The sequence below is a fragment of the Malaya genurostris genome, chromosome 2, assembly GCF_030247185.1.
Source record: "Malaya genurostris strain Urasoe2022 chromosome 2, Malgen_1.1, whole genome shotgun sequence".
Taxonomy (NCBI): Eukaryota; Metazoa; Arthropoda; class Insecta; order Diptera; family Culicidae; genus Malaya; species Malaya genurostris.
In genome coordinates this window covers 302,657,231-302,714,676 of record NC_080571.1, presented here as the reverse complement: position 1 = coordinate 302,714,676, position 57,446 = coordinate 302,657,231, and the positions used below count along the sequence as shown (strand labels likewise).

Genomic DNA, 57,446 nt, shown 5'->3' with positions numbered 1-57,446 from the left:
CGATCGCGGTGGTAGGATGCTAGGTCAATCCAAAAGAAGTTGATACTTTGTACTTGCTTATAAATGGCAAAATACGCTTCATAATGCACTCTTCCGTGTAAATCACATTGTTGATTGTTCCGGAAGTGATGTAGGGTACGCCTATTTTTGACATCTTCAGCAATTTAGCTAGCTTTGAACCGGCTTAGAAGAGTAAGCAGTCAAAAATTTTCGATTCTCAAAACTAGAGGCGGGCTAGCCACGCGCGAAGGACGTAGTATTTAACTTTCAAGCAGCCTTTAAAATGGTAAATCTAAAGTTACATTATTTTCGATCGAAACGCTTGAATATCACAGAAAGCAGATATACAGGCTCACATATGAATTGTGTGTACAAAATTGAACAATCAATTTGACAGATGTCACTGCGATCGCCACTATGTATGCTCCATCACAAAGAACAGACATTCATATAGTGATTTCAATTTGTGTAAGAAATTTAACGGTTTGTTTGGCAATGTGATCACCAAGTTGTAATTCGCCTATAGAGGCGTTTCGAGCAGCCCAGCAAGCGCTTATGGGTTATTGCGTTCGAGCTAGCATACAATGGTAATTCATTCGTGCAAAATCGTACATAACGGAGACTTTGAACGAATTTTATGTCGTTTTCGTTTTTAAATTGCACTACACCGGTGTGGCGAAAGCTGCACCTAAACCGTTCGTTTTTACCAATTGCACTACACCAGTGCTACACTTTTTCTGCACCGATACCACTGGTGTAGCACTCATCAAAAGTTTGGTGTAGCTCTGTGCAATGGAATCGTTAATTGTAGTCAATGGTTACCGTTTATGTTTTCGTCATTTTTGTTCGTTTATTCACTACCTGGGTGTAGCACTGCACCGGTGTAGTGCAAATTAAAAACGAAAACGCCATTAGCTTTAAATTTTTTATGCTTTTTTTCTCGTTAAATTTTTGTTTCAGTGTAGGCTAATATCATAAGATTATTATATTTTGCTTCCAATGGGGACATGGGAATAAAATTTAAATTAAACTTTTGTGAAAGTCGTGTGAGAAGTGTTCCATTTCTAAAATAGACGAAAAACTTTTCTATTTTTTTGGAATGTGGTGAAACGTTTGTAAAATTGCGGCGAACAGTGGAGTATTTTGTTCCAACCTGTATACCTGTTACCTATGTTTCAGTTTATTTTCCATTGTTAAGAAGAATGTGCTGAATAGCTGAAGAGGTAATATGACACACTAACAAACAATCGATACACAACCAACGATCATATTTTATTCACATAAAATTATTATTCCAGTTAAAAGAAGAGTGTAAATTAATCCATTCGATGAAAGCCGAAACTCGCACACTAACAGAGGGCACTCCTGATTGACCACAGGAGCTGGGATACCACGAAACGATACCCACGAGTACGTTCTGCTGTCCAACTACCTGCACTACTGGACCGCCCGTATCACCGTCACACGCACCAACTCCTCCCGTGATTGGTCCCAAGCAAACGTTGTTTTCAGTAACCAATCCGATGCCGGTTCCATTTTGTATGATTTGACATTCCAAGTTCGGGAAGATGGCCACCCGTATTTGCTGCAGGTGGCTTGGTATACTAGGCAACCACCCCATCGAGGTTGAACCCCATCCAGCGATTCTCACAACCCCACTAGGGATGGAATCGATTGCAGGCAGCACGATTGGTTGAATGACATCGGTCAAGCCGAAGGGGGAAGTCAAGCGCACCTAGAAAAAAGGTAATAGCTAAGGTTTAGAGCATCACCATCAAAACTTGATGGTTCGTACCACAGCGATATCGTATGCACTGGCTCCTCCATTGTATGCGGGATGCATGGTGATTCGCTGAACGTTGATGGTCTGTTCGGTAATTTCTACCGAGTTCAAAAACAACTTTCCGGCTTGAACACGATATCGACTGTTGGGATTGCTGAAGAAACATCGTGCCGCCGTGAGCACATGGAAGGTATTAAGAATGCTTCCACCACACACGTGATTGTACCGGAAGAGAACACTTCGTTGAATCGACACAATATACGGATACTCGCCAGTCAGTGCGTCAACTCCGCCAACGATTCGAGCACCATTGTTATCTAATAGAAGAAATAACGTAATAGTCGCAGGCATGGTCATCATTTTAAACAGAGTGCTTAAGACTTACCCAATGTTGTGGCAAGAACTGTGGTCAAACATAAACAGAGCACTACTACTCGGATCATGGTTAATCGTCTGTTGAGCTTCCTGCGACGAACTGGAACTAAGTCATATTTCCAACCGACGATGAAATAGCACTCGTTGCTAGGTTTAATCTTATCATCAAACAATCTTATTTAATCTCAACAATACTTTATTTGACTTAATCGCTTGATAAATTTGGTGATTTTTACTGTCCCTCAAAAACTACAAAATTAAAAGATAACGCTGAAGCTTTATTCATCTATCATTTATTGTTTCGTGTTGTTGTAAGATTAGGAGAGATTACGGTCAAAATCCATCCGATATGTGCTGAAATCAGGGTATGCATTGACGGTCCACTGCCGCAAGGGGTGGTGGTCCAAGCCGATATCCCGAGCAAATTGAAACTGTACAATTCGGTAGCTATGAAGACTGGACTACTTGAATCGCCCAGGCAAGCTCCATCTGACGATAAGCCCCTATCGGTGCACACGATGTCGCTGGTTAGGTATATCGCCGAGTGTCCTAGTCGCTGAATACATGCTTCGGTTGAAAGGATTGGCACAATTATTGCCTTGAAAATAAATGAAAATGTTGACAATAATGCTTCAACATAGAATATTCAAGAGTGTTTTCACCTAAGAAACTAAACTTATAAAAAAACAACTTTATATTTTAGATTTTCGAAATTTCAAGCAGAAAACATTTCAACCTACGAACCTTCCCAAACCCATGAAGTTACTTACGAATCAGATATGGGCAAAACAGTTCTTATCAAAGAATCCTTGATAGTTCCACTAGTTTTCATAACGGTTTTTTCGTTCGTAGAAATTTTATAGAATTCCACGAAGAAAATATAAGAGTATATAATTATATTTCATAGAAAAGAAACTCAATAATAGCAGATTGACCATTTCTAAATTGAATTATTCTTGAGGCACCGGAAAACTCATATCTCGAAGCGACCTAGTTGAACAATGCACTGTACATGTGCACTGTGTGCAGTCGGTTTGATTTTTATTTTTTTTGTCTCATATAGGCTCATAAGGCAAACCATCCTAGTTTCCAGAGTTGAGCCATTCACTGGTAATGTTGCAGTTTTCTGAGGCAGGTAAATTGCTTCCATCATTTAAATCTAAGTATGAAAATTTCGGTTCGGCCTTCTCGAAGAAATCAACGTGAGCTCTATGTTCTACCTTTTTTGTCTACACTTCAAGAATCGTGATTCAATTTAACCGAATGGACTTCGAAAAATCATGAAGATCAGAATAGCAATGAGAAATCTGTATACAATTTAGTATACTTGCCTATAGATGTACATCTACATTTAACAGATTTACTTGGGACATTCCATATTCACCAGCCATTCAATGAAATTTTATAGAAACATATGAAATCATACTGAATCTTTCTTATTATTATATAATTGTCTCTTATTGCAGATGAAAGAGAAAAAATGGCAGACACTTTGAGGTCACACAACGGAGAAGGTAAAATTATATTGAAATTCTCCGTTCGAAAATTGTGTAAACGAAATCCATATTCAGTCGCCAATGTTCTTCACAAAAGTTATTTGTAGTCTAGTCTAGAATCCTCCAAAGTTGTAGGAAAATTTATGTTGAGCAGCTTTGCTGAAGAAGACACTTTCCTAGCTCTTCATTTGATTGAGTTACATCAATTACGGCACGGTATTACTGGACTACCGGTCGTATCTTTCGTTCTTTCGGTCGTACTGATCATAAAATAGCTATAATTTTTATCAACCGCAGCACCGTCTTTTACCAATATCACACACTAGCAGCAGACATCCGTGACCGTTTCGTTTTCTCCATAGCGTGTACGAAATAGAACAAAGCACGCATAGTTCCTTTTGTGTTTTCTTCTTATTTCGGTCTTGTCGATCTATATGGCGATTTGAAACCTTTGACACTCATCGCCCTGTAACTGCGGAACCGGAAGTCGGATCCGGATGAAATTTCACAGTAGGTTTAAAGATAATATGAGCTTCAATTCAAATCAAGATATGTGAAAATCGGTTGAAGCATCGCAGAGAAATCGAAGTGAGTTCTATTTTTTTTAAGGTTGCATCTAAAGCAATAGTTTTCTATTTTCGAGAAATATTGCAAATAAATCACACGTTATTACATCGAAACAACTTATCAAGTAGATTGCACCCTGCGCTTATCACCCTGTATTTCCTGAACCGGAAGACGACTCAGATTAAAAAACCAACAAGTTTTTATGGGATTTTAAGATTTTTCATTTGGAAAAAATGGGTCCAGCCATCTACGAGAAAAATGAGTTCAGAACCAGAAGTCGGGTCGAAATGAAAATCAAGAAACATGTATGGGAGCATAGAACTTTTTAAACTGATTCGAATGGTATGTGCGTGTAAGGAGTTATGTTCTTCCAGCAATTATTGCTGTATGCACACACTTCGAAAAAAAAACCGAATAAATACAAAAAATACACATAAATGGAGCGTCGCAGCTCACGCAAATTTACGTGGAACTTAGATAGTACTTTACTGTACTTGAAGTGCTTGTACTTCGACTTCCGGTTCTGGTACTATAAGGTGAATAATGAAAAATATTTCAAACCTTCATTCAAAGTGACTATGAAAAGATCGTAAAAATTTCTTGGAACTGTGCTAAAAACCATTCCAATAAGTAGGCCTCAAACGGTGCATACATTGATTTCTCAGATAAGGTTGAGCCGATTTATATAAACTTAGATTCAAATGGAAGGTGTTATGGTCCCAAAAAAAAACTCCTGACTTTTTATAGGATCCGGCTTCCGGTTCTGGAGTTAAAAAGTGATGAGGGATTTAATTTTTGAACAACTGGGCTATCAAAAAAAAATTGAGAATATGGTCGTTTTGAGAGATGGTTTTTCATAATCTTATAAACATAAGCTTTTGATGTGACAACTGAATTTTCCAAAAATTTCTAATCAAAATTTTGCTGCATTTTCAATGCAGCTGACAAACTATTTCCCAATTCTGACCTGATTTTCTCTCAATAAATCCAATCAAATGAAAACGAGGGTAGTGGGTGCTATGATTATCTTCGTGGCATCACGAAGCAATTGTGATGTGCTGACACTTGACACTTGTTCGTGAATAAACGAATCAAATGGACCAGCTAAAATGTACTAAGGAGTGTATCGAAAATAAGCTATCCACATACATTTGTGTTGTACGCATCACAGCATGCTGTGCGTTTGACTGTCAGCTTTCGTTTGTTTACTTGTTTGTTCGGTTGAAATTCTGCGTTTTCAAAATGTCGCCAATTGAAAAGGAAGTGAAAATTAAGGTTCTGGACACATGTCTAAGTGAGAAGGATATTATTATGCGAAAATTGGCGAAGCGGTTAGATATTCTTCATGGCAGTGTTAAAACCATCATTAATAAGTTTGGGGAACACTATTATTTGGATGAGCTGCCAGGAAGAGGCAGAAAAACCCGGTTCTTCCAACCCGAAACTGAACCAGAAAGTGGTATCTCTAATCATGAAGAACAAATCAATATCTATACGTGATTTGGCCAAAACAGCAGGAACGAGTGTCGGAATGATCCAGTGTATCAAGAGGCGAAATCACCTGAAGACCTACACGAAGCAGAAAATCTCGAAACAAAGTGTAGAACAGAAGAAGCGAATAGCAACAAGGGTCCGGAAATTGTATTCGCGTCTTTTGCAGTGTCCGGATGCATTCGTTTTGATGGACGATGAGACTGTTTTGGTCGGATTTAGCGTCGGCTCACTATGCCAAAACCACTCTCAATTGGCTTGCGGAAAAGGGTATAAATTTCGTTGAGAAAAATATCAATCCACCAAATTGCTCTCAGCTACGCTTTCCCATCGAACGTTACTGGGCAATCGTGAAGAGGGTCTTCAAGAAGAGTGGTAAGGCAGCTGGGAACATGCAGGAGTTCAAAAAAAAATTTGAACTCAAGCGTCCAAAAAATGCGATGCAACACTTGTCCGGAACTTGATAAAGAGGGATCGATCAAAAGTTCGAAAATTCGTGAAAGAATAACTTAAATTTCATCCGGTTTTCATTATGCTCTAGTTTGATCTCGTGCAATGAAGGATCAATTTTTATTTTGAAGAAAATATCGTTTTTTATCATAATTTGAAAGAAAATTTTGTGGATAGCATATGTTCGATACACTCCTTATTGTGGAACTAAAATCAAAATTATTAATGTTGAGACAAAATTATTATTGGTATTGGACACGTATTAAAAAAACAAATGCAGCGCAGATGCGTTACATAAGAGCATTGTTACTGCAAAGTACTTCGAAATTTCTAATTATTTGCGATCCAATGTCTGCGAACAGTTCCGTACGATATATTTAAACCTTTTTTGGTCAATTTTGAAGCACCTTCGCGCAAAGTTTCGGAGTAAAATTAGAGGGTCTCTAAAAAATCCCTTTTATTGTTCGAACTTTTTGCCTTTCTCATAAAGAAAGGCTATGCTATCACTTGAAATCCGGCTTCCGAACGGTAGCCCGGAGGGCTGAGTGTTATATGCTATCCGACTCAGTTCGTCGAGATCACAGAATGTCTGTGTGTGTAGGTATGTATGTATGTTTATGTATGAGATAAATAATGTCACTCGATTTTCTCAGAGATGGCTGAACCATTTTTCAAAAACTTAAATTCAATTTTATCCTGATTCGACTTCCGGTTCCGGAATTACAGGGTGATATGCACCAGAAAAATGAAAAAAATTGTCACTTTTCTCAGAGATGGAGTGACAAATTTTCACAAATTTGGATTCAAACGAAAGGTCTAATGGTACCATATCTCGCTATTGTATTTTATCTTTATCCGACTACCGGCTCTGTAATCACAAGGCAATATGTGCAAATTTATGAGAAAATGTTCACTAAATTTTAAATCTACTTTGGGACTACTAGTCCCCGGTTTCCCGCACCGAACACTCTGATAATAGTGAATAAAAGTTACAAAAACGGAACTCACTTAGATTTTTTCAGCATCCTTGAAACCGATTTTCACAATTCAAATTAATGCTCTCAGTGTCTTAAAAGATACTGCGCAATTTCATCCAGATCCAACTTCCGATTCCGAAATCATATGGCGATGAGTATCAAAACTTTCAAACTGTTATACAAAATGATGCAAACCCGGTACGCATCGGCACGTGCTGGTACAAAACACCACCGCCTAGCACACAGCGTGCTTTGTTCAATTTTGTATAGCATACAAGGGTTGCCACATTTTAATATGTATTAACTTGACATAACAAATTGGAAATATTGTGGCAGTTTGTACCCAAATAAAGTTTTTGATTTTATTCGAGTTGGAAAAAAAAATCTTGACCGATGTTTTTGAAAACATTATTAATATGAGAAGAGCATCATAGCACCACTAGCTGGACCTAAAAAGGTTTTTTGAGTAGTTCTACTAGGAAGTTGTCTTGAGAAGACTTGTTAAGTTGATCATTGTGCTATCCTTTTCATTTTGAAGAAAAATCTGAGGGGGTGTTCAAGGTCAATTAAGAAAGTTAGATTCCAGATTACAGCCCAAAACATGGACCACCTTAATGACCTTCCACATCGGAAGAAGTGCCATTTGATTGCAAATAACTTTTGTGAAGACACAAAACACAAAAAAATATTGTTTAATAGAGAAAATTTGACCACTTTGCAATGCCGTGGGACTGTAGCTCCGGAATCTTGTATTTACATTCGATTTTTCACTCACATCTATTTATTTTAATCTTTGAGCCATTTGAGTAACGTTAATTTATTGTATTCTGGACATTCTTTATTTGAATATATTTCGCATCAGTTTATACGATATCTACCGACGTTGAAGCAAATACAAATATTTGGTATTTGGTTGAAGCCTGAAGCACAGAAATGGCATATTAAAATTATCAGGAGACTTGTATGAATCTCGAAAACTATATGAAGTTGCGAAAATTAGCAACATATAAACGAATGAAACAAATCTGTTTATTTTTATTAGTTTTTGTTTCAAGAAAAACAATTAAAAACAGATTCATTTATACAATTTTGAGACTCATGCTCTTCTGTGTTCAACATCTTACAAAATAAGTATAAAGTCGTATCGATTGGTTCAACAGCTCAACTCAAGAACGTGGTTTTGAGAAAACGCATCTCAAAGCTTAGGCGCTTCAAAGGAATGGCTAAGCGTGAGTAAATTAAAAAAAACTGTACCTCCGAAAGCATTCGTTATACCTATCGATATAACGTATGCATCTATTGATAATGTTTTCATCTGCATTTTTTACGAACCAGCCTGGAGTCGAATCTCCATCAGAATAAAATAAATAGTTTACCACACCGAAGACGTGTGCAAAGTTTCATCCATAGCGGTGTTGTTATATATGTATATTGTTATTGTGTATATTATTAATTGTGTATATTGTGTATATTATTAAAAAAGTACTCATTTATTTATTCAGAAGAATTAGTTTTTGGACAGTTTCTGAACAAATTGCATATCCAGAAGTACGTTGTGTCACTGTGTCGTTCTGACATGTCGAAAACGGTGGTCTGTGATAATAGATTTTGTTTAAATTAAAGGCACATAGAACAGACCAAAGAAAAATTCTTCCAAAAACTGTGTGTAAACTGTGTGCCATTGCATGCAAGTTTTAACGCTAGTTTCCAGAAGCGATAGTTGTGTCGCTCAAATCGCTTTTATTGTTTGGTGTTCACTTTTGAAAACGGTATGATAAATTTTTTACACGCATGTAACAACGAAACAGTTCCTGAGTTGATGTTTCTTAACTAGTGTTTGGATCACCGAGCCAAAAAAATGCAACTGAATTGACGAGTGAATTTTTTCGTTAGTCGTGGAGGAAGTTTTAGCAAAAGTGTAGCAAAGCCAGGTGAGGATATGAGCTTCAAACTCCTTTTACCGTCATACCTGTAATCCATATGTCTGCCATTTTTCATAACCATGGTTCGACGAACCGTAACCGACGATTGTGACCGTACTGAATGGTGAAATTGGCTGATCAAAAATCGGAATGGGTTGCACGTTCGTCGTGAACACTAAAGCTGTCCTCAGCAATACCTTCAACGAAAAATGTGAACCCATCAGTCAGATTTGGCACGACAGCGAAATATATGTTGCCGTTCACTTTCATCTCCGCTCATACGTACCAGTGCTAAATCGTTTCCTTTCCGGCTGACGATGTAATCCGGATTGAAATCTATCCGTCCGACGGATCTGGTTTGACGAACACCGCAAATTACCAGTAAACCGGCGGCGTCTTTACCGGAAACGCAATGAGCTGAAGTAAGCAACCAATTGTCGTTTACTATGGTGCTGTCGCATAAGTAAACACGTGCCCAAATCCAGGCTCCGGAGAGTACATGCTGGTAAACGGAGCACACGAACGGAAATGTGCCATCGTTAATCGCAGTACCGCCAACGATACGCGTGCTGGGGTTTCCATCTGTCAACAGTGAATACTTTTCGTTTGATTTTGCATATATGCGTCCAATTTCGTCTGGATTCGAATGTTTAATTTACCTGAATCTGTTATAGTGGATGCATTGACTTGGTTGAAACCAATTACGAAAAGAAGCTGAACGCAAACCAAAATGCCATTCATTTCGTATGTCAACCCGGCGAACAGGTGACCACACACAACCCACAAGCGATACTCTCGATAAACCGATTCTGAGTTGAATCAGTGATAGACAGCTGCGGGTAAGCCGATAGGACTCGGGATGCTGTTCAATTGATGGCAGCCATGTGTTCTATATCTCGCCCAACCACCGTCCAATCAGCACAATAAATGTCGATAAAGTGCTGCAATTTAAGGTAGTAAACTGAATAGAGTCCATATGCTGATTTATTATAGTTTCCGTCTGGCATGCACACGATATAATACGAACATGAACAATGGTGATGGAGATTGCATCTGTTAGTATCGCGTTTTTATTATCTAGATGCTTGTTACTGGTGCAATGTGTGCTTTGAATATTTGATGAGTCGTTTGGCCAGTTTTGATTATTTATGTGAGGCTACTATATGAAGATAATTTCATATAATAATTTAATAGAAGTATCCAGGAAATGATTTAAGCATTTAATACATTGTTTTATTAAAGCCGACTACATTCGGAGTGCTGATTATATTTCCTTGACTATTTTTTTGCGAAGTCTAGTTATGAAACTTTTTTATCTGTTGAACGGCAACTAAATTTGTGCAAAATGAAAATTCCTTCATTCGAAAGAACAAGAGAATCTTTTATTTTTCTGATCTGCAATGGCAAACGTGTGTTGCGTATGTGCTTCAACAGCCTATTGCTTCAATTGTGATCTTGGGTCGAAACGTAAAATATCCGTGTGAATCGTTAGTAACCAACGAAAATCAACATATCAACTGTACCTGCTGGCTCTCTCTGAGGTTAGCTTTGAACGGTAATTTCTAGAACCTATGCCAATGATATCTGTTAAATATCGACAATACACACCTACTTTCACTTATTAAATCTTTTGATATGTTTTTATTAGTCAAACTTTGATACTCCAAATCAGCCAATAAAAAGTGGTTTTATATAATTCATTCACGTTCAACGAAAAGTAATATACCGGAAATTTGAAACAAAACGGTAATACACGAATTCGAAAGTCGAAGTAATAAACACATCACTTAATAAGTCGTGTAACTGACACACAGATGGCACTGTAATTGTCAAATCCATATGACATTTATGAAGTACCAACTTTCAAAAAAAAAACCTGTTTTAATCCACCTAGTGGTGTAATGATGCCTTTCTCATGTACATATAATATTGTGGTATTCTATTCAAAAATTTTCTCTTCGTACTTCCGGAACCGGATACCGGGAACCAGGATAGCCGAAATCGGTTTGCTTAGTTGCCTACTGATAATGACTATCGATTTGTGTAGTTTTGAGACCAGTTTAGAAAAATTTTCACGTTTTTTGTTTCGCCGGTTTAAGTGACGGTGTACAATATTGAACACACTTTACCCTATAATTCCGGAACCGGAAGTCGGATCCGGATGAAATTCAGGAATTCCGTATGGGACCACGAGACCTTTCATTTGAATCTAAGTTTGTGGAAATCGGTCAAACCATCGCTGAGAAAAGTGAGTGAGATCCATTTTGGTATATATGACCACTTTATCTGGTACTTCCGGAACCGGATATCGGGAACCAGGATAGCCGGAATCGGTTTGATTAGTTGCCTACTGATAATGACTATCGATTTGTGTAGTTTTGAGACCAGTTTAGAAAAATTTTCACGTATTTTGTTTCGCCGGTTTAAGTGACGGTGTACAATATTGAACACACTTTACCCTATAATTCCGGAACCTGAAGTCGGATCCGGATGAAATTCAGGAATTCCGTATGGGACCACAAGACCTTTCATTTGAATCTAAGTTTGTGGAAATCGGTCAAACCATCGCTGAGAAAAGTGAGTGAGATCCATTTTGGTATATATGACCACTTTATCTGGTACTTCCGGAACCGGATATCGGGAACCAGGATAGCCGGAATCGGTTTGATTAGTTGCCTACTGATAATGACTATCGATTTGTGTAGTTTTGAGACCAGTTTAGAAAAATTTTCACGTTTTTTGTTTCGCCGGTTTAAGTGACGGTGTACAATATTGAACACACTTTACCCTATAATTCCGGAACCGGAAGTCGGATCCGGATGAAATTCAGGAATTCCGTATGGGACCACGAGACCTTTCATTTGAATCTAAGTTTGTGGAAATCGGTCAAACCATCGCTGAGAAAAGTGAGTGAGATCCATTTTGGTATATATGACCACTATATCTGGTACTTCCGGAACCGGATATCGGGAACCAGGATAGCCGAAATCGGTTTGCTTAGTTGCCTACTGATAATGACTATCGATTTGTGTAGTTTTGAGACCAGTTTAGAAAAATTTTCACGTTTTTTGTTTCGCCGGCTTAAGTGACGGTGTACAATATTGAACACACTTTACCCTATAATTCCGGAACCGGAAGTCGGATCCGGATGAAATTCAGGAATTCCGTATGGGACCACGAGACCTTCCATTTGAATCTAAGTTTGTGGAAATCGGTCAAACCATCGCTGAGAAAAGTGAGTGAGATCCATTTTGGTATATATGACCACTTTATCTGGTACTTCCGGAACCGGATATCGGGAACCAGGATAGCCGGAATCGGTTTGATTAGTTGCCTACTGATAATGACTATCGATTTGTGTAGTTTTGAGACCAGTTTAGAAAAATTTTCACGTTTTTTGTTTCGCCGGTTTAAGTGACGGTGTACAATATTGAACACACTTTACCCTATAATTCCGGAACCGGAAGTCGGATCCGGATGAAATTCAGGAATTCCGTATGGGACCACGAGACCTTTCATTTGAATCCTAGTTTGTCAAAATCGGTTCAGCCATCTCCGAGAAAACCTAGTGAGATTATTTGACACATACACACACACACACACATACATACACACACACACACACACACACACACACACAGACATTGCTCAGCTCGATGAACTGAGTCGAATGGTATATGACACTTGGCCCTCCGGGCCAATTTTCACTAGTCGGTTTTTCAAGTGATTGCATAACCTTTCTATATGAGAAAGGCAAAAAATAAATGATAATGTCATTTTCAGAACAATTTCGTGTGTTGATTTATCATTGCTCCTTGATAAACATACGAGCTTAGCAATGGCTTCAAAAGCATTATTCGGGCTCTGCTTCATCGAAAGGAATAATTTGTTATTGGTTTGCTGAATTTAAGCGTGGTCGTACAGACACCGATGGTAGTAGTCGTTCTGGTCGTCCAATTGAGGTGGTTACTTTGGAACACCTCAAAAAAGTCCACAAATTTGTTATATCTTATCGTAAATTGAAATTACGTGAGATAGCTGAGGCCGTAAAGATATGAGAAGACAGTGTGTTTACAATTATGCATGAACATTTTACCACGAGAAAGCTCTTTTAAAAATGGGTGCCGCGTTTACTTACAGTCGATCAAAACCAATATCGTACTGATGATCCAGAGCACTATTTGGTCATGTTTACAAGCAATGAGTCAGATTTTTTTGCATCGATAGATGACAATGGATGAAACATGGACCCTATCATCATCTGAGTTGACTGGAGCCAGTGAACTACATCCGAAGCGTCCAAGGGCACAAGAATAAGATGGGCTGGCTAGAGTTTTGAGTGCCCCCACCTTAATATCCACGATGTAACCGATTTTTCGCTAAGGGTTATTGTTCTGTAGTACTAGTATCTACGAACATGTTCGCAAAATATTTCATCAATATTTGAAAGTTTTATGCTATTTTTAGTTACATAAATATTTACATGCCTTTTTATTGTAGTGCTTCCTAAAACTTAAGTTCTTTTTCGAATGATCAGAAACTTTGCAAATAGTTTAACAATTATAAATTGTTAAAAAATGTTCAATTTTACTAAACATTTTATTCAAATTTTCCAAAGAAATTGAAATTGAAGTACCTTCTTCACGCAATTTTTATTTCTTTTAAATGTTAAAATGCTGCATTTTCATAATCAGAAAACAAAATTTTGTACTCAAATTTTGCGAGGCTGCGAAGGAATTCCATTCGGCCTTAATTTTAAAATCTTTCTTATGAAGTGCAATAAGTGCACTGAACTTGTATCGTCAATCTTTCTTCCGGAATTATCACAAACTTTTGTTTTTTCTTTGACCATTTTCGCGACCAAACCACAGAAAAATTAAAGAAAAAAATCAAATATTTTAAAATCCCTATTCGAGCACGAATTTTTTTTCTTGTTTTGAAAACCAATAGTATATGTAGCATTTTAACATTTAAAAGAAACAAAAATCGTGTGAAGAAGGTACTTTAATTTCAATTTCTTTGTAAAATTTAAATAAAAAGCTTAGTAAAATTACAAATTTTTCTTCATTCTGTGACAAAAAAAATTGTTTTTCCTGACTCAACGTTATTTTTCGACACATCCATGCAGCGCGAAGTGCGTGGAATCCCGGAACACCTCCGCTCGATGGAAATCCCAAAAATATTTACAAGTAAGCTCAGGCATATTGACTCTGAGAAAATATTTTACACGGACGGATCACGAATTTAACAGGGTACTGGGTTTGATATATTCAACAATAATGTTTCGGCTTCATTTAGGCTTCAAGAACCTGCATCTGTTTATATAGTAGAGCTAGCAGCAGTTTATTACAGTTTGAGTGTAATCGTCACGTTCTCCAAACCATTATTTTCTTTTCACAGATAGTCTGAGTGCAATTGAAGCCATTCGCTCAAACGCTGCTGGCAAAAATGAACCTTTTTTCTTGGGCAAAATAAAACAGTGCCTGAACGTCATATTGAATAATAATTATCAAATCACAATAGTTTGGGTCCCGGCTCATTCCTCCATTCCAAGCAATGAAAGAGTCGATGTTTTAGCCAAACGTGGTGCTATTGAGGGTGAAATTTATGAGAGACCGATTGCTTTCAACGATTTCTATAGCACGTCTCGCCAAAGAACACTTGTCAGCTGGCAAGCTTCTTGGGATAAAGATGATCTGGGTCGGTGGATGCACTCAATTATTCCTAAAATATCGACAAACGCATGGTTCAGGGGACTGGATGTGAGTAGGGACTTCATTCGTGTGATGTCCAGACTCATGTCCAATCACTACACGTTAGATGCACATCTCCTTCGAATTGGACTTTCCGAGACTAATCATTGTGCTTGTGGCGAAGGTTATCGCGAGATTGATCATCGACAAAATGATGGCGAAGGTTATCGCGAGAAAATATCGACAAACGCATGGTTCAGGGGACTGGATGTGAGTAGGGACTTCATTCGTGTGATGTCCAGACTCATGTCCAATCACTACACGTTAGATGCACATCTCCTTCGAATTGGACTTTCCGAGACTAATCATTGTGCTTGTGGCGAAGGTTATCGCGAGATTGATCATGTCGTTTGGACATGCGTGGAGTATCGTGATGTCAGATCTCAACTAATAAATTCCTTGCGTACCCAAGGTAGACTATCCAATGTCCCAGTTCGCGACATTCTTATTTGTCGTGACCTTCCTTACATGAAACTTTTTTATCATTTTAATAAGTCCATTGAAGTTCCAATTTAAATTTTATTTTATGTTAGACTGTTTTCTCTTCCATGAATTCTCTCTTAGTATTTTGGGATACACATGCCAAAGTCTTTTTCGATTATCTTGAGAAAGGAGAAAAAAACGAATACTACATTTTTAAATCGTTTGAATGCAAAAACATAGAATAAAATGACCTCATATGTCGAAGAAGAAAAAAACTATCAGGTGTACAACTTTGCTTCCGCCGTTTTCCGATAGGTGGCTGTACCGGCTGAGGCTGGTTAAAATACAAGCTCTTAAAACCGGGTGAAACCATAATAGGAGATCGCTACCAAACGCAACTGATGCGCCTTAGTCGCGCGTTAAAAGAAAAGCGGCCACAGTATCAAGAGCGACATGGCAAAGTCAACCTCCAACACGACAATGCTCGGCCTCACGTCGCAAAAGTGGTCAAAAAGTACCTGGAAACGCTGAAATGGAAAGTCTTGCCCCACCCGCCGTATACCCCAGATGTCGCCCCTTCTGACTTCCACCTATTCCGTTCGATGGCACACGGCCTGGCAGATCAACATTTTCAATCCTTGAAGAGTTGGAAAAATGGATTGTCTCATGGATAGCGTCAAAAAAGGACTCCTTTTTTCGAGCCGGGATCCGAAAATTTCCGGAAAGATGGGGGAAAGTTGTCGCTAGCGACGGACAATACTTTATCAAGACAATATACCGATTGACAAGTCATGGTTAAATTGCACGGATTGCATAGCTTCTTTAACCACCGTATTGTCCAGATCTAGCCCTCAATAATTACTTGCTATTCACTGACCTAAAAACATAGCGCTCCGGTAAGAAATTCAACTCAATTGAAGAAGCAATTGTAGAATGTGAAGCCAATTTTGAGGCTAAATATAAATCTTTCTACAAGCACGGAATCGCGAAGTTAGAGAAGCGTTGAAATGGTTGTATTGCTGTTAAAGGAGATTATTTTAATGGACAGAATCGATTTTTGGCAAAACAATGTTTTTCTTAGTTAGTCACACAACTTGGTGAGTGATGTGTTACTTCAACTTTTAAACTTCCATCACCTTGTAACTTCGACACCGGAAGTCAGTTCCGAATAAGACAAAAACACTTCATAATTGTTTTCACTTATCACTTTGTAATTTTGGAACCGAAAGTCGTTGGCTGCATTATAACCATTAAGAGACACAGGGTGAACACGTTTCCAAACATAACTAAAACAACAAAAGCGAAATGAATAAAGGATGCAAGGAGTGAAGAAATCGTTCTTCGGCTATCGCACAAGATAAAGGGCAAACACTAGAAGGTAATCTATCCTAAGAAGTGTTTATTGATTTTTTTTATACATAAAATGTCGATGTTGAATATAGCGCGGTGTGTCAATAGTCACAGGTGCCAAATTATTCAATAAGTAGGGTAACAGAGGTATTTTGGCCACTTCATATATTTTGGCCCACCTAACAAACTTTATCGATTTCATCGGATTTTATCGATGTTGAGTAACTCATTTTGCATCAATTTGAAGCTAATCACATTAAATTACCTATTGCGGAAGGGGTTTTTAAAGATATTACAATATTTTGTGGATATTTTTATAAAGTGGGCCAAAATAAAATCAATCCTAAAGTGGGCCAAAATACCTCTGTTACCCTAACACGAATTAGCTCAATCAAGCTCCCTTAAAATAGCGCAATATATTCAATTGTTGTTTTCAATTTTTGTTTAGAATATGCAATATACTGATTTTGTGTATTTTTTTCTCTAACTTTTGACTCGATGATGATGAAGTGGCAAATTGAAAACCGACGAAGTAGAATTCCTTTGTTTCGTTTATATGATATAACATTGAACTGGTTAATAGTTGGTTGGATTGGTTAATTGTTTATATTTTTGAACAATTCTCCGCACCAGTTGGATATGCTCCGGGCTCATGGTCGTACTCTGGCTTAGATCACGCAGTACATTCCTTGTGAGTTCCTCCGAGCTTAGGTCGTCACTGAGACTGGAGGAAAACCGGTTGGCATCCTCCTGGAAGAGCTATGGGAAAAATTTAGTTATCCCAATGAAATATTTCACAGCTCGCAATTTATTCTTACTTGAATCAGCTCGCGCTTGTTAGGTTGAACTAGCGTGTCATCGGAGACGCGAATGTCCGCAAGCGGGACGCATTCTTCAGTTGAGCGGCAAAAGATAATAGAAAAAATATTTTCTCGGTGACGAAAAGGAAATACTCATTCATTTATGGAAACTCACCTACTGTTGCAAGTGGAATGAGAAATAGCAGCGCTGCTAGCAGTGTCGTAGGAAGAAACCTTGTAGAGATTTTCATTCTAACGGAACGATCTGAGCTAGTAAACGATTGACAAACAACTATTTGAGAACTGAGGTAGTGATCCGTAGTTCCTTTGGATTTATAAGCGATTCATTGTGGTGATCGTACCGAGATTTATGAATAATAATTTGCATCGAGTTATTATTCCTCGCAAATTAACCAATCTGAATATGATAACGATGGAAAGAATTAACTAGAATTAAAATCCAAACCCCACCATCTCGTGCATGTCAGGTCATCAATGCCAAATGAATCAACACATTTCTATGTTGTATTTTTATTCACTAAAATAGTTCAGCTAGCCTTTCTTATCAGGTAGAATATTACGTCTTCGTATTTGCAACCCAATCTAAGAACTGATAATGAATACTAAATATTACTCGATGAAGATGAATGTACGGTGCACTGCTTGTACGCAGTTGGCAGCATAATTGTAAAAATGTTCTTCAATGGCAAAGTGTGACGAACTATTGGGCTCTATTGGAGCTTTCTAAATTGCGTTGTTAGAAACTACAACCGGTTTGGTTGGTTTAATTGCTAGTATTTTGTGTAGAAAAAATTCGGAAGAGTTAGACTCGTCGGACAGGGAATCACTGATACTCCTATAGCTTGGATCCAGGTGCTTCACGATCACGTTAGCGGCCTCTTCGCTGGAAGCACTGAGGGATTCAGAGGAGAAACGAGCGTTCCGATTGAGTTGCTGGAATTGAAAAATATAAGTTTGTTATCAAGAAACCTGAAGTTACTTTGAATATTTTGACTACCTGTATTACGGTGCCTCGAATGCTACGTGCATTGCTCTCCTGGAAGGCAGCTGCCAGGTCACGGTTGATTTGTTCCAACGGAGTGTTTCCGACGCGAATATACACAGGGACATGGCCATCCTTTTTCGGCAGGCTCTGATATTTCAATGGTTTAGTATCTGGAATTATAAATGCAGGAATAGAACATAGCATACGGATGCTTAAATGCAATTGGAAAATGGTGCGAAGTAATACGACTCTGGTATGGCTTTATTAAAGTCTCTTGTTCATTACAAAATAATGTATCGAAATAATAGTAGCATCGTTTCGGGTAACTGATTTGCGGGTGGCTCCCGTTACCAAACGTTAGACAAGTGCACTTGGTTTCGCTGGAACCGGAGAATTATTCACGGGAGACTCATCTGCGTGCAATTTCTGTGGAGTACAAATTATTACCCAATGAATACGATTCGGATTTACGCCAGAACAAACCTGTGCCAGCTTCGCGCGACTCACTCTTGTCACCGGCTCGTGAAAGGCAGCAGCAAGAGCCGGATTGATATCGGACAGTGGTTCATCACCGTACCGAATGTACACTGGAATGTAACCATCACGGTGTTCTAAGACCTGGTACCGGGGGGCAGCGACTGCAAAAGTATAATAGATTTGAACAAAAATACATTTCTACGTGCAACGACTCTGTGCTTTATCTATGACCGTACCATCAGTTTGGTGCTAAAACTTCATTCCAGGCCATGCAAAGTTTATGTACAGGTGCTGGCATGCGGATGTGCTCGGGGAAGAACGGTGGTGCTACACGTGCTTTGAAAAATTGAAGAACTAGTGGTGATGCATTTCAAACAATGAAACATGCGATGAAGAAAATTTGGTGATGAATTTCATGCAGATGCAAATGCTCTCAATGTACAATGAAATGGATGTCTGAGAAACGGTAAACCTCGATTTGTGATCGGTTGGCATATTTTTGTACACCTTGCCCTTATACACTATCACTGATGATTGGGAATACTTTGCAAATTTATTAAAAAAAATTGAAAAACTTTATCAAGCGGATGCTGGAAAAGAGATATAGCATAGAATGAACTCAGATTAATTTTGAACCCGATCACATAAATCAGCCGACTCATAGTGTACAGAACCATTGCATGGCTGGTGCAACGATCCTACTGACGCTATGAATCCTTCTAGGCCGGGGCTCGAACATACGGCAACTGGTTTGTTAAACCAGAAATATATAAATAAAAAAAGGGTGCATTGGGATTGATTGATGTAATTCCATCAAGTTGACTAGTTGATTTTAATTTCATTAAAATCCCAAGTAACTTATGCAATAACAATAACAATAAGCGAACATCCGTCATTATTAACACATTAGATTATTTTATATCAGTGGCCATGTTAGTCAATAGTAACAATGACTATTGCATGTTACTATTAATTAACATGTCATGTAAATTTCATTTTTTCTTTCTGTGTAGTCTTACAACTTGCTATGAAACTTCCTCACAATCCGACTTCAGGTTTCGAATGTGTAAAGTAAAAAAATAGATGTGCAGAAAAAATGTTACACAGAAAGTTTCATGTTTTTTAATATTACAAAATTACCTGAAAAAAAACTTAGCCGAACAAGTTCTTTAATGAAGAATAATCATTTAAATACCACAATATGATTTTACAGTGTACGAGCAGTAAATTCGCATATAGTAAATTTTCTTCTAGAAAGAATTATTCTCTATATATTTAGACATGAAATTCGAGAACTATGATTTTCGTTAAATAGTGCCGTTTCAAGTCTTAAGTGTTTTAAATAAAATCTAATAAATATTTTCCCAGGAACAGCTAATTATAGAAGAAAATTGACTATGAGCAAACTTTTATGAGCTTATTTGTTTTTAGGAAGATACAGATCAAATTTAAGAGAAAAGTTGGTTTTAATAACCAGAGTAACGGTAGCCCCTCTCATCTCAGCTTCTCTATTCATCTTATACACTGAAACCTTTAGTTAAACTGAGATCTGCTGTCCCAACTGTTTGAACAATTGACTCGAAAGCTAAGATGAAAATATTTGCTTTCGCCTCGAAAAATATTAATATTCAAAAATAGTACAACTATTTTCTTCAATTTTATACACGAAGTAGCAGAAGCGTAGCTTTTAACTTTCTGGTATGACGCAAGATAAGAAATATTACCGCAGAGACAATAAATCTTGCGCTCCTGTTACATTTACAATTCTAGTTCATGTTAAACGGTGTTTAGTTGTTTTATTCTAAAAAGTGCATTGGAGTAAATCAACCAGTGAATAAAACATCAACCAGTAAATAAAACAAAATCACCCGAACTGGCAAAACAAATTCATCAACCAAATTCTGGAAGTCAAAGTAATTATTTACTTTGTATTTTTCACTAAAACGCTTCCTTACAACGGGAGTGCAAAGAAACAAAACACGAATAGGATATAGAAAAAAAACCGTCTGCATTGGAGAGCAAGACTTTCATGAGCATGTTCCCCTGCACCTCATGAGAATCGATATAAAACGAATTTAAAAGTTGAGCCTTGTTGGCGACTGTCTCTCGAAAGTTGTTGAATTTGGAAGAAACTACTGTTTATTGTGGCTAGCCATTCTCAGAGTGTAGATAGTAGAACAGCTACCGATGCGAGTATACGGCGACATTCACGAGAGAAAATGTCATGAGACCTATGACATTTTTCTTTGTTACAGTCACGGCGAAGTACAGTTGGCGACTGCTGCCATTTGGGCGCTTTGACTGTCCGTTCGCAACCCTGGGCACGATTTCTTTTATTTTTTTTCGAATAATATTCTAATTATTGAAGAAACATTGAACTTTTTCTTTAGTGTATATTTTTTCCTTATGTTGTTATCAGTCACGTACCCAGAGGAGGGGCCCAAGGAGCCCTGGCCCCTCCCGAAATCAAAAACAGATATATTATTATTTAGAAGGTCTCAGACATGTGCTACAGAAATAACAAGACATTAAACGAAGAGAAATGTAATACAACAACAGTTCCAGTGGAAGAGTTTAAAGTGTTTCCTAAAAACACCCGTAAAAGGCACTACGAAAATTAAGTACATAAGCAATCTTCAGTAACATTATTATTTTTTTATTTTTGGGCCCCTCCCGAAACGAAATCCTGGGTACGGGCCTGGTTGCTATTCTTTCTAATATAGAAAGCTTATGCAATCACTGAGAAAATTGACTTTTTAGCCGATGGCCAAGGGGCCGAGTGTTATACCATATACCATTCGGATCATTTCGTCGAGATCACAAAATGTATGTGCACTTGATTTTCTCGGAGATAATTTATGGTCCCATAGAACGCTTTTGAATTTTAACTGGATCCAACTTCCGGTTCCAGAATCACAGAGAATAAGTGCCAAAAAATGAAAAAAATCTTCTATATTCGTTCGATTATGGAACTCTGTAGGACATAGTAGAATTTTATCCAGATACGGCTTCCCGTCACGGAATTACAGGCTTAAAGTAGAAACTATTCAATTTCAATGACAGATGCTGAAAAATCACTCAAAATTATTTGAACTATCCGTATAATTTTTCTATTATGCAGTTCTGGTTGATTGATGGCCAGAAAATTTGATCACAGAGATGGATGACAGAATTTCCACAATTGGTATCATCGGTGTTTATTGAGTTTTATCCGGATCTGACTTCCAGTTCCAGAATCACGGAGTGAAGTATGTTTGGAATTTCAAACTAGAACGATTTTTCAAATTTGCCTTGAAACAGTAGGTTATATTAGTTGATGTACAAACGAACTAACATCGGATGTACCGGTCTCAGATTCCCGGTTTCGGGAGTACCGGAAATACTTCAAGACTTATCAAACGGAAGGTCATAGGTTGTTACCGAATTCCCGGTATAACAGCCCTCTCAGCAGGTCGTTCAATGTTGTTGGTTTTTGAGCGCTTGTTGAACGACATATTGCACGAAATATTCGTTCAATTTGCTGGAACGGTTTGTTGTTGTTTTTTCTTTTGCAAAAATAGTGTGAAAATTAAGTGTTACCTTTACATAGAAAGAAAATGTGTTGTTATTCTACGTGAAGTAGAAGTTTTGTGCAGGTATGTATTGTTAGTTTAAACAAATAAGTGGAAAAAACTTCAGAAATTCTGCAGTAAAACTAGTCCAACTGGGCACCAACTCCTCATGTTAAAAATGGCTCAACAATGGACCTCTGTCTGCCGGGTTTGTTGAACGAAAAAAATGGCATTCGGTTCAACGGTCTGTTTCAAAATCGGCGTGTTGGCCTCCCGTTGAACGATTGATTGAACTTTCATTGGACCAATGATCCAACGTATTGGACCAATGAAGGACCACCGTTGAACGTTTTTTTCTAAGTGGGAGAGTAAAGCAGAATGCCGAGACAGATCGGCAACACACAATTTTGCTGATTGCTCAGTAATCAATATTATGTTTTCCGAGATTCGCTTAGTAGATTTACTGATTTTTCGGTAGTGGCGTGTTTTTGTTTTTGCAATAATTATCAAAATCTTACGCTATCTCATCGGTGATTCACAATTATCCCGAAATCGGCGAATGCGTTTGCCGATATTTCGAAATATGCGTGAGCTTTTGCCGAAATTCGGATAGACAATTTTCGTTTATTTTTTACATTTCCGCTTGGCATTACGCTGTTATTTTCTGACGGAATATTTCGGTGGTCATTAGAAAAAATGGAATCAGTCCAAAAGGAAGACGAGAGAATTTACGATTTATACAAATTATTGTTGATTATTCATAGAAAGGTTCTGTCGGATCCTGCTTTCACTATCGGGAAGTCATTATAGGATATGTCGAAGAACTTCAACGACATGTCAACCAACATATAACATATTTTACAATTGTGCGTCCCCGAAACATAAGTAATTTAATGTATATGCAAATTTATTAAAAAAAATTGAAAAACTTTATCAAGCGGATGCTGGAAAAGAGATATAGCATAGAATGAACTCAGATTAATTTTGAACCCGATCACATAAATCAGCCGACTCATAGTGTACAGAACCATTGCATGGCTGGTGCAACGATCCTACTGACGCTATGAATCCTTCTAGGCCGGGGCTCGAACATACGGCAACTGGTTTGTTAAACCAGAAATATATAAATAAAAAAAGGGTGCATTGGGATTGATTGATGTAATTCCATCAAGTTGACTAGTTGATTTTAATTTCATTAAAATCCCAAGTAACTTATGCAATAACAATAACAATAAGCGAACATCCGTCATTATTAACACATTAGATTATTTTATATCAGTGGCCATGTTAGTCAATAGTAACAATGACTATTGCATGTTACTATTAATTAACATGTCATGTAAATTTCATTTTTTCTTTCTGTGTAGTCTTACAACTTGCTATGAAACTTCCTCACAATCCGACTTCAGGTTTCGAATGTGTAAAGTAAAAAAATAGATGTGCAGAAAAAATGTTACACAGAAAGTTTCATGTTTTTTAATATTACAAAATTACCTGAAAAAAAACTTAGCCGAACAAGTTCTTTAATGAAGAATAATCATTTAAATACCACAATATGATTTTACAGTGTACGAGCAGTAAATTCGCATATAGTAAATTTTCTTCTAGAAAGAATTATTCTCTATATATTTAGACATGAAATTCGAGAACTATGATTTTCGTTAAATAGTGCCGTTTCAAGTCTTAAGTGTTTTAAATAAAATCTAATAAATATTTTCCCAGGAACAGCTAATTATAGAAGAAAATTGACTATGAGCAAACTTTTATGAGCTTATTTGTTTTTAGGAAGATACAGATCAAATTTAAGAGAAAAGTTGGTTTTAATAACCAGAGTAACGGTAGCCCCTCTCATCTCAGCTTCTCTATTCATCTTATACACTGAAACCTTTAGTTAAACTGAGATCTGCTGTCCCAACTGTTTGAACAATTGACTCGAAAGCTAAGATGAAAATATTTGCTTTCGCCTCGAAAAATATTAATATTCAAAAATAGTACAACTATTTTCTTCAATTTTATACACGAAGTAGCAGAAGCGTAGCTTTTAACTTTCTGGTATGACGCAAGATAAGAAATATTACCGCAGAGACAATAAATCTTGCGCTCCTGTTACATTTACAATTCTAGTTCATGTTAAACGGTGTTTAGTTGTTTTATTCTAAAAAGTGCATTGGAGTAAATCAACCAGTGAATAAAACATCAACCAGTAAATAAAACAAAATCACCCGAACTGGCAAAACAAATTCATCAACCAAATTCTGGAAGTCAAAGTAATTATTTACTTTGTATTTTTCACTAAAACGCTTCCTTACAACGGGAGTGCAAAGAAACAAAACACGAATAGGATATAGAAAAAAAACCGTCTGCATTGGAGAGCAAGACTTTCATGAGCATGTTCCCCTGCACCTCATGAGAATCGATATAAAACGAATTTAAAAGTTGAGCCTTGTTGGCGACTGTCTCTCGAAAGTTGTTGAATTTGGAAGAAACTACTGTTTATTGTGGCTAGCCATTCTCAGAGTGTAGATAGTAGAACAGCTACCGATGCGAGTATACGGCGACATTCACGAGAGAAAATGTCATGAGACCTATGACATTTTTCTTTGTTACAGTCACGGCGAAGTACAGTTGGCGACTGCTGCCATTTGGGCGCTTTGACTGTCCGTTCGCAACCCTGGGCACGATTTCTTTTATTTTTTTTCGAATAATATTCTAATTATTGAAGAAACATTGAACTTTTTCTTTAGTGTATATTTTTTCCTTATGTTGTTATCAGTCACGTACCCAGAGGAGGGGCCCAAGGAGCCCTGGCCCCTCCCGAAATCAAAAACAGATATATTATTATTTAGAAGATCTCAGACATGTGCTACAGAAATAACAAGACATTAAACGAAGAGAAATGTAATACAACAACAGTTCCAGTGGAAGAGTTTAAAGTGTTTCCTAAAAAAACCCGTAAAAGGCACTACGAAAATTAAGTACATAAGCAATCTTCAGTAACATTATTATTTTTTTATTTTTGGGCCCCTCCCGAAACGAAATCCTGGGTACGGGCCTGGTTGCTATTCTTTCTAATATAGAAAGCTTATGCAATCACTGAGAAAATTGACTTTTTAGCCGATGGCCAAGGGGCCGAGTGTTATACCATATACCATTCGGATCATTTCGTCGAGATCACAAAATGTATGTGCACTTGATTTTCTCGGAGATAATTTATGGTCCCATAGAACGCTTTTGAATTTTAACTGGATCCAACTTCCGGTTCCAGAATCACAGAGAATAAGTGCCAAAAAATGAAAAAAATCTTCTATATTCGTTCGATTATGGAACTCTGTAGGACATAGTAGAATTTTATCCAGATACGGCTTCCCGTCACGGAATTACAGGCTTAAAGTAGAAACTATTCAATTTCAATGACAGATGCTGAAAAATCACTCAAAATTATTTGAACTATCCGTATAATTTTTCTATTATGCAGTTCTGGTTGATTGATGGCCAGAAAATTTGATCACAGAGATGGATGACAGAATTTCCACAATTGGTATCATCGGTGTTTATTGAGTTTTATCCGGATCTGACTTCCAGTTCCAGAATCACGGAGTGAAGTATGTTTGGAATTTCAAACTAGAACGATTTTTCAAATTTGCCTTGAAACAGTAGGTTATATTAGTTGATGTACAAACGAACTAACATCGGATGTACCGGTCTCAGATTCCCGGTTTCGGGAGTACCGGAAATACTTCAAGACTTATCAAACGGAAGGTCATAGGTTGTTACCGAATTCCCGGTATAACAGCCCTCTCAGCAGGTCGTTCAATGTTGTTGGTTTTTGAGCGCTTGTTGAACGACATATTGCACGAAATATTCGTTCAATTTGCTGGAACGGTTTGTTGTTGTTTTTTCTTTTGCAAAAATAGTGTGAAAATTAAGTGTTACCTTTACATAGAAAGAAAATGTGTTGTTATTCTACGTGAAGTAGAAGTTTTGTGCAGGTATGTATTGTTAGTTTAAACAAATAAGTGGAAAAAACTTCAGAAATTCTGCAGTAAAACTAGTCCAACTGGGCACCAACTCCTCATGTTAAAAATGGCTCAACAATGGACCTCTGTCTGCCGGGTTTGTTGAACGAAAAAAATGGCATTCGGTTCAACGGTCTGTTTCAAAATCGGCGTGTTGGCCTCCCGTTGAACGATTGATTGAACTTTCATTGGACCAATGATCCAACGTATTGGACCAATGAAGGACCACCGTTGAACGTTTTTTTCTAAGTGGGAGAGTAAAGCAGAATGCCGAGACAGATCGGCAACACACAATTTTGCTGATTGCTCAGTAATCAATATTATGTTTTCCGAGATTCGCTTAGTAGATTTACTGATTTTTCGGTAGTGGCGTGTTTTTGTTTTTGCAATAATTATCAAAATCTTACGCTATCTCATCGGTGATTCACAATTATCCCGAAATCGGCGAATGCGTTTGCCGATATTTCGAAATATGCGTGAGCTTTTGCCGAAATTCGGATAGACAATTTTCGTTTATTTTTTACATTTCCGCTTGGCATTACGCTGTTATTTTCTGACGGAATATTTCGGTGGTCATTAGAAAAAATGGAATCAGTCCAAAAGGAAGACGAGAGAATTTACGATTTATACAAATTATTGTTGATTATTCATAGAAAGGTTCTGTCGGATCCTGCTTTCACTATCGGGAAGTCATTATAGGATATGTCGAAGAACTTCAACGACATGTCAACCAACATATAACATATTTTACAATTGTGCGTCCCCGAAACATAAGTAATTTAATGTATAGTTTTTGTATGTTCATACGTTGATCCCCAATTCAATGTTTACAATAAAAAAAAGTGAATTTTCTGTTTACTTTCAATTGATGAAGGCTATGTATTTCATGAATTTCACCGAATATCCAGTAAAGGATCCCGACCAGAACAGAGAGTAAACTTTTTGTTGATAGTTTCGGTAATAACTGACGTACTTCAAATTTGAACTTGCCGAGACACCGCAATTTTATCTTCTGCCGAGCAAGGATGGCTTTTATCGTATCAAAGAACGCAACTCTTCACACGATTCAACCAGTGCCATCAAAGAGAGACGGATATCATCGCAGCAACAAAAAACCGGCATGGTTCATTTAACATAGAATGGACATCAGTGCGAGAGCGAATTTCTTTCGGTGACCTGTCTGAGAATCAAAGGTTAGCACGCTGCTGTGGGGATTCTTTCTGAAGCAACAAACGGTCGCTCATTCTCGTTTCGCGATCCGATTCTATACAGGCAGTTGATAATTGCGATAGAATCATTTTACTATTGCCGCTTATTCTAACTATGTGCATATAAACTTTGTATAAGTTGTGTATATGAAAATGTATGTGAATGCTCCACACAAGGGTTTTGAAATATTGCAACCTAGTATGAGAATCATCAAGTCGAATCATCGATTCGATTTTCTGCGATAATTGTCAACTTGCGATTCTCTCTTGGTAAATTCCACACAGCACCGATCATTATCAGACTGTAAATATTTTTAAGGGCCGTTAAATACTCAGAGTATGAAGTGGAGCGAAGATATGTAGATAAATTCTCTCACGGTTCATGCATTGAGATACACGAGTTCTTATAGCATCTTCTACCGGTTTGAAAATGTTGTATACAATATAGATAAATATCGAGCAGCTTCTGTCAAATTATCGGCAGTCACCAACACTGCTGCCGAGATGATTACCGAGTACTTGGCGGTAAAAAAAAATTAGTGTGTACTTCATTGCATCTGGACTGAAGAACTTTTTCCATTTATTTGCATCAAGAAATTAATCCAAGAATTAAAATTTATGAAATTACTCAACGAGTCTCCGGTGAAGCCTACCAACCAGGAACGAACTGGTTGTATTTTTTAATTTTTGTGAGCCGAGCTTGCAAGAAATCGCTCAGTAAAAAATGATTGAACAGAGAGAAAAGAATACCACTCCTGTGGTCTGTGTTCAATTGGAAGAATTAAATTGTGTTCGAGGCGTTGCAAGTTTTACAAAAGCCCTCAGGGCTAGTAGAAATTTCAGAGCATCCAATAATGTAATAAATCTCTTACGACAATTATAGTTATGAGTTGAGGCAACTATTAAACAATGGGGGGTAAATTTACGGGATGCATTTTTGCACAAAATTGGAACAAAGCATTCATGCTAGCACAAAATTCCACGGATAGATAAATTGTCCCGCTGATGAACGGCCAACTTCTCAGTTTCAATGCACTTCACAACTTTCGTCAGAAGTTGGAAGGATTATCGAGCGTCAGTGAATGTGTGCCTTTCGAAGAGTGGGTGACAAAAACCTTGAACAACTGTTCAGAAATCTTTTACGGAATTCGATAGAGCAAATTTGAGCAGACAGTGTAGTGCATAGTTTTATGCTTTGGGCAAATATTGGACAAAGAATAAGCGTTTCCAGATATCGACCGAAACTTTAGCAAAGGTTTACCCATTACCCATCTGAGACTATACAATCCCCGACAGCGAACGATGAACAGAAGAACCCATTGTAATCGTTCGAACTTACCGCAAAAATGCGTATGAAATCATCACTTCCTCTTCTTTCAGAATAACTCCATCAACTATGCCGGTATGACTCGTTCGTCTCTGCACCATGGAGCCTTCCGCCCTAATAACGAGTCTTTCCGCTAACTTCCTTTCAGCAGAGGCGAAAATGTACACGCAATGGGAAGGCATTTGACGATGACGTACACCTGATGAGTTTCATGAATTTTAGATGTGATTATATCTTATTTTATTGCTTCCTCGTCCCGTCAGCATCTGTACCAGCCTGGCAAGAAAGCATTTTAGATATACACGTACAAGTTGCAGCCTGGAGCCTGGACCGTATGGCAAGGAATAACGTCATAAGACGGATCTGTGAGTAGCCGGATCGGTATCAAGGCGATGATGTTTAATGGCGGATGAGCCGCACACTGTTGAATTGTTTTGCATGCTCATTGAAATTCGCCTAATGGTAATAGGATAATCATTTTACCCCATTTGCATCATTTTACATTGATTTATTGAGCGAACTTCCGTGCAGCGATTTGTCACACATACTTAGTGGATATGTCAACAGACGGATAAATTTACAAGAGATTCCTGATAGATTATCGTTAATATCAAAACCAAACTTGTTGGAATGGATTCATGCAAACACGTTTTCGTTTCATTTTTCAAATTGACGAGATACAAAATGTTTACTGGACTCAATCGCACTCAATGTTTGGGCTGTGTTCGTTTATAACATCCTTTTCGATGAGATAGCAAATTTCATACTGGCAGCTATGATGAACCATCAAGTGGACTGCTGAAAGTTTAGGGAATTGAACAAGTATTCGAGTGTGACTTCGACAGGAATTTTACCCGGTTGTGAATAACCCAAATGGTAACGCTCAGCTAGTTTCCCCTCTCCCCAAACGAGGCTATAATAAATATGACGGAGCTGACCGCTTGACCTATGATGCTTAGGCAGAAGAGTACAGAATGGACTAATGTTTCCTAAATGAATAAGGGTGCTATTTTTTCTGAGAACCAAGTCGTGTTGTATCGAATAATTACTTGGACATGAGTGGCAAGAAATACACGAAAGAATTCGAGTTTCGATCGTAGAATCGTGATTCATTTTTGCAAATGACTTTGAACTGTGATGGCACTGTGCATTAATGGACCCCTGGCATGACTGAGCATACCGGTTCTGATGGCTTCTTTTGATATTTGGTGTGTCTGGTTGCTCGAAGAGGGGTTTTGGTCTTTAGATAATAAGATACATCATAGATCCAAATTACTGATATCGTGATCAGGTCGATTATAGAGAAAAAAGGTGTAAACTAGGGAACCGGAATCAGTTAATGTTCAATACGACTACTGATTTGGATGCAAATCGCTTGGCCAATTTTGAGTAAGCTCGATTAGAAACCTCCCGAAAACGTATCTCGTTTTAATACTTGTTAGATTTTTTTGTGATTTAAACTATTAATTTGACTAATCCAGATTGAAGCAATTTTATTGGTTGATTAATCATATCTTTGGCTTTAAGAACTGGGCAGCATGTTTTACGATCAGTGTTGTCCGAAACATCATAGCTCAGCCAAATCTACAAATTAAACCATCCTATAGTTCCGGAACCAGAAGAAGCATTTGTAACAAATCAAGGGATTCCCTGTGATACCAAGATTTTTAATTTTAATCTATGTCTGTGAAAATCGGGTAAGTCAACTTGGAGAAAAGTGAGTGGAATCATTTTTGCAGATTTTGACTTCCGACACCAGACTCCGAAGACTGGTATTACCGAAGTTGGTTCGTAGGTCCAGCTATAAATATGGGCAAGTTAGTAGAATTTTACCTTCCTTTTGCTTCGTCGCTTCAAATGACAAAATAAAACTTTTTAACACTCTTCGCCCGGTAGTTCTGGAACCGGAAGTGGGATCCAAATGAAATTCAGGAACTTGATAAGGAATCAGAAGACCTTTCATTTGAATCTAAATCAGTGAAAATCGGTCGAACCATCTCTGAGAAAAGCGGGTGAGTTCCATATTGGAGTATTTGACCACTATTTCCGGTGCCTTCGGGAATCAGGATAGCCGAAATTGGTTTGTTTGGCCGTCTAACATACTAACAATGAATGTCAATTGGAATAATTTTAATCACAGTTTAGATTTTTAAAAAGTTTTTTGTTTCGCCGCTTTAAGTGACGGCATTAAATTTTTAACACCCTTTACCCTATTATTCCGGAACCGGAAGTCGGATGCGGACGGAATTCTGAGGTAGTGTTTGAAGCTATAACCTGTCATTTGAACTTAACATAGTAAAAATCGGATACGCCGTCTTTGAGTAAAGTGAGAAAATAGTTTGAGATTGTAATTTTCACACTTATAACACTGTAATTACGGAACCTGACCACAGTGATTGTATAACTTTTCTATATGAGAAAGGCAAAAAGACCTCAGTACTCATGATTCCTTGATGAAATTTGATAATAATAGATTTTTTCTTGCTGGATGATGTCATATGGAAGAGACTGAGAATTGGACTACGTAGCGGCCGTGTAAAGTCGTCGAACAAATGCGGAGGTTCTGTTCAATTAATTTGCTTTCTGAACTGAGTTATATATATATATATATATATATATATATATATATATATATATATATATATATATATATATATATATATATATATATATATATATATATATATATATATATATATATATATATATATATATATATATATATATATATATATATACATATATATATAAATATATATATATAATATATATATATATATATATATATATATATATATATATATATATATATATATATATATATATATATATATATATATATATATATATATATATATATATATATATATATATAAATATATATAATTTTTTTTATGATTTGAATTTTTATTTTTTAACATTGACAGAGAGAATAATTTCAATTTTTTCAACTCAGGTCGATAAAGCAGGACTGAAAGTTTGATTACTTGTAATTTGAAATATATTTCAATAGTAGGGGAGATTGTTCGGTTACCGGTACCCTTTTCTTTTAAGCTTATAACTTCAAACTAAGTACACATTATACGGACATATATACATCAAGGGAAAGCTAATGTCCCTAGCTTACAACTGAATACGAAACCAAGTTAATTCAATCGATTGAAAAAACTTTATTGTTTATTTTGTAAAGTGATAAATTTTGGCCATTTTATAAAGGTGTTCGGTTACCGGCATCCCAAGAAATTTCGCTAAAAATGGAAAAATATAAGTAAAAACTGCCATTATTCAAAGAAAAAACAGAATTTATTCTTTTCGGAGGCGTTTTGCACAAAAGTCTGATGGTGACTTCGCCTTGGCTCTCTTGGCCAATAATTTGTATGGTGGCGTCTTTGGTGTTGATTAGGGCGGTCTTCCACCGGCATCGCGGGATTGCTGCAGTCAAATTTATTGGTTTCTTATCCACTAAGCAACGTTTAATGACATTAATCAATGCATTAAAGTTCATTTTCCTTGACTTGGACGATTTGTTTGAAGTCGCCAAGGCTAACAGAACCAAAGAATCAAAGTTTTCACTTATATGACGGATGTATTGAAGCCGTCTAGTTGTCCACGTGTTGCATATAACCAGAGATGCCAGGTAATACAATAATTTTAGCTAGCAAAAACGAAAAGATCGCTCAAAATTTCAAAAGTATGTGATTTCTGACGATTGTCTGCAAACAATCGAAGTTTCAAAAGCCTGTAAAAAGTCTTTAGACAAAAAAAGGTTTACATGTTAACTAAGAAATTTGGTAATTTACAGACAAATTTGCAGACTTGGCATCTCTGCATACCACTGACAATTTTTCGCGATTTGTCGAAAAAAATAGGGTGTCGGTAATCGAAATCGGTAGACATTTTGAAAATGACGAAAATAAAAACTTTACTGGCGAAAATTTTGATAGCAAAATCACGAAATAGATCGATTTAACCTCATAAATATTCAATCCACTCATGATTGATGCTTTTCAATTTATGATACTATAAAAAAGTCATAAAAAACTTTTGTGTTGATTTTCACGCAATTAAAATGTGTTGTAAGCGCAACAAAAAGTACAAGCGTCTGTTTGCTTTGGTATTCGGCACGAAAAGAACGTGCTGCTATTATACACACACATGAAATTTGTCGGAATGACGCTATCTGCTTTCTGTCAAAAGTTACGGTGGGGTGCCGGCAACCGAACATCTTCCCCTAATATATCATTCAGCGATAACCCCGTTCGGCAAAATGACTCTTGACAAAAAAGGCTACTCCGACTGATAAGATTTTAGCTAAATGGTTTTCCGTGAAATGATCCTGACCGGTTTAACTTTTGACGCGAACACGTCTTACTTTACTATGGGGTGATATTTTGAAATTTTCCCTCTGAGAAAGTCTAGAATCCGGATCCAGAATTTAGTTCCAGGTTCAATAGTCAGTCGCATGTCCAGAATTGTGTCTCAGAAACCAGGTGCAGTGTTCAGTTTAGTATCCGGGTTCAGAATCTTGGTCCCGAAATGCACATTCAAGGCAAACTCCATAAAATCGTGAAACCTTGAAGTAGTTTTTATTAGAACCAGTAAACTTATTTCGAAGAACTAGCTGCATATTTTTCTCCGCATTCGAAGAAAATGCATTCAATATTAATTAATCGAACACTTTCACTGTTATGTACCATTAGGTTCTACCGTTCTATTCTAATACCGTTAGTATCTAATTCTACTGAAAAAGTGGAACTATTAAAATAATTCTATTAACTGCTCCAGCTTAATTCAGTGATTAATTAATCGGTCCTTTTAAGTACCAGTATATGAATAATTTAAGAAACTGTTTTCTATTTTAGTATTGGTGCACCGTTACAATTCAGGAAGTGAAGTAGGAAGGTCGCACATCAATAAACTAATGTGAACGAACGGAAACATATCAGTTTTATTCGTATTCACGTTATCCAATTATGTCTTTAACATTACTCATTCGCCTTTTTATTTTACAATTGCTTATTAATTAAAAAATTCTGTTTCTGTGCACTGGTGTTTTGGGAAGTTAAATTTTCTGTTTGATGACGATTTCTGAGCTGTCTTGCACTTGAGATATTCGAACTCTATCTAGCGATAGTCGTGGTAATGAAGTCATGAGAGGATGAATGTCGTTAAAAAGTTTTTTTTTAACTGCTCGTTGATGCCTAACTTGTTCAAGAGTTTCGTAGCAACTATAAGTAGATTAGCTACATTTGTAGATTAGCTTCTAAGGATAAACTGATCCCGTGAACTTTGCTACATTCCTAAACACTTATCAAACTCTGCACATAATAAGCGAATCTAACAAATAACTTGTTTCCGAGAAAATTTTTACCCAGTTCAACCATCCGACCGGTAATCATGTAAATATTGACGCTCATTTCCGCTCATTTTTTTCCGCTGATATTGAGATTAAACACCGAAAGTTTATTGCCTTCAGTGATGTATGTAATCAAATTTATTGTTTTTTCCATTCCATTTCCCGGCGGCAGTCTTGAAACAATTGCATCGAAATTTTACAAGCAAATGTGATTGAAAGCGAAAGTTCATCGGGTATGTGAAAGGTAAATGGCTGTACATACACTCAATACAGTTTATAGCAAGTAAAGAGCTTAAGTCGAGAGGTTAAAAGGATTGCCGGCTCTCTGTTTCAATCATAAGGGGAGCCTCCACATGATGCTGTTGAATAAAGCGCCAAAGCAAATTTAATATTGTGTGTACCAAGTTTGATAAGCTGCTGTCATTTCTGTTCATAAATTAAACTGTTTAGATTGCTTAGAGAAATATGAATCAACACACGTTAGAAGAGGAAAATTGTTTAAATTCGTTTTCGGTGGGACATTTAGTTAGTTTAGAAAAACAGTTAGGAATAAAACTCAAACCTATCATCGAAATTGATGATCAATTTTTTCGCAAACCAGATCTCAATTATTCAGAGAGCGCCAATTAACCACAAACAATGGCAAAACATTTTTTTTGTATAAACCATACTAAAAAAGCTGTGCATGAACTCGGCAATAAAAAGCCTAAATCATCAGCGCCAAAAAATAACAATAAAAGTGCTTAGCGGCCCGTGTAATTGCATTACCGCTCATCTTTCGCACCAATCGGATAGCCTATTCTTCCGAAATCAGCCGTTGCGAGCAAGCTACTTTTCATGGCGATGAATCGCCCGCTTCCTTCGGTACAGAATTTACCGCACCGTCCAAACCCGTCCGGTCGGGGTCTTGCGATAGCTGCTCGCTGCCATCCCGTTTGCTCGGAACTGGTTTCTCGAGCGGATATCGAAACACTTAATCAGCGGGATGCACAGATTGCTTCTTAAGTGGGCAGCTTCTGCTTCTGGACAACTGCACTTCAGTCTTCAATTCATCATTTCTGCTTGAATTTGTTCAGAAGGGGAAATGATTCTAGCTTGTTAATCACTTGCTAATGGGATAGCTAGGTAAATCAATTTTGGATAAAAGATTTCTCACTGATCTAATGTCTATAAGCATGATGTCGGTTGATTGAAAAAACTGAATTTCGCTGGTTTCTAGACAATAGTTGCACCAATGCACGACACGATTATGACACACCAAATACTTGCTGAACCTGTTCTGGTTCACACCGCGCAAATCGACTGGAATAATTTTCATTTCTACTCCGCAATCAAATTGCGGGACCATGCTTGGAATAATAAATGGGCGCAGGCCAGTTCTTGTTGAGTGCGGTTTGGGTATTCAACGTTTGAAAAGAATTTGAATAAATTTAATTATTTCCGTCATTCCACTGCCAATGGGTACAAACGCGTGCGCTTAGCCATGTGTTTCAATTGATTGTTGTTGTTCTAGGGAAATTGCACGTCTATCTTCTGTGTACATTACCATGGATATAAACCGCACCGGTTGACTGTGGATAATGAACAACAAACGGAAAACCGGTTTTGATAGAGTTTACCGGCCTGGGCAGCACCGGTAAAACAATCCGTTTCTGATAAACAGGTCCGGGAAACAACAGAAATTTCCTGCAGTAATTGAGTAATGAAAATCTGTTACAAGGTGATGTGTGTAATCAGTTATTATCGATAAACAATTGTACCGTACCTGAAAGACTTTAAATGCGATTGAGTGATAAAATGCAAAGCATTTAAGCAAACAATGAATCACTTGACCTTCCACTCAGTTCCGTTAGGAATACTAATATTCCCTTTCATAATAAACAAAAAATAAATCATTACCAACTAGACGATAAATTTACTTAATTTTAACATGCTGATAGACAAGACTTTCTTAAGTGGGTCATTTATAAGGATAAAACTCTGTAGACGTTTCTCGGAGTGGGCGAAGTAAAAAGACTCGTTATCGATTCTCTGCCAGGGTCAACCGTAATTTTGTTTTGTCAACCACGAGCTGCATAAATTAAGCTGGTAATAAAAGAAAACGAATTGACTTTGCACATGGTACCCGGTGGTGAACGATTTATCGCAGTCAGGGAAATCAACAGTTTCCTACAAAGTATGTAAGGAGAAGAAGCTCTCTGGCTTTAAATGGAGCGTCATATTTCACACAAATTTATATTCAAGAACATGTGAAATTGTGTGATTTGAAAATTACATGGCTTCAAAACGAATGGAATAAAAATCAAAAGATAAACAGCAACATCGCGACTTGAACCGAAAAACATTAGATCATGAAGCACACCAGTTAGTCGACTGAGTCACAGAAGCACATATCTGCTTAGCTGGTAAATCGTGCATATAAATTTATACAGTCTCACTTGCTAACCGAGTGCAAATTACACTCGGAACCAGTAAATTTCTGTACGAATGGAATATTGCGTCATTTGAGAAGTTAAGTAGTTATGAATTCTATCGTTTGTAGAATTATGTCACCTGTAAAATTCATAATTTTTTTCTGTGATGGTTTTGTTTGTTTATTCTAAAATACAATTTAATAAAATAATTATTGATGACGGAAGTACGAAACATTTTCACAACACGAATTTTCTTTTCAAAAATACTTCTTTTTTCTAGGGAAATATTAGAAATTTCACTACCATAATGACCCCAGAAATGAAATGCTCTAACATGGAGAGCGTCACCAGAAATGTGGAAAAAATTCTAATCTCTCGATATGATGCGATATGAGTACTGCTCTCTGGCGGGTAGGATGTCGTGAGGATATAATTAGTAATTAATTTACTTAGCGCTTAAGCACAGCTGAACATGCTCGGTTTATTCTATTCAATTAGGATGTTCTTTGTGTGTTTCGCTAGGCTAAACTCTCAAAAAAAGTCGAAGCATACCGTATTCTTGGGAGTGATGAGTTGATATCATATCAACTATTTGGAATTGGAAATTTCTGTCTTCTTTGATATCAAATGTCTTCTTTGGTTGAAATAGGGGTTCAAACTTTTCCCGAAATTTATCATTAAGTTATGAAAACTCTTCTCTATAAACATGATTTTTGCGCCAACTCTATTTGTTGTCGAAAAAAGTCACTTTGCACTTTTTTCCAAAATTGATCTAGACTGTCTTTTGAAAAGGCTAAACATTTTTAATAATTTTTTTAAAAAAGTTATTGTCGAAAATGATGCCCTTCGAAAAAGTGATTTTCACAAAATACTTCAATTTTTTCTAAAAAAATACTGGAAAAAATCCTGATCGTGTCCTACACTGAAAAAAAAATTGTTTTAAAAATTTAAAATTTGAAAAGAAGTGTTTTTATCTAAAACTTTTTTTTGTTCATTACAAATACTTTTTCTAAATATCGGGCAACGAGTATTCTGTGAAATATCCTCTCAATTTGAGATTCATTGTATTTTTGGATGATTATGACTTTCAGCAATTTTTTTTTATCATAAAAAAATAGTTTTGAAATTTGTTTTTAATTTTTTAAAGTCAATTCGATAGGGAAGTTTTTCAATATTTTTATTGAAAAATTTGACTGATGTTGTAAAAATCACTAGTTTAAAAGTTTTTCGTAGGCTTTGTCATTTTTCGTCAACTATAAGATTTTTTTAGTTTAGCCATTTTTAAAAGACAGCCTGTATTTTTTTTTTTGTAAAACGTAGTATGCAATGTGACATTTTAAGAACAAAGTCTACATGTTCAGAAAGTTTAATTAAAATCTGAGAAAATTCTGCCAACTGCGTATATGATTTATTGCGAAATTCGAAATTTTTAAGTCATTTATAAAATTATTAATTTCCAACAAACGACTTTCAAGTAATTATGTACATATTTCCATGCGTATGAAAATTAATCATCATGTTCTGAATCCCCCTCCGAAAAAATATTCTGGGCTCCTGTCCGGAACTATGAGGATTCGAGCATTTGTGGATCGTGGATTTTTAATTTGATGGAATTTTTCTGAATCCACATAATAATAAAATTTTTGCATTCTCATGAGAAAGCTCAACGGAATCGAAACAAAGCATAAGTATTGTTGCTAAATTTAGTAAAAAAAATCTGAATGGAAATAGTCAATTAGAATCATCAAAAACACAAGCAAGTATGGATTGCAACCTCTGAATTTGATGGATTTTTTTTCTGGATTGTCTAAGAGTTTCTACAAGCGTGCAAGATAGGCGAAAATCTCGGCGGAGTATGAAAATTTCATGAAGTTGCTTATAAAAGGAGTTGAAGTTTGAATGCACCTTCCTTTCGCACTTAGATTAAGCGTCGGGCAAAACTAGTTTCGAGTATATAAAGTGTATGAAGCTGCTGTGCATAACTGCTTGCTTTAATTTAGAAAAAAAATGAAACCGCTTCCGCATCACACTGTGACACTTATGTCAGGCCATTAATTATAAACCACAGCGGATTGTCTCCTCTAAAAGTAAACCATCACAACAGAATAATTCTCTTTGGATTGTAAAAAGGTACAGTGTCAATATGGCACATATCTATTACAGAGTGAACTTGTGTGTTCATCATTATCAATGAAGAAATCATCAACAAGACATCATTAAAACACATATAAAATCCGCAATTTAGAAAGGGTAAAACGAAGGCGGCTGTTTTTCACGAGATCTCGTGAACACATTCGCCAGTCCGATATAAATGGAAATAGTCTGTAGTAGAGTGCCTATAACCAGAGTGACGACATCTCATCCGTAATGCTGGCAACAATTAAAAACATTCCATTAGCTTTACATTGAATTGACAGGTCGTTTACTCGTTTGGAACTGGTAGCTGTCATTCCAAACGAACAGCTGTCGCCACTCTGATTATAGTCACTCTAGTCTGTAGCAACTTTGATCAATCAGGAATCAGGAATCAGAACAAATTGGCTCAAATGGCACGTTCCCCTTGATATTTGGAGATTTGTGCCTTGCCATCAATTTGTTTTTAGCATCATTTTCCCGATATATATGAGGGAAGGATTGAAAGGAAATGGTAAGGGTTGGACTAGGAGGATGGGAAAAATTGACGACACAAAAACACATAAAAGCAGAAGTAAATTCTGCACCCCTAAGGGATGCCGAACAATCTGCTGAGGATCACATTTAGTGGAAGCAGAAGTAAATTCTGAACCTCTACGAGGTCCCGAACAGTCTGCTGTTAATAAAACCTCCAACCCACGAGAGGATTTAGAGATCTTACAAAAGCGACACCATTCTGAACTCCCGGAAGAATGCAGAACGATTCGCAGTATGTACGAGCAGAAGTAAATTCGGCACCCCCTAAAGAATGCCAAACAATCTGCTAAACCCTATTTAAGGTGAATGCAGAAGGGATTCATTCACTCCAGGAAGAACGATGAACCCTTCTGCCTATAGCTCCTTACCACATTGGGTGAGAAACGAGAGAATATCCTTCAATTTTAGCTCCGCATACACAGACTCAACCATGTATGGAGAACCAAAAACCCGGATACGTAGCTGCGTCAATGCGGGACAGTTACATATCAGATGATATGAAGTACCATAATCGCATTCACACAAATCACACGAATAATACTCAGCACGTTGAATAGTAGCAATGTGATAATTGAGTTTGCAATGTCCAGTCAGAGCTCTGACCAGAATACTGCAATGTTGCTTGGAGAAATGCAGTAGACACTTTGACATTTTCAGATTTAAATCTGGTAGAAATGCTTTTGTCTGAGCGCAAGTTTGCAAGCTGCGCCAGTAGCTGGCATGTTTGGATGCAGCCCAAGAACGAATCTTGTGCTTTATCCAACTAGTTGAAAGTGGTAAAGCTGGTTCAGGACCAACGAAATCATTCGTTGCACCAGCTCTAGCCAACTCATCAGCCCATTCATTTCCAGTAATACCAGAATGGCCGGGTACCCATAAGAAGTAAACAGCATTTGAAATGCTGAGGTCTTCAAATTGAGTTCGACATGCGATCACTAGATTCGACCGTGAGTCATTCGAACTGAGTGCTTTTAAGGCTGCCTGACTGTCGGAACAAAAATAAATTCGTTTACCACAGATCCTCTGCTGAAGTGCCGATTGTACTCCACACAGAATCGCGTAGATTTCTGCTTGGAACACAGTACAGTATCTACCAAGTGAATGAGACTGCTCCAGCCTCATTTCACGACAGTAGACACCAGCACCAGCACGACCATTCAACAGAGAACCGTCCGTATAACAAACTATGTTTTCATCAAGTTGTCGTTCCAGACAACCAGACAACCATTCCTCACGAAGAGGATAGCTCACATGGAATGTTTTGAAAGGAAAACTGCATGTGAGAGTTAGGTCACTAGGAGCGAGTAAATACTCATCCCATGTAACCATTTGAGACCACAAGCGAGTGTGGCTGGTAGCATAATCTAATGGGTTACTGTTCCAAAGCCCTGTAACCTTAAGACGGTATGCACAAGATAATGCTTCTTGTTTTAGGAACACATGTAGTGGTTTAATGCACAGTAGCGCCTCTAGAGCAGCAGTAGGAGTTGTCGTGAATGCTCCTGTCATCGCCATTAGGACCATCCTTTGGAGATGATTTAGCTTTGACTGAACTGTCGCGACTTCTCCTTTCTGCCACCATACAAGACAACCATATGCTAAAATTGGTCTAACAATAGTTGTGTAGATCCAATGAATATATCTGGGTTTGAGTCCCCATGATTTTCCAAAAGCTCGTCTGCATTGGCCGAAAGCCATACAAGCTCTCTTAATCCTGAAGTCAATGTGAGCAGACCAATTCAGTTTTGAGTCAAGAATAACCCCGACGTATTTAACTTGATCGACCACAGTGACCTCTGAACCGAAGAACTGTAACGGACGAGCTCCTGTGATTATCCTACGATGAGTGAAAAGCACCATTGATGTTTTGCCCGGATTTACAGACAATCCAACCTGACAACACCATTGTTCAACAGATCGCAGGGCTTGCTGCATTAAATCAAAGAGAGTGTTAATGCTTATACCGGTCATCAATATATGATAATCGTCGGCAAAACCATAAGTCGGAAATCCAAGGTTATTAAGTTTCCTTAACAAACCATCAGCGACTAGGTTCCATAAAAGTGGGGATAGTACACCACCTTGAGGACACCCACAGACACTCAGCTTTCTAATCTCTGCTTGCCGAAGCGATGAACAAAGAAGTCGATTGCTAAGCATTGCGTGTATCCAATTTGTGATACTTGAAGGTATGCCATGACCACGGGCTGCTTCCAGAATTGAATTGAAAGACACGTTATCAAAGGCACCTTCAATATCTAGGAAAACTCCCAAGCAAGATTGCTTTTGTGAAAAAGCTTTTTCAATGTTGTACACAACATCATGTAACAGGGTTGTAGTGGACTTTCCACGCTGGTAAGCATGTTGCATTCCATGTAGCGGTTGCACGCCCAGACTAACATTCCTGATATAGTGATCGACTATGCGTTCCACTGTTTTAAGAAGAAATGAGCTAAGACTGATAGGCCTGAAACTCTTCGCTTCCTCATAAGTGTCGCGACCGCCTTTGGGAATAAATTTGACAATTATTTCCTGCCAGGCTCTTGGAATATATCCAGTCGCAAGACTAAAAGTAAGTATTTTCTTCAAAACATGTTTGAAATGTTCATACCCTTTCTGCAGTAACACTGGGAAAACTCCATCCTTTCCAGGAGATTTGTACGGAGCAAAACTCTCAACTGCCCATTTGACCGATTCAATCGTCACAACGCTTCGAGCAAGGGCCCAAGAATCGTAACTACCTGAAAAAGTCTCGGGAAGAGCTGTCGGTGATGGATCCATACATCCTGGAAAGTGAGTGTTAAAAAGGCAGTGAAGTACATCACTTTCATCAGACAAGTGTTCACCATCTGAAGTTCTTAAGAAACTGACATTAAAGTCCTTAGACTTCGAAAGTAACTTATTTAATCTGCTAGCCTCGTTGAGACTAGAGACATTTGTGCAGAGGCTTTTCCAACCACTTCGCTCAGACGATCGAAGAGCATTTTTGTAAGCCCTTCGAGCCAACACGAATGCCTCCGACCCATCTCTGCGTCGGTGGTTCCAAGCTCTTCTGCATAGTTTCCTTAGTCTAGCAAGTTCAGCATTCCACCAAGGAGTTCCTCTAGTAGCTCGCACAATCCGAAGTGGACAAGCCTCTTCATATGCTGCAACTATGAGTGAATTTGTCTCGTCGACAACATTTTCCAAATCAATTGGGGTTTCAATTGTTGGTTGGTACCCGTAAAATCTAGTCGCCAAGCCCTCTTCATAGAGGTCCCAGTTTGTAGATTTGGGATTACGATATGTGACAATATCAAATTTAACGTTTGAATGATCAAAGAATATGTACTTATGATCAGACAACGAAGGTTCGAGCTCATCGGAGACGAGCCAATTCACCAACTCATGCGCAATTCTATCAGAGCAGAGAGTTACGTCCAAAACCTCCTCTCTTCCAGATCTCGCAAAAGTTGGGCGGTTTCCTGCATTGACTATGTGCAGGTTTGTACTGCTCACGAATTCCATCATATCAGAGCCTCTCGAATTTATATCTGTGCTGCCCCAAATGATATGGTGAGCATTTATGTCACTGCCGATTACAAGCGGTATATCACTCTTGCAGCAGTATGATACAACCTTTTTGAAGTCATCGCTTGGCGAAGGTTGGTTATGCGGTAAATATGCCGAACAATAGACATATTTCCTGTCTATGCCATCAATAGTCATACTAACTGTGACAGCACAAATATCCCGAGTTGTGAGCTCCGATATGAGAGAAACATCGAGTGCACTATTTGCAAGTATGCATGCTCGAGGCATTTCACGTGGATTTGTCATACCGATCTTGTTGAAGGCAACAAAGACTGGGTTTAACAATTTTCCAACGTAGAAGTTTCCCTTTTGGAAATGTGGTTCTTGAACCAAAGCTATAGAAGCTTTACCTTCTTGAAGAAGTCTGGATAGATTCATAGTTGCTGTACGTTTATGCTGAAGATTGATTTGTGCCACTCTAACCATTATAAATTAGAGTAACGAACATTCCACCTCCAGCACCAACCGTACAACAACTACAAGAAACCAAATATATTGGCTTATAATCGCCTATAGCGAACCATGTAAGGATTTTTTTAAATGTTATTATCATTTAAATCCCACGAGTTGCGAAGAAAGAAGTCGTCCACTGTGCCAGAGCTTCGCTTAACACAGTAAGGGAACACCCCAAGATATTCCGTTCACGACTGCATTGTTTAACCTCCTGTAGCCATTCAGCCATCGGCACGGAAATACACCTTGGCTTAGGAGTTCCTATTTTTGTGGCCTTTTACGACATGGAACAGGAAACCAGTGGATCAATTCTTGGTAAAAAAATAATTCCGCCGAATGCCACACGGCTTACCTGTTTGGTGGACTTATACCACCGGTACAGGTGGACCGTAGCGTTATTCTTAGCCAGTTGGGAAACCGCTACCGACACTACACGGCTATCTAGGCTGCTCAGAGAGGGAAGTTGACATTGATGGTCAACTTCCATGGATGGCCGAGCAGCCGACAAAACTGGTCAAACTGATTATAGTCACTCTAGTCTGTAGCAACTTTGATCAAAGTCTACTTTTCTGGAAAGGGTGGGCTATTAAAGCTTTCAAAATAAGTCAACATTTTGAAAACTTCATGCATTCCATACCGTATTTTACGCTGAGAATGTATATCCAGGGCTTTTTTATAACTTTTTTCGCCTATCAATGTTCAGTTTGTTTCCATTCAATTTTTTATACTGCATAAACTTTAAAATGTTTAAAATGTATAAAACCCATTTGTCTGTCTATCAACTGTTTTCTACTTCATGGCTGATTGAATATAACATATTTTGCACATAATTTTCATGTCTAGCTATTACGAAGGAAGGTATTCAAGAAACGTTTGTGTGTAAAAATTAAAGTTATGATTCGATTCTGACCTTGAAAATTCCTTAAATGGGTTTTCCATAGTACGTTGTCCCTATTCGGTTTTCGCACTCATTAGTGAGAATATGAAATTTACTTTCGGAGCTATGTCGAAAAATTCAAAGGCTCAAGAATCTCACACAACCTTGATTTAAATGTATGCAATTCAACGTCAATGTGTGGGAATAATTTACCTCTTATTTGAATTGAATTTTCTATATATATTTCTTTCAATTTCATAAATTCTAGGTGAGCTCAGTTCATTTGCGTCACCATTTTTATTACGTTGATTCATCAGCAATGCTTTCATTTGAAATGGTTCACTAGAATCATGGGTGTAACTCTAATGAGTTTATATTTAGTTGCAAACTTTTTTGGTGTTATTTCGAATGTTTATTGCATAACTTGTGTAAGGAACTACAATCAGTAGTCTTTATATGTTAAAATATGGAGCGGTTCGATAAAGCGAACAACAAGTGGATTCGATTCATATAGGGCAAGGGCTCCCTATTTCATCTCATTTGTAAGGACGTTACCTTAAAACCCTGATTTAGCCACCAAAATCACAACGATTTTTTCATATTTCTGCTTAATTCGCTTTGCTCCACATTGGGAACTGATTCACATTCTTTGGAAATAAAATAATAATTAAAAAATCAGCTAAAATCACTTCTGATATGTTCACTACTGTGCTCCTAATTTCATCTCAAAGGTTTTGTATTCATTCTATCGTTGGTCCTTTATTCATCCCATAAATTAACAATGACGACAGTAATCAAAACCAAAATATTGCACTATTACACTCTCAGGTTCAAAATGTCAGAATTTTCCTTAAAAAGGGCCTAATGCCAACTATGACACAATATACGATGTAAAAAAAAACAGTTTGGAATTATTTCGACGTTTAAAATTATTTTAGATCGTTTTCATTACCTTTCGTTTCAAATTTAAAATTTTACTCTGCAGTTAATTTGGAGAATTAAAAAAAAAAAAAACAAAAAAAGAATTGTTACTATTTAGGCATTAGCCCATCTAAAAACAAAATGTTGAACCAGAGATGCCATTCATACAGATTTGTCTGTATTGTATAGATTTTTGCGTTCGCGTTCGGTAAATCAGATTACAGATTTTCTAAATTTAATATAGAGGTTCATAAAAAGTAAGAAGTAAAACGTAAGACTTTTCTCTCTGAGTATCTATTAGTATTTGATTACAGTACTTCTTTAAAAGTTTATTAATCAACGAACAAATCACATGTTAAAATGGAAATCTTTTGTGCAAATGTTTGATGATGAACACTGATAAACATTTATATTAAAATTTAAAACCAATTTGAATTTAATTTGAATTTGAATTTAATTCATTTTATTAGTGAAAACAGATGGAGCAGATATATATTTTCTATGAAAATATCTTGCATCTCTGTGCACAGCCGATGAAACACACACATTTAACAGTATTATAGCGGAAAGAAACCAGTGCTACTAGATTTGCCACAATGGTTATTTGACACGCTCTATTTGGTAATATTAAAATCCGTTTATCAGTTTTATTAATATATAAAAATCTATGATTTTTCAAAAGCGCGTATAAGCAAGTGACAGTTTCTCTTTGTTTCCTTTTTCTACTACTCATTACCAAGCGGTTTCCACGTTTATCACTCAAACCTTTGCATGAAATGATACCCGAAACTTTCGATTTTCAAACAGAATAGTGATATCAAAGAAAATCTTTTTAATCACATCACAATAATCGAAAGAGAGAGTGATTAAAAAGAAACTGTCACTAGCTTATACGCCCTTTTGAAAAATTACCCGAGAGATGAAAACAAAGCGCAATCAAGTGAATTAAGTGCAAATTTTCATCTCATATTTTTCATTGCTTTTTTTGCTTATCAGGTAATTTTAGAAGTCTTTAATCATTGAAAGTGGAACGAACTAACTATAAAACAGTGAAAGTGAACATTACTAACTATAAAGTCATCCAACATTGAATAGTTGTGTAATTATGTGAAATAGTGATTAGTAAATATTCAGAAACATGATGAATTGTAAAACTTCAGACGAAAGTGGTTCCTAAATCAAAAAGTGAGTTTATTTTAAATGAAAAAAGCATTCGTTGAAGGTTTTTTAACGATTTTTTTCAATTGGAAAGTGTGGCAAAACCTAAAATAAATGTTTTAAAACGTTCCACAGTTTTGTTCAGGTACGTTTAAAGATATGATTAAAGTTATGAGGTGAAGGAATGAGATGTAAATTGGAGCTGAGATGAAATAGAGAGCCCTTACCCTATTCTGAGTGAGTCTCGTATTTTACGATACTGTTTTGGGTTTATAATTAAAAGAACGTTATAAGAAATAACCCAATCGGTAGTCGGTTGCCTAGATATTGAAAGACAAATGAAAAAACTATGTTTAAAAATGTAATATATATTTCGTTAAAATTTACCAGTGCAAAACAAAGTATTCGGATTATTTTCACGCCCTACTAACACCAATTTGTTCCTGTGAAACTCGTAGTGGTGAAAATGATTCCTCGGTAGCTCCACTAGAAGCAACAAGTGTTGTTATTTTCTCGCATGAACCTCTATTGATTGATCATTTCAAGTTTTTAGTTATTTTAGATTGGACGTTACATGCTCTCAAATATCATGTATTACGATCAGTTACGGGAAACTCACGGGCGATTAACTAAGCTAAGTTTTGTCCCAAGCTCAAGTAGACGATTTGAATTTTTATTACGGCTCTAGTGATCTACCTTTACGTATTACAGCAACTTGGAATATTATTAGAAATATTTTACGTAAACCCCTTACGTCAAATTAATCATTTTGACCAGGCCCGTGCGCAGGGGGGGGGTTTTGGGGGTTTTAACCCCCCCCCATGAAGATTTTTTTTTAAATTAAGTTTCTTGAACAATGGAGTTCTTATTATATTAAAGTGCAAATAACTTGACAAATTCATATTTTTTATCAATTTTTTTATCAGTTTATAAACTGACATAATTTGAAGTGGATGAGGCGCCTTTTCGCCTTTTGGACACCCCCCTCTCCCCTTGAAACCCCCCCCCCCCCCCATGGATGATTCCTGCGCACGGGCCTGATTTTGACACATGCTTGCGAGTGTCTGAAAAATCATTATTCCATCTTGAAACATTATTGGTCGAAACTCTAGCAAACTTGAATCCATGGTTATGTGAAAGAATCTCTAAACTCTTTGTATCTTCAAGTCATCTTCTATTGGAGAAAGACCAAAAGTTAAGAGCCAGGTGGCATTATAGTTCAAACCAAGCGCAACCAAACTTTAACCCGACGTGAATAATTTATAAATACTTTAATCGGCTATAAATTTTTTTGTTCTTGGATTAATTCATCTCCCAATGGGTAACGGTGTACCGTCGGGTGTGTGTTTTTTGAACCTTTTTTCCATCGAAAAAAGAAAGTCCATCTACCGTAACTGCTCCTGATTTATAAGCTGTACACATATATAACATTCCGTGCTCAATGGGCGATCTGCTCCAGGCCGCCGTTGGCCTAATGGGCGATAGGATTTTTTCCCCACTTTTCAGTTATATTTTCATCGTGTCAGCAGCTGTTTTTTGTTTTCGCCTCCGAAACCTCCGTGTGTGCTTGACTGCGAGGTCAGCCCGTGTGGAGGTTTAAATATTTGACCGACATTGGAAGATGAAAAGGATTTGCGGAATCGAGGTTGTGGAGAGTCGAAAGCACAGCGGACCAACGAAAGATAACCCACGGTACAACGGTTGTCGGTGTCAGAATATTTCGCTATCAATTGTTTGAATGTTTCGCTAGGGTAAGTGGTGAGTGCTAGATAAAACATTGAGCTGTGGTTTATTAATTTTATTCACTGTTCGCAGTTATTTGCTTATGAACGAATGATTGTCACATGCTCTTGTTTTACTCCATTGAATGATGTTTTTGTCAGTTCAATATAGTTCAGATTGCTTGACAAATACATAGAACCAGGAAAGAATTTTTCGAAGAGAAACATCCGAAGTTCTTGGTTATTCTAGTGCAGTAGTGGAATATCTGCATCGTGACAGTAACGTGTTTTCATTGGTTGAATAAATTAATACTCTGTCCTACAAGTAAAATACACTCGTCCATTACGATAAACCGGATTGAATAATTGTATGATGTAACTGGTCGTTCGATGACATCCTCGCCATGACGCATAGGATAATTAAATGCAGTTTGGCTGCATGTCCAAGTAGGCTGGTCTCCAGTTTAGAATCATTTATGCAAAGTGCTTTTAATTACGAGCTTTCCATTTCATTACCTAGAACATTATAATTCTTCATACGAGATCGTAAACATACATATCAGCATGCTGCAAACAGGCAACTTACATCAATGCTAGTCATTATTTCATTTCCTTTAGCATGTAGTAGCATGCATAAATGAACCGGTAATGAAGAATAATAATGTTGATTGCCTTATTGGCATGTATTTGATTGGAAAAATACACATAAGAAATCATCTAAGTGATGATTTGATACTCATTACGATTTCATGTGTGCTTTCCTTTTTAACTTATTGAAGTTCTACTTCCAACTATTTCAAAGTAAATCAATTTCCGAACGTCAGTGATCTTTTTTTTGTGGAGATGTTCTCTTAGTCAAAAAAAAAGCTTCCTTCTGTACGTGTTTGGCATCTTTGAGCTTTTGAAATAAAATTGCTTGTAGTTTTGCGGAGAAATGTCATCTGAAACTCCAGCACAAGTATAGCAACACAAGGAAAACTTTTACCAATATGGATCCAACACTGAGGGGCAATAACCACCAAAACCCAAAAAAAAATAAAGCACAGAACAAGCGTGTTGATTCGAGCTGCTGTTCCATAGTAGTACTCGCATGCGGGCTTGTGGAACATATAGTAGCCTGAAAGATGCGAAAACAACTATTCCTCTGGCACTCTTTGCGGTTACAAGCAACATGCCTGTCTTTAATTATTTTGTTTGATTTTTTTTTCTGCATGGCGTAGCTAACACAAGTTTCAGTTATCTGGGGAAGTTTAATCTGTGCCGGCGTGCCTTTCGAATTGGTGCTGGAATTCCACTCCGAGTATCAGCAGTTTTTTTTGGGGTGCTGAAACTTATAGAACCGTTACTTGCAAAGTCGCCATCTCGACGAAGAATTTGGGTTGAATATGTTATAATAATTTTCGGTGCATTGAGTGAGTGCATGGCATAATTTGCGAGTCGATTTGTTAAGAATTGTGATCGGGAAAAGGCAAACAAAGATAATTAAATGTCTGGCAAGTATGCTAATTTTGATTGGTTTGAAAATAACCGTAATAAACAGCTTTTCAGAGTTTCATAGCCGTAAAATTGTGTTTGTAGTGCGCTCAGAACGAGTGTCGCTGGAAACCCGAGGTAAGGAAAATAACAACAAAAAAATGAATGTGTACATTAAAATAGTTTTGCAAACGGTTCTTTCCTATTATAGTTGCTGACTCACCAAGCTGTTTGAGTGAACTCAAAGTGGATAATTTGCACCTATCGTGTTCAATATTTTACGAATCAATTAAGAGTTGTTTTGCTATGCTAATCATTGTTTTTCTGGATGATAATAGATAATTAGATGGTGAGTGAGCGAAACTTTGTTTTTTCTTTGTCGGCGTATAATTTTCTGTGCGGTTGACTCGATGTTTGTAACGATTGATTATATCTCGTTCAATGATTCCAGTTACAGAAAAACCAACATTATGAGCGTGTTGTCGCATGTTCAAGTCCTGGCCAGAATGACTTAAAGTCAGTAGGATTATATTGATTGATTATAATTTTTGTATAGTCAAAACATGTGGACAATTTTTATTGGATCTAGAAAAAGTTTTCAAAAGATAGCGCCACCAGCAGATTTCGAACAGGAATTTCAGATCTCATGTGTCATATTGAAAGTTTGAAGGTCTGTGCACAAACTTCCAACAATTTCAGAAATTGGTAGCAAGTCATCAGATCTTGTATACTCCAATTTGGATGAAATTTGCACTTGTCTTTAGCATAGCAAACCATTTGCTTTGCAAAGTCGGAACGACCAATTCGACTCTACACTGCACACATATGCACTTCACTGAAAAAAATAATGAATTTGACAGGTGGCATAATTCTACAAACGATACAATTCATAACTACTTAACTTGTCAAATGATGCAATATTCCATTGGAACAGAATTTTACAGGCTCAGAGTGTAATCTGCACTCGACTACCAAGTGCCTCTGTATGGGTTTATATGTATCATTTATTCTTGAAGCAGATATGTGTTTCTGTGGCTCAGTCGATCAATTAACGTGTTTTGTGATCTAATGTTTCTCGGTTCAAGTCGCGCGCTGTTGCTATCGATCTTTTGTTTTTTATTTCCTTCGATTTCAAGCCATGTAATATTCAAATCAAACAATTTCACATGTTTTGGAATATAAATTTGTGTGAAATACGACGCTCCATTTATATGCATCTTATAAGATGTAGAATCACAAGATTATTTCGAACAGTATTTCTTTTAATCTTTGTAACTGAAAAAACGTAACTTGTTCTATTTTTTCGTTTCTGGTTAAGATTTGAGGGAAACCTGTTTTCTTAATTAGCCCTGAATCGAATAGCACTCTCTATCCGTGAAAAGTTAATGGTTTGTGAAACTGAAGACATGTACAAAAGTTTCACTTGAAAGTCGATCCTGATTGTTTCACCTTTCTCCGGTTTATTTTTGGAATTACTCGTGTGTGAATTTCTGTCGCATATCTTTCCGAGAAAAATCATAGCATGTTTTGAGCCTAAATGTGCTGTTTGTGGGAAGCGTGTTATCTATTCTTCAATGAGACGAAAAGGCCGTAGGAGACTAACCATTCTGTCAAATTATGGAGATGAATGAATTAATAGATCAACAAACCGTGAAATGATTCCAATATTTCGAAAGCGATGATTTTAACATCGAATGAGAACCCATGCCAGATGCAGCATTAGGTGGTTATACATCGGAATTCTTTCTAATGGTTGGAAATTGAGTGCCATATTAGTTGCAACTGAGAGATGTTGAAAGAAGCATATCTGAAATAATGTTCGAGTGCCATTTAAGAAGTTGTTTTAGGTGAAGGTAAAAAAAAAGTCATTTTTCACTCGAATCCGTAACGTTCTTCAATCAAAGCTCATGGCGACTGATACGTCAGAAGGAACAAAAATTAACAATACTCACAGGAGAATGATTAGTATGCACGGATAAAAATCCATTGCTGGTACCATAGATACAACATCATGAAATCATGAAACATGTCTTCCCATGAAATTTCATGAGCAAAATGATCGATATCATGAAAATTTTCATGGGAAATGAGTTATTGTTTATGATATCAATCATTTCGCTCATGAAATCATAAATAATAAGGCCTGAATGACATGTTTCATGATTTCATGATTTTTATTCATGGTACCGGCAATGGATTTTTATCCGTGTGGGCAAAATTATTGCTTTTGATCTCGAGTAGTGTCGTGTTCTAATACATTCAAACCTCCGTTTACGTAAACTTTTTTTGTGTTACCTCTATATATGTAAATCTTTTTACGAAGTAAATCCCAAATAACGCATGCTTTTTTCAAGTTGTAAATTCAAAACAAACTTCTTTTGCGAACCGACTTTTCAAGAAGAGGTTTTCGCATAACATGCTCTGACAACGTATTCATATTCATATGTTCTGAGAACAGACTCGAGCAAAAACTCCGGAAAGGTTTGTTTGAAGTCACTTCAAAATTCAAGATGGCGACTCCCGGCTTATCGATATTCGGTACCAAGTATCATTATGTGGTATTTTCGGAATGGGTTTGTTGAGTAGATGTAGGAACGCGGTGTTGGAGGTTATTTTTAAATTCAAGGGGTGCCTTTCGGTACATCGATATTTGTTACAAATCTTTACAATATGGGTATTTGATGAATAGTTAATGTGCGACATTCACGAGTGCTTGTTTGTTAAAGCGAATAAGAAGAATAAGAATTCACAAATGAAACAGAATTGGCCTGTAGCCAATTTTTATCTTTTTTCCCCTTCTCTTCATTTACTGTAATATCTCAAGTGTGTAAAAACTGATAAATCGAAAGTTGCTAACGTTGATTTGAAATAACTTTAAACATTCTTTTTAGCGTTTACTCGTGAAACTAAATTTGAATGTTCTGATATTGTGAAAACGAGCGGAATCCATTAATCTTTAAACAACGTTTACCAACAACTATTCAGTAAACCATTTCCGAAAATGTCCATTTTGTTATTGGTTACGAGAACTATCGATGAATCGAAAGACACCATCTTGGATTTTAAAATGCCGTTTTGTGACACCTACTCATTAAATCCGTCGGAAGTCTACTCAACAAAACCGTCGGAAGTCGCCATCTTGAATTTTTAAATGACTTTTCGTTTTTCGATATTTTCTCATTAGACCCGTTTCGAAAATACCCATTTTGTTATGGTCTTTGGATAATATCGATGTACCGGAAGACACCATATTGGATTTTGAAACGACTAAACAATTTCTAGTATCGTTTCCGATAATAACTCTTTAAACCCCTTTTCGAAAATACAAAAATTGTGAGGGTTTGGAATGAATACCAATAAACAGGAAGTCGCCATTTTGAATATTGAAGCGACTTAAAAAAATTGTCTTATGTCATCATTCGATTTACGAACCCACAATTATTACGTAAAAAAGTTTATAACTTTTTCATCAAGAATTCAAAGTAAAAATATGTCATGCCAGTAATCTTAAAGGTAATTTAACTGAATTTGACATCAAAGCAGACACATTTAACATTTATACGTTAATTGATGTTATATCAACTCATCGCTCCAAAAAAACACGGCATGCTTTGATTTACGTCATGTCAATTTTTCTAAAGCGAATTTCTACACGCTTCTGAATAAAACATAATAATAAGCCATGTTAACCTAATAGTAATTGGATGCTACGGTGAAGAAAAACCACTAGTGAGGTTGCTTGCAAGAGATTTCAAAGTACGTTTTTTTTATTATAAAGGTTTTTATTTTATGTCAATATACCTATTGCGTCAGTGTTAATTCATCTTAGTGTTGGATGTAATTTACTTAATTTTAATATCACGCAATGAACACCCCTTGATTTCTTGACAACAGTGCGAAAGAGCGAATGAGAGAAGAGATCTAAAATAGTTCAAACATAACTTTTCAAGCAGTTCATTTAAGTTAAATGGTAAAATATGGAACGCATAATTTAGTTGTTCAGATTCACATATTGGGGAAAGTATTATTAAGCGCCCATGCTGGTCAAAATGCCTCCATTCCTTTTTTAAATATTCAAGACTTTCCTAAACAAAAGTTTTATTACAAACACTATCTTTCCGTAATATCTTTCCGTTATGCAAGTTTGGCAGTTGTCGATTGGTGAAAAATATGAAAAAACTGAAAATATCATTAGGCAGCTTTTCGAAGTAAGGTTTTGCTTCGACTAAACAAGCATTTAAACCGTGTAAAACGTCTAATGGTCGGTTGCTACTTAGTAATTAACTTTTAGCAGCGCTAATGGCTCTATTTACAGTATAAAAATCCAGAGAAACAAAGCCATTTCTTCGATATATGAGTTTTCTCATAACAGTCACTCTACGTACATTATGTCCCAATGTTCAACAGTATGCTTCGAGTTATTTCACATCATACAAGATGCACATAAATAAAGCGTCGTATTTCACACAAATTTTAACTAAAGAACATGTAAAATTGTGTGATTTGAAAATTACATGGCTTGAAAACGAACGAAATAAAAAACAATAGATCGTTAGCAGCAGCGCGACTTGAACCAAGCAACATTAGATCACAAGCACATCGGTTACTCGACTGAACCACAGAGCTCATATCTGTTCATTGAATAATTGATACATATAAATCCATACAGCGGCACTTGGTAGCCGAATGCAAATTACATTCGCAGCGTGTAAAATTCTGTGCGAGTGGAATATTGCATCATTAGAAAAATTAAGTAGTTGTGAATTGTACCGTTTGTAGAATTCTGTCACCTGCAAAATTCATAATTTTTTTCTGTGGGTTATTAAAATAAAATGTAGCGCTGGGAAGATAAAAAGTGTCGGTTTCCAATTGTTATTAATTGATTATGCAATTGATTTCTGATGCAAAAAATATCTTCTTTATCTGCTTTTCTTCTATATCGACATTTCAGGGGCCATAATTGAAAATGATGTTCTTCAGGCATATTGCAAAGAAATACCTGCATTCTCGAGAAAAATATATCAGTGAATTTAGAAATGTTTCAATGTTTTCTTAAGGAGGGCATATTAGAAAACTCTACCCTACACTGCGTAAAATATTGAGTGAGCATAATCACGCAAAACTTTTATGTTGGTGGAGTTGACCGACATGGCACTACGTATGGTAATTGTAACAGTAGTTGTAGTTGGAATATTGCTGTGATTTTTGTAAGAAAACTTTGCTATCGTTCCATAGAACTGAGGTGAAACGTTTCGTAATATCAACGCGAATAGTTCAGTGGATGGCACAAGTGAACACCTTATTTCGAACATATTGTAAATTCTTGTACATTTTCGAACATATTGTTAATTCTTGTACATTTTCGAACACTGATTTTGGAATAATTTTGTGCCAGTCTGAAAATCTACATTATGTGTCTTGAACGAACCAAGAATAACTGCTCCAGTTGTTACGTATTTCGGTTACTTCGTATGACCAACATTGTAATATCATTAATCTGACACTTATTATTTCGTTTGTATGATAAAATGAAACTTGATATAAATCGATCGTGAATAGAAAAAAGTTTTAAAACTAACAAACGGAACAGCTTCGAGAGTCGCAGTCGAACGCACTACCCATTTTTAACCGAACAACGTAATGGGAAACAGTATTACCAATGGTATAATAATAGCTACGAAAAAAGTGGTTCTTAATGGAAAATAAATGACATCGTTAATCTTATTGTTCAATGAACGCAATGAAACTTTAGTTGATGACAGCATTTATTCCCGTAATAAACATCACATTATATAGTTGGAAATTGAAAGTTCAAACACTTATTCTTTTACTTTATCAAACTACGGATGAATAATTTCACTATCATTCCATGCATTATGTATGAGCAAATTAAATTGTGATGTCTGCAACAGTTTCGAAAATGTGGTTCAATTATTTACATTCACTAACATTACCGTATCGCGGTTTACTTGCATGGTTGTAACACTTATCATTAGTAATCTGTACAAATGCTTGTTTTATGATTCGCTCAATAATTTAACCACATGTTAACTGTTCCGAATATAATGATTTAGTTCAGTTGATTGTTGCATGCAAGAAAATGATAGAACAGAGAAAAAAAGAGCTATGTACATACGACCGCAGGATAGAAGAGACGCGGAGCAGCAATGTCATGTATGAAGAGACCGATGGCGCGGCTTGCGAATGCACGTGTTCAGTTCAGGTTGTTGGGAGAGGTGTTGGGTAAGGGAGAGAGTAATCGCAACATGCAAACCGCAGATTGTCCCAGGAAAATGAAACGAGCATCGCGGAATCCGCTCAATCGCAAAAAGTAGGATAAGTGGTGTATTTTTACTCATTTTACCCCGTTACGACCGTCAATTAATAAACATACTCTTCAAAGCGCTAATTTGTGCGGTCTCGAGATTAACAGAATCGGCACTCTATCTTGAGTTTTTTGCGAGTAACTGGGCACACGAACAACCACTCACTCTTCTCATCATACAGTTTTTTTCGGGCCAACTAGCGAACTCTCTCCCATCAACCGTTGAGCTTCACTTTCACGTGATCAAACCGCGGACAATTGGCCTCCGGCAAGCCGGGGGACGTAATTCGCACTTACCGCTATTCTCGACCATCAAGGCAATGACCACAACTACGAAAATTAGGCACTTCATTTTGCTTTGCTATGTGACTGAGTGACTGATTAGAGGCTGTTTTTTTTCTTCGCTGAAATTTCTTCAAACACACACTAACTACTTCCTGCTGTTGGTGCAATGTTTACGGGTCTTGTGTGGGGTCACTTGTGCTAGTACCTCGCTGAGATATCGACCGATCCGTTCAATGTCACGTTCACGGCTCAATGATTGATCGAGCACTGATTGCAGCTGCCTTTAAATGATCTCTCGTGGCTCCGGCAGGCAGGCAGGCAGGTCTGTGTTGATCGTTCGCGGTACCAAGCCCGTCAAGGTGGCGAAGGCAAGCACACGAATGACTCAGTCCTGGTCAGTAGCAGAACTTGTATGTACTTAAGGCAGTGCCTGCAGGGCGTGTTGGTTTGACTTGGGCTCGCGAAATTAGGCACGGAAGGGACAGGCAAGGGAGCAGAATTACGAATCACTTCAACGAAGATCTGCTTTTTCTGATTTTACTTCTTACGTCTGGTCCGCTTACTTAGCCGAAGGGAAGCTGGGAAGGCGCGATCGCGAATCTCAGGCTGATCGAGTATCAACGGCCGGCTTGTTTGGTGGAAAACGTTCTGAGCTGTGGATCGGTCAATCATGCACTGAGGTTTTCTGCGTAGATCTCGGTTGTTTTATGGAAGATGTGTAAGAAACGCATGTGATTCCAAGTGATGGACGGGAAACGGGGAAGCTTTCAGGTATAATTTCAGGTACCGGTGGCTTTCGTGTGAGCGAGAGAGAACCAGTGCTGAATTTTGTTTGGAATGTTTTCGCTTTCCGTCAGATCTGGGTACATAGTAAAATCAGCAAATTGATCGAATTTTAATAATGGCCAATTATATTATTGGGCTTGTTAATATATTATGAATAACAAAAAATAAATAAAAAACGGATTCTGCATTAGTTTGAATCGGCGAATGGATTTGTCTATATCAAACAAGAATCACTTTACGTGTGTTGATGGGCACAAGAATAAATTATGATGGACAGTTGAATGGAAACAGAGTAAAGAATGCGAATTTACTGTTTCAGGAAACAGTGGGTTCCTAACAGTTTTCAATTAGATGAACACTTGGGCACTCCACCTCAAAACTTTCACAGTTTGATGAGTTTTCCTGCACATTTTATAAAACAGTTGGGTGGTTGAAGGAAGTTGGCTTCAAAATAGTTAAGGC

General features: G+C 37.1%; 4 protein-coding genes across 4 annotated transcripts; all 4 read right to left on the bottom strand.

Moving 5' to 3' along the window:
- Nucleotides 1–1,251: 1,251 nt before the first annotated feature.
- Nucleotides 1,252–2,312, bottom strand: LOC131427435 (trypsin-1-like). Its single transcript, XM_058590615.1, has 3 exons — nucleotides 2,169–2,312; nucleotides 1,796–2,100; nucleotides 1,252–1,735 (listed from the first exon to the last, which is right to left on the bottom strand). The coding sequence occupies exons 1-3, from the start codon at nucleotides 2,224–2,226 to the stop codon at nucleotides 1,277–1,279; spliced, it is 822 nt and encodes a 273-aa protein (XP_058446598.1). The 5' UTR covers nucleotides 2,227–2,312; the 3' UTR covers nucleotides 1,252–1,276.
- Nucleotides 2,313–2,399: 87 nt separating this feature from the next.
- On the bottom strand, nucleotides 2,400–9,926 carry LOC131427434 (uncharacterized). The gene is made up of 4 exons (XM_058590614.1): nucleotides 9,721–9,926; nucleotides 9,348–9,643; nucleotides 9,109–9,258; nucleotides 2,400–2,756 (listed from the first exon to the last, which is right to left on the bottom strand). The coding sequence occupies exons 1-4, from the start codon at nucleotides 9,800–9,802 to the stop codon at nucleotides 2,448–2,450; spliced, it is 837 nt and encodes a 278-aa protein (XP_058446597.1). The 5' UTR covers nucleotides 9,803–9,926; the 3' UTR covers nucleotides 2,400–2,447.
- Nucleotides 9,927–16,616: 6,690 nt separating this feature from the next.
- On the bottom strand, nucleotides 16,617–17,758 carry LOC131430855 (uncharacterized). The gene is made up of 3 exons (XM_058596086.1): nucleotides 17,563–17,758; nucleotides 17,406–17,479; nucleotides 16,617–17,346 (listed from the first exon to the last, which is right to left on the bottom strand). The coding sequence occupies exons 1-3, from the start codon at nucleotides 17,636–17,638 to the stop codon at nucleotides 17,164–17,166; spliced, it is 333 nt and encodes a 110-aa protein (XP_058452069.1). The 5' UTR covers nucleotides 17,639–17,758; the 3' UTR covers nucleotides 16,617–17,163.
- A 144-nt stretch (nucleotides 17,759–17,902) lies between these two features.
- LOC131430854 (uncharacterized) lies at nucleotides 17,903–56,861 on the bottom strand. Its single transcript, XM_058596085.1, has 3 exons — nucleotides 56,211–56,861; nucleotides 18,406–18,563; nucleotides 17,903–18,341 (listed from the first exon to the last, which is right to left on the bottom strand). Exons 1-3 carry the CDS (start codon nucleotides 56,263–56,265, stop codon nucleotides 18,132–18,134), a joined length of 423 nt encoding a protein of 140 aa, XP_058452068.1. The 5' UTR covers nucleotides 56,266–56,861; the 3' UTR covers nucleotides 17,903–18,131.
- Between the last annotated feature and the right edge of the window lie 585 nt (nucleotides 56,862–57,446).

Coding starts and splice junctions, on each gene's coding strand:
- LOC131427434 (XM_058590614.1), bottom strand. CDS start 9,802: ATGAATGGCATTTTGGTTTGCGTTCAGCTTCTTTTCGTAATTGGTTTC. Junction 9,644..9,720: donor ATCCACTATAACAGATTCAG/GTAAATTAAACA, acceptor CACTGTTGACAG/ATGGAAACCCCAGCACGCGT. Junction 9,259..9,347: donor AAGGAAACGATTTAGCACTG/GTACGTATGAGC, acceptor TTTTCGTTGAAG/GTATTGCTGAGGACAGCTTT.
- LOC131427435 (XM_058590615.1), bottom strand. CDS start 2,226: ATGATCCGAGTAGTAGTGCTCTGTTTATGTTTGACCACAGTTCTTGCC. Junction 2,101..2,168: donor AGTTCTTGCCACAACATTGG/GTAAGTCTTAAG, acceptor TTCTTCTATTAG/ATAACAATGGTGCTCGAATC. Junction 1,736..1,795: donor GTGCATACGATATCGCTGTG/GTACGAACCATC, acceptor CCTTTTTTCTAG/GTGCGCTTGACTTCCCCCTT.
- LOC131430855 (XM_058596086.1), bottom strand. CDS start 17,638: ATGAAAATCTCTACAAGGTTTCTTCCTACGACACTGCTAGCAGCGCTG. Junction 17,480..17,562: donor CATTCCACTTGCAACAGTAG/GTGAGTTTCCAT, acceptor GCTCAACTGAAG/AATGCGTCCCGCTTGCGGAC. Junction 17,347..17,405: donor ACAAGCGCGAGCTGATTCAA/GTAAGAATAAAT, acceptor TTTTTCCCATAG/CTCTTCCAGGAGGATGCCAA.
- LOC131430854 (XM_058596085.1), bottom strand. CDS start 56,265: ATGAAGTGCCTAATTTTCGTAGTTGTGGTCATTGCCTTGATGGTCGAG. Junction 18,564..56,210: donor CTTGATGGTCGAGAATAGCG/GTAAGTGCGAAT, acceptor TTATAATTCCAG/ATACTAAACCATTGAAATAT. Junction 18,342..18,405: donor TTCGAGGCACCGTAATACAG/GTAGTCAAAATA, acceptor TTTCAATTCCAG/CAACTCAATCGGAACGCTCG.